We start from the raw sequence: 70,858 nt of genomic DNA on the forward strand, positions 1-70,858 counted from the left end.
CAGAAGACACGTCCTCTGGCACATCCTCGACCTCAAACACCACACGCAAAAAGATACAAACAACACTACACTCGACACAACTGATAGACGCCTGGCGCCTTTTTCATCCGGGAGAGAGGGACTATACGTTCTTTTCCAGGCCTCATCAGTCGTACTCCCGCATTGATTACTTTCTCATACCCCACAGAAACTTACAGGCAGTTCTAAACACTAAAATTGAATCAATCACATGGTCCGACCATGCCCCGATAGTGCTGAGATACGCCATTGCGGACCCGCACACGACTCAGCGCCCGCCCTGGCGACTAAATGAAAGCCTACTGCAAGACCCAGAAGTCTGCGCAGATGTAAAACGGGAGATCGAACATTATTTTACAGCTAATAATACCCCGGGCAGTGGCGCTGGTCTGGTGTGGGAGGCACATAAAGCCGTGATCCGCGGTGTGCTTATCAAACATGGGTCCAGACTGAAACGTCAAAGAACAGAACAATTAGATTCCCTGCTTAAGAAATTACAGACATTAGAAACGAGACATAAATTAACCCCTACAAGGGAACTAGGGGCCGAGCTAGATATCACCCGTACACAAGTCAAAGATCTACTACATTTTAAAGCAAAAGCAGCACTCCAGATATGCCGGAGAAAAAATTATGAATCTGGTAATAAATGTGGAAGATTCCTGGCCCGATCCCTACAGCAACAAAAACTAGCATCCTACATACCTCGGATCGCAACTGCCTCCGGGAAGATGGTCTCCATACCCAAACAAATTACGGAAGAGTTTAGAATTTACTATAACTCTTTATACAACCTACACACAACACCGTCCACGCCAGTTAATACACCTGACTATATAACCTCTTCACTCATGCCAACCCTGACGACGGAGGCAAGGGAATCACTTGAGGAGCCCATTACACTTATAGAACTCCAATCGGCTATAAAAACCACCAAGCAGGGGAAAGCACCAGGACCTGACGGCCTGACCATTAACTACTATAAAACTTTTTTTCCCTCACTAGGCCATTACATCACAAAATTATTCAATGACCTTGGCTCCGGCTCAAAACTACATCCCTCTACACTCCAAGCACAGATCTCAATAATACCAAAAGAAGGTAAAGACCCTACACAGTGCGGGAGCTACCGCCCAATTTCATTGCTAAATACTGATCTTAAACTTTTTACCAAAATTATTGCCTCTAGGCTACAACAACATTTACCGCAACTCATACACTTAGATCAAGTGGGCTTTGTTCCAACCAGAGAGGCAAGAGACAACACCATTAAAGTACTAAACCTACTCCATATAGCAAATAGAGACAAGACTCCAAGTATTTTCCTCAGCACAGATGCTGAGAAAGCATTCGATCGCATACACTGGAAATTTCTGTTTGATACATTGGAACATATTGGAGTAAGAGAAAAGCTGTTTAATTGGATAAGCGCAGCATACTCGAGGCCATCAGCTAGAGTCAGAGCTAATGGTGTTGTCTCGGACTCTTTCCCAATATCAAATGGCACTAGACAAGGATGCCCACTTTCGCCCTTACTCTTTGCCCTATCATTGGAACCCTTTCTGTGTCATGTAAGGTTGAACCCAGATATCACAGGGATTAAAGTACAAGGCTCCCAACATAAAGTATCTGCATATGCAGATGATATGATGTTCTCCATCACTAACCCAGCAATTTCCCTTCCAAATTTAATGAAAGAATTCGAGACTTACAGCCACCTTTCCAACCTAAAAATTAATTTCAATAAATCAGAAGCCATGGGAATAGGGATCCCACAGACACAACTCACACACTTCCAGAACAACTTCCATTTCAAATGGACAGATAAGGCCCTGAAGTACCTAGGCACTTATATTCCCCCAAAACTCTCCCAAATCTTTCAACTTAACTTCCCACCCTTACTAAAAAACGTCCAAACGATAATACACAGCTGGAAAAATGGCCTACACTCGTGGTTTGGACGTTGCAATATACTCAAAATGACGGTGCTGCCCAAATTTTTGTATCTATTACAGGCCCTACCTATTCACATACCCGCAACCTATTTCAGACAGGTACACTCCCTATTCTTGACTTTTCTATGGGCAGGGAAACAACCACGCCTCCCGAGGAAAACACTATCACTCCCGAAACACCATGGTGGACTGGCCATGCCGGAGATTAAGACATACTACCAGGCTGTACACCTGAGTAGGCTTATTGACTGGTGTAGACATCAGGAAACAAAGCTATGGCCTCAACTAGAACAATCACAATCTGAAATCCCATTACATAGAGCCCCATGGAGCGGCTCCACACTCCCCGCACAAATACGATCCCACCCACTGATTGGGACCACTACGAAAATCTGTGCACGTCTACTAACGCAAACATCTCTCTCCACTAAAAACTCACCATTGAGACCCATAATAGGCAATCCACAATTCACCCCAGGTATAGCAGACCCTATATTCCGCACACTCAGAAACGCAGGGATATATCAAGCCTCCCATTACAGCTCTGGAGGTAGATGGGTAACGCCGGCCGAGCTATCAGACCCGAACGGTAAATACCGACTGGACTTCCTGAGAGCAAATCAGCTCTCACACTTCCTAAACAGCATGACCCCCCCGAGTGAAACTGACCCTCCCCACACTGACTTCGAAGGAATCTGTATGGAAAGCGGCGTGATACAGCACACGCTCTCTCTGACTTACAACATCCTTATCACACCTTCTGGGAACTATCAACACCCCAGTTTTGACAAATGGGAAAGGGACCTGAACTGTCAACTCACTCCACGAACAAGAACACACATCCTTCATTTCATTCATAAATCATCCATATGCACCAGATTCCAAGAAACCAATTACAAAATTTTTACGAGATGGTACAGAACACCGGCACTATTACAAAAAATCTTCCCTGAGACATCGAATTTATGCTGGAGATGTCAACAAAACATAGGCACACTATTACACATCTTCTGGTCCTGCCCCCGAATAAGGCCCTTTTGGGAAAAAGTTCGTGGAATAATACAGCAGTTTACTGACCGTAGCGTTCCGGATGAACCGGCATACTTCCTCCTACATGCCACTGATACACCTGCTCGGGTTTACAAAAGGTCGATCGTTCGACACCTATTAGATGCAGCTAAAAGCTGTATCCCCCTCAACTGGAAATCCCCCGAACCGCCCTCCATTACCAGTTGGCTTAGGAGGGTAGACGAAATCAGTAATTTGGAGGATCTGATCCTCACAAGTCAGAATAGAAGTGAGACATATTCCAAAACGTGGCAATTATGGAACATATTTAAATACTCAACCGAGGGACAAGCCCTCCTGAGAGAAGACACAGATACTTAAACTGTATTAGAATTACTTAAGTCACTAATCGATAGTCGAGAAAGACTCTCGACGAGACAATTTGGAGTTCCCTTGCTCGCGGATCCCCCCCCCCCCCCTCCCCACCATCCTCCCCCCCCCCCCCCCTCTCTCCTCTCCCTAACCTCTCTACCTCTCTCTCTATGTTTTCTTCTCTATCTTTGCTCTCTTGACCTGCAGGAAAATAAGAAAAAGGAGGAGAACAGGACACACAAAGGAACAACTTATAAGTCCTACCTGACTAACGTCACTGGAAGACCACAACTCGACATTGTTGTAACCTGAGGTCGATAAATAACATTCCCAACACATATCTATTTAGGAGACCTTACGCATATAGGACCTCGAGTATGTGCCAGCCCCATACTACATTACACCACAGAGGACCTTTATGATGAACAAGACAAACCCTGTGTTACAAGACTTATGTAAATGTTTGTATTGCAATGTTAAAATGCTATACACCGCTATCTCGGTTCCTGTGGACCTGTTTTCTGTGTTAAATAAAAAATTAAAAAAAAAAAAAAAAAAAAAAAAAAAACTTTAAACGTTCCAGGCTAGGTTCTCTCAAAATGTGATAGCTAGTTTCCTGACTATCTAACATCTTTCGAGACTCTGTGTGAATGTGTAGACCAGGGGTCTTCAAACTGCGGCCCTCCAGGTGTTCAGGAACTACAATTCCCATCATGCCTAGTCATGTCTGTGAATGTCAGAGTTTTACAATGCCTCATGGGATGTGTAGTTCTGCAACAGCTGGTGGGCCGTAGTTTGAGGATCCCTGGTGTAGACTGTGCCATGCTGTACCCTATACTAATAATCCACTAGTGTGTGGTAGCGATGGAAACAGTCCTAAAGGCAGAGATCAGGTTGGCCAGGACAGGAGGGACAAAAATAACAGATGTCACTCCTATATCTGCGTCTATTACAGACACAGCATCTTTTTGGGGTGCTCTTTGGGTCGGGGTACATCTGGAAAATGCCTCTCATGCAGCCGGCTCACTGCATCTGGATTGGGAATTTGGGGCACAGCATCTTCTAGATAAAAAAGGGCTGCCATGATCTCTTCCTGCAATTTTAGGAAGGATCCACTTCTTCCTGACACTTTGTATACTACATACATGTAACACACGGCCAATTGGAATAAATAAACAGACACTTTTTTGTACTATTGTCTGGCCCTTCTGGAAATTAAGTACAGCTCCATCATCTGGTCATTGAAGTCCACCCCTTCCATTTTAAGGTTGTATTTGCGGACACAGAGGGGCTTCTAAACACCAGTCGCTGTTGCAGTTTGGATTGTCGTATCTGCGTGAATGGAAGACGGAATGAAAAGTTCCATTTGTCCTTCCACTTTACTGCAAGCAATTCATTATATTTCAAGCAGGCTCTCTCCCCCAGTCTAAGTTGGGTATTTACAAGCCATTGGGGGAAGCCACATGCGCCAATTCCAAATTCAAAAAGGTGTCTAAAAAAGTGTCACGCTTGTAAAAAAATGGCCACGTACAAGTGGTAACCCTTCCTGAATAAGGGTGACACCAAGTTCCAAACAATCTTGCCTCTGCTCCCTATGTAGTCTGGGAAGTCGGGGGGCTCCATGCTGCTATCTTTTCCCTCATAAATCAGGAAAGCACATGTATACCCTGTTGCCCTGTCACAAAGCTTATACATTTTGACCCCATATCTGGCATGTTTGCTGGGGAGAAACTGTTTGAAAACAAGGCGGCCAGAAAACTTAACGAGGGACTCATCTACACAGGCAACTTGTTGGGGCATGTAGAAGTCTGAAGATTTTTGGTTGAAGTGATTTACGAGGGGCTGAATTTTGTGGAGCTGCTCATATTCAGGGTCACCCCGAGGATGACAGAGTTCATTGTCACTGAAGTGCATAAATCGCATAATATTCTCGTATCTATGCCTGACCATAGCAGCAGAGAACATGGGCATATGATGAATTGGGTCTGTGGACCAATATGACCGCAACTCTTTTTAGTAATGCCCATGTTGGGGGTTAGGCCCAAAAATGTCTTAAGTTCGGAAACCGAGATATACGTTTCATTGAAAATTGTCTGGCAAGGTTCAAATTTGGGTTTTGCGGCGTTAAATTGTTCAGCATATAAATTGCTTTGGTCCACAATAGATCCATACAGATCTTCCGTGAGAAACAGCTCCAAAAAACCAAGGGGCGATAAACCTGCTGTTTCCACCTGAATTCCTGGTGGGCCAGTGAATGGAGGAAGTACAGGCGCTGCAGAATCTGTGGGCATCCAATCATGATTTGCAAGCGTAGTGGGAAGGGCACTATGGGCTCTATGGGCCTACGTTCGAATTCTTGGTGGCTGTGGGACACTACTTGTGCTAGCCACCGCTCCAGCTTGATCTGCACTTATGGAACCCGCCATGTCACCAAGTGTTATCACAGTGCTGGTTTGTTTACGACCAGGATGTACTAGGCCGCTGGTGCTCGCCAGTTCACCAGAAGGTTGAGCGGCACTAGTACTGGCACTCTGCTGCATAGGGGAATCATGTGATTGTAGCACCTCAGCAACCTGGGAACGGGTTAACCTTAGCAGAGATAGAACAAAAAACCTGCGCTGGCAACTCACCATAAAGAGAAATAAATAAAGAATAATAAATGATAAATAAAATATAAAGATCAAATAAAATTGAATATGCACAAAATGTGTATGATTGGCAAAAATGCCACTAGGAGCAGTGTGACTAGAGACAATTTGATGTCACTATACTGGTGCGATTAACAAAGAATGTGACAGATTGATTATTATTCGTGACCTCAAATACAAGTGTATAAACCTCCTATTAAATACCAAATATTAGGTGAATACAGGATATGGGCATTAAACAATAACTTCCTATTGGCGGAGAGTCCTTTACAACAAGATATTCCTTCACAAAATCAGTCAATAGACTTCAGACTTTTCCATCCACAGACTAGGTTTAGGCATGGAGATAGGCTAGTGCTGTTGATACTTGTGAAGAGACCTTGGGAGCCACGGACCTCACGTTCCACCCAGAAGATGAAAGAAAGAGCATATAGTGTAAAACCTATAACACCGTGAGATCACCTGCGCATAACAGCGCTACTCACGGAACCGATGTGCAGAGCTGGCATTCAGATATCCAGTCAGTGTTCGCCGCTATACGGTGTGCGTTCCACCGACTCCAGGAAGTGATGTCACTGGTTCTCAGGCGTAAGCCGGATGTTGCGTCAACGCGTTTCGCCCCTCCCCCAGGGCGTTATCAAAGACTTAACATCCAGCCCACACAAGATTTAATTTATACTACGTTCAGCGAGTGACAGCCAGTTACGGCCAATGGGTGAGCATTACCCATTTCTTCCTAAATCATCATATCCTGTTGCAATTAGAAAACTTTAATCAGTGAACAGAGACACAACATCTCCTATCACCACAATAAGCAAGTGTATGCGCTTAAACAACCCATACAAGACATCAGATTTATGCGCTCATTTGTCTTATACAAACAAACCAGAATACAGGTGTATTCCAACAGGATATCTATACAGATAAGATATATATAATATATGCTAAATGTCCATAAACTCAAAAAATTTTTCTATATTTATTTTGCTCAACATAATTTATTTAAAAATATATAATAATTCTTTAATATAAAATTTATATATATATATATATATATATATATATATATATATATATATATATATATATATGATAAAACCTATTATATCCAAAATGAAAAAATATTCAAAATTAAAATTATTAAAAAAAAATATATATATAGATAAGTTTTTTTGGAAATAAAAACAAAAAGTTTTTTAATAAACATTCCCCCCTATATGTTTAACCCTCAGAGATATACAAGATCACTTGCAATGGAGGGGAAAAAATATATTGTATTCGGTTACTACATACATTTGCTAAATATGTCTATGGGAGCCATAAATGTATATAGCACGTGGAACTAATTCAATAAGAATTAAAAAATAATAGTTAAAAAAATATAAAATAAAAAGATTAAAAAAATTTTTTTTGTGTATATATATATATAAAAAAACTGTAGAAAAACTCATTGTTAAAAAATCATTGGTACAATGGTAGAGCTACCAATTAGATAAAAAACAATTCAGGTCCAACTCGATATTCAGGCCCAAGGGATTCAACGTGCGTAATCTATGAATCCACTGGGTTTCATTCTGTGATATAGCTTTTCTAAGATTGGAACCTCGCCAGTAGGGATGAGCCGAACACCCCCCGGTTCGGTTCGCACCAGAACCTGCGAACGGACCGAAAGTTCGCACGAACGTTAGAACCCCATTGACGTCTATGGGACTCGAACGTTCGAAATCAAAAGTGCTCATTTTAAAGGCTAATTTGCATGGTATTGTCCTAAAAAGAGTTTGGGGACCCGGGTCCTACCCCAGGGGACATGTATCAATGCAAAAAAAACTTTTAAAAACGGCTGTTTTTTCGGGAGCAGTGATTTTAATGATGCTTAAAGTAAAAAAAAAAAAAAGTGAAATATTCCTTTAAATATCGTACCTGAGGGGTGTCTATAGTATGCCTGTAAAGTGACGCGTGTTTCCCGTGTTTAGAACAGTCACTGCACCAAATGTCATTTTTAAAGGAAAAAATCTCATTTAAAACTGCTTGCGGGTTTAATGTAATGTCGGGTCCTGGCAATATGGATGAAAATCAGTGAGACAAACGGCATGGGTACCCCCCAGTCCATTACCAGGCCCTTTGGGTCTTGTATGGATATTAAGGGGAACCCCGCACCCAAATTAAAATAAGGAAAGGTGTGGGGCCACCAGGCCCTATATACTCTGAACAGCAGTATACAGGCTGTAGGTTTGTTGTTAAGTAGAATCTCTTTGTAATTTTGAACTGGTACATTTTTAACGTGTTTAGCTCCAGCCAAAAAATCTTTTTTAAGCTTTTTGGAAAACATAGGGAAGGGTTATCACCCCTGTGACATTTGTTTTGCTGTCTTTCCTCCTCTTCAGAAGATTTCACCTCACTTTTTGTCCCAATGGATTGGAAAGCATCAGTGGAAAGGAGAAATGTTTTTCCCATATTAACTCTTACAGGAGAGAATTTCCCTTCCTAGGGGTAGATTTATTCTCACTTCCTGTTGTCTCCTTCCGTTTGCAAGTAGGAGTCGTTTGTAAGTTAGTTGTTTGAAAGTAGGGTCCTGCCCTATATACTCAGCAGAAATTTGGGCCTTAGGTGTTGCTGTGGCCACAACACTGTAAGCCCTCACAGGGCTCTGCTGTGAAATATTAGATCAAGAATTGTAATTACATGCCCCTGTTGAACAGGAGCTGAAAAATTAGGCCTTAGGCACTGGTGCTGGTGCCACAACACTGCAACCCCTCACAGACACTCTAGTTGGAATGCAGGAACGAGCCCTGCTGCAAAGTATTGCATCAAAAATTGTAATTACACGCCCCTGTTAAACAAGGGCTAAAAAATTGGGCCTTAGGCACTGGTGGTGGTGCCACAACACTGCAACCCCTCACAGACACTCTAGTTGGAATGCAGGAACGAGCCCTGCTGCAAAGTATTACATCAAAAATCGTAATTACACGCCCCTGTTAAACAGGGGCTGAAAAATTGTGCCTTAGGCACTGGTGGTGGCACCCAGAACCAAAAATGTTCTTACAAGCTATCAGCGTGATGATTGAGGAGGAAGAGGATAATTACTCAGGGATAGTCACTCAGCATCAGCATAGGCAGTCTTTGAAGGGATCTGAGATTTCAAAAAAAATTATTCGGTTACATCAGCATCAGGTGCTTGGTAGCTGGTGGTGATCCAAGACTCATTCATTTTTATGAAGGTCAGTCGATCGACCGAGTCAGTGGACAGACGCACCCTGTGATCGGTTACCACGCCTCCAGCAGCACTGAATGTGCGTTCCGAAAGAACGCTGGATGCAGGACAGGCCAGTAGCTCAATTGCATACTGTGCAAGCTCTGGCCAGTGATCCATCCTCAAGACCCAGTAACCCAGAGGATTTTCGGTGGGAAAGGCGTCCAAGTCTGATCTTGCCCCTAGGTATTCCTGCACCATGTAAAACAGACGCTGGCAATGGTTGCTGGAACCGATCATACCTTGGGGCTGCGGACCAAAAAATTGTCTGAACGCATCGGTCAGACGGCCACCTTCTCCACCGCTCCTTCTTTGACTGACCGAAGCCTCAGCAACACGTTGTCCAGAAACAGGAGTTTGTAACCTCCCAGTCTCTGGGAACGCGTTGCACAGACCTTTCTGCAAGGCCTCCCGAAGATGTTTCATCCTCTGCTCCCTCTGCGATGGCAAGATAAGGTCCGCAACCTTACCCTTGTAACGTGGATCAAGGAGGGTTGCCAGCCAGTATTGGTCCTTCTCCTTGATACCACGAATACGAGGATCCTTACGCAGGCTTTGCAGGATCAGGGAGGCCATGCAGCGTAGGTTTGCTGAGGCATTCGGTCCGGAGTCCTCTGGGTCACTAAGGACGACATGGTCCGCAGCCACCTCCTCCCAGCCACGTACAAGTCCATGTGTTTCTTGGGACTGATCCCTTAAAGACTGCTGCTGATGCTGAGTGCCAGGCTCCACCTCCATACTGACACAATCTTCCTCCTCCTCCTCCTCCTCTTCCTCTTCCTCCTCGTCCTCTTCCTGTGTGATCGGCGGGCACGCAGGAACACTGTCTGGATAAAGGGGGCCTTGAGAGCTAAGGAAGTCCTCCTCTTCCTGCCTCTGTTCTGCCTCAAGTGCCCTGTCCATTATTCCACGCAGCGTGTGCTCCAACAGGTGGACAAGGGGGACAGTGTCACTGATGCATGCACTGTCACTGCTCACCATCCTCGTGGCCTCCTCAAATGGTGACAGGACAGTGCATGCATCCCTGATCATGGCCCACTGGCGTGGGGAAAAATAACCAAGCTCCCCTGACCCTGTCCTGGTGCCATAGTCGCACAGGTACTCATTGATGGCCCTCTGCTGCGTGTGCAGCCGCTGCAGCATGGCCAACGTTGAGTTCCACCTGGTGGGCATGTCACAGATTAGGCGGTTCTTGGGCAGGTTAAACTCCTTTTGGAGGTCCGTCAGCCGAGCACTGGCATTATATGACCGGCGGAAATGCACACAGACTTTCCTGGCCTGCCTCAGGACATCCTGTAAGCCCGGGTACCTGCCCAAGAACCGCTGCACCACCAAGTTAAGGACGTGAGCCAAACAGGGCACATGGGTCATTTGTCCCTGTCGGAGGGCAGAGAGGAGGTTGGTGCCATTGTCGCAAACCACCATTCCTGCCTTAAGTTGGCGTGGCGTCAACCACCTCTGAACCTGCTCCTGCAGAGCTGACAGAACCTCTGCCCCAGTGTGGCTCCTGTCCCCCAAGCACACCAGCTCAAGCACCGCATGGCATCTTTTGGCCTGCGTACTTGCGTAGCCCCTTGAACGACTACGGAGCACCGCTGGTTCCGAGGAAGAGGTCATGGAGGAAGAAGAAGAGGAGGGGGTGGAGGAGAGAGGTGTGTCACAATCATTAGCATTTTGGAGGCGTGGTGGCGGAACAACCTCCAACACTACTGCACCTTGTCCTGCATCCTTCCCAGCTGCCAGCAGAATCACCCAATGCGCCGTGAAACTTAGGTAACGTCCCTGTCCATGCCTGCTGGACCATGAGTCAGCGGTAATATGCATCTTACCGCTGACCGCCCTGTCCAGCGAGGCATGGACATTGCCTTCCACATGCTGATAGAGAGCCGGAATCGCCTTCCGTGAGAAAAAGTGGCGTTTGGGTACCTGCCACTGAGGAACCGCACATTCCACAAACTCACGGAAGGGGGCAGAGTCTACCAACTGAAAAGGCAGCAGTTGAAGTGCTAGCAATTTTGCCAAGCTAGCATTCAACCGTTGGGCATGTGGATGGCTGGGAGCAAACTTCTTTCGGCGGTGCAGTAGCTGGGGCAGGGAAATTTGCCTGGTACAATCTGACGTCGGTGTACCAAAATCAGATTGCCCACAAGTACGTGGCTGTGACACACCTAATTCTACACCTTCATTCCTCTCAGTGCAGGTCTCAGAGAGGACTGAAGGTCTAGTGGGGTTGGAAATCTCAGCTGATGAGGAGCAAGCAGAGGTCCTCTTTGTTCTTTGGTGTGGGTCTTTTAGATACGCTTGCCAACGAACTGCATGGCAGGTCAACATATGTCTGGTCAAGCATGTGGTACCCAAGCGGGAGATGTTTTGGCCACGCGAGATACGCTTGAGACATATGTTGCAAATAGCAGCGGTGCGATCTGATGCACTTGTCTCAAAAAAGGCCCACACCAAAGAACTTTTTGAATAACGCGCAGAGACTGCAGCGCCCTGCACATGTGGAGCTTTGGGGTGTGATGCAGTCAATGTGCTGCCCTTAGGCTGGCCCCTGGAGGGCATCCTGCCTCGTTGGTGATGTGCCGCCTCCTCCTCCTCTCTCCTATCAGGCACCCACGTTGAGTCAGTGACCTCATCATCCCCTCCCTCCTCATCACTGGAGCAAACCTGGCAGTATGCTGCAGCAGGGGGAGCATGACTGCCAGATTGCTGTCCTTCTTGGGCACCCCCTCTGTCCGTGCTCGTGTTACTGCCTTCATCGAGCTCAGTATCATCATCAGAGCCTTCCAAACGCTGGGCACCCTCCTGGAGCATGTACCCAACACTGTGGTCAAACAGTTCGAGGGACTCCTCAGGAGGACATGGTGGGGCTAGAAAAGGAGTCACTGATGACATTGAGCCGAGGGAAGAGGCCGCTGCTTTGCCAGACAAAGTACCCTGGGCATGGGTGAGAGAGGATGAGGAGGATGAGGACGGCTTGGTCATCCACTCGACCAAGTCTTCCGCATGTTGCGGCTCAACATGGCCAGCTGCCGAAAAAAAGGCCAAGCGTGTCCCATGGCCACGTGCTGATGAGGATGCACCGTCTCCACGACCAGCACTAGACACAGAGCCTGCTTGCCCTCTCTTATTGGCTTGTGACTGTCTGCCTCTCCTTCTTGGCCTTCCAGACATACTAATGGCCTGTAGCTGCACTAAGCTGGGATATATATATATATATATATATATATATATATATATATGTACTGATACTGCAGCTAGCAAAATCAACTGCCTGCCTGTAGTATGAGAACACCACCAACCTTCTACAGGTAGCTTTAGCTGAACACTGTGAGGTGGACGCACCCCACTAACTTGTAGGTTTAGCAGAACACTGTGAGCAGGACGCACTGCACTAACTGTAAATAGTCTAGCTGCCTGACTGTGGTACTAATAGGATCAAAAGAACACCAGCAATTTTCTTCAGGTAGCTGTATTTACTGTAACAAGACAAGCCTGCCTGTCAGTAAGAAGATAACAGAAACGGATCTAGCTGAACACTGTGAGCAGGACGCAGCCCACTAGCTTGTAGGTTTAGCTGAACACTGTGAGGTGGACGCACCCCACTAACTTGTAGGTTTAGCTGAACACTGTGAGCAGGACGCACCCCACTAACTTGTAGGTTTAGCAGAACACTGTGAGCAGGACGCACTGCACTAACTGTAAATAGTCTAGCTGCCTGACTGTGGTACTAATAGGATCAAAAGAACATCAGTAATTTTCTTTAAAATACTGTAACAAGACAAGCCTGCCTGTCAGTAAGAAGATAACAGGAACGGATCTAGCTGAACACTGTGAGCAGGACGCACCCCACTAGCTTGTAGGTTTAGCTGAACACTGTGAGGTGGACGCACCCCACTAACTTGTAGGTTTAGCTGAACACTGTGAGCAGGACGCACCCCACTAACTTGTAGGTTTAGCAGAACACTGTGAGCAGGACGCACTGCACTAACTGTAAATAGTCTAGCTGCCTGACTGTGGTACTAATAGGATCAAAAGAACACCAGCAATTTTCTTTAAAATACTGTAACAAGACAAGCCTGCCTGTCAGTAAGAAGATAACAGGAACGGATCTAGCTGAACACTGTGAGCAGGACGCACCCCACTAGCTTGTAGGTTTAGCTGAACACTGTGAGGTGGACGCACCCCACTAACTTGTAGGTTTAGCTGAACACTGTGAGCAGGACGCACCCCACTAACTTGTAGGTTTAGCAGAACACTGTGAGCAGGACGCACTGCACTAACTGTAAATAGTCTAGCTGCCTGACTGTGGTACTAATAGGATCAAAAGAACACCAGCAATTTTCTTCAGGTAGCTGTATTTACTGTAACAAGACAAGCCTGCCTGTCAGTAAGAAGATAACAGGAACGGATCTAGCTGAACACTGTGAGCAGGACGCACCCCACTAGCTTGTAGGTTTAGCTGAACACTGTGAGGTGGACGCACCCCACTAACTTGTAGGTTTAGCTGAACACTGTGAGCAGGACGCACCCCCTAACTTGTAGGTTTAGCAGAACACTGTGAGCAGGACGCACTGCACTAACTGTAAATAGTCTAGCTGCCTGACTGTGGTACTAATAGGATCAAAAGAACACCAGCAATTTTCTTCAGGTAGCTGTATTTACTGTAACAAGACAAGCCTGCCTGTCAGTAAGAAGATAACAGAAACGGATCTAGCTGAACACTGTGAGCAGGACGCACCCCACTAGCTTGTAGGTTTAGCTGAACACTGTGAGGTGGACGCACCCCACTAACTTGTAGGTTTAGCTGAACACTGTGAGCAGGACGCACCCCACTAACTTGTAGGTTTAGCAGAACACTGTGAGCAGGACGCACTGCACTAACTGTAAATAGTCTAGCTGCCTGACTGTGGTACTAATAGGATCAAAAGAACACCAGCAATTTTCTTCAGGTAGCTGTATTTACTGTAACAAGAAAAGCCTGCCTGTTAGTAAGAAGATAACAGAAACGGATCTAGCTGAACACTGTGAGCAGGACGCACCCCACTAGCTTGTAGGTTTAGCTGAACACTGTGAGGTGGACGCACCCCACTAACTTGTAGGTTTAGCTGAACACTGTGAGCAGGATGCACCCCACTAACTTGTAGGTTTAGCAGAACACTGTGAGCAGGACGCACTGCACTAACTGTAAATAGTCTAGCTGCCTGACTGTGGTACTAATAGTATCAAAAGAACACCAGCAATTTTTTTCAGGTAGCTGTATTTACTGTAACAAGACAAGCCTGCCTGTCAGTAAGAAGATAACAGGAACGGATCTAGCTGAACACTGTGAGCAGGACGCACCCCATTAGCTTGTAGGTTTAGCTGAACACTGTGAGGTGGACGCACCCCACTAACTTGTAGGTTTAGCTGAACACTGTGAGCAGGACGCACCCCACTAACTTGTAGGTTTAGCAGAACACTGTGAGCAGGACGCACTGCACTAACTGTAAATAGTCTAGCTGCCTGACTGTGATACTAATAGGATCAAAAGAACACCAGCAATTTTCTTTAAAATACTGTAACAAGACAAGCCTGCCTGTCAGTAAGAAGATAACAGGAACGGATCTAGCTGAACACTGTGAGCAGGACGCACCCCACTAGCTTGTAGGTTTAGCTGAACACTGTGAGGTGGACGCACCCCACTAACTTGTAGGTTTAGCTGAACACTGTGAGCAGGACGCACCCCACCAACTTGTAGGTTTAGCAGAACACTGTGAGCAGGACGCACTGCACTAACTGTAAATAGTCTAGCTGCCTGACTGTGGTACTAATAGGATCAAAAGAACACCAGCAATTTTCTTCAGGTAGCTGTATTTACTGTAACAAGACAAGCCTGCCTGTCAGTAAGAAGATAACAGGAACGGATCTAGCTGAACACTGTGAGCAGGTCGCACCCCACTAGCTTGTAGGTTTAGCTGAACACTGTGAGGTGGACGCACCCCACTAACTTGTAGGTTTAGCTGAACACTGTGAGCAGGACGCACCCCACTAACTTGTAGGTTTAGCAGAACACTGTGAGCAGGACGCACTGCACTAACTGTAAATAGTCTAGCTGCCTGACTGTGGTACTAATAGGATCAAAAGAACACCAGCAATTTTCTTCAGGTAGCTGTATTTACTGTAACAAGAAAAGCCTGCCTGTTAGTAAGAAGATAACAGAAACGGATCTAGCTGAACACTGTGAGCAGGACGCACCCCACTAGCTTGTAGGTTTAGCTGAACACTGTGAGGTGGACGCACCCCACTAACTTGTAGGTTTAGCTGAACACTGTGAGCAGGACGCACCCCACTGACTTGTAGGTTTAGCAGAACACTGTGAGCAGGACGCACTGCACTAACTGTAAATAGTCTAGCTGCCTGACTGTGGTACTAATAGGATCAAAAGAACACCAGCAATTTTCTTCAGGTAGCTGTATTTACTGTAACAAGACAAGCCTGCCTGTCAGTAAGAAGATAACAGAAACGGATCTAGCTGAACACTGTGAGCAGGACGCACCCCACTAGCTTGTAGGTTTAGCTGAACACTGTGAGGTGGACGCACCCCACTAACTTGTAGGTTTAGCTGAACACTGTGAGCAGGACGCACCCCACTAACTTGTAGGTTTAGCAGAACACTGTGAGCAGGACGCACTGCACTAACTGTAAATAGTCTAGCTGCCTGACTGTGGTACTAATAGGATCAAAAGAACACCAGCAATTTTCTTCAGGTAGCTGTATTTACTGTAACAAGACAAGCCTGCCTGTTAGTAAGAAGATAACAGAAACGGATCTAGCTGAACACTGTGAGCAGGACGCACCCCACTAGCTTGTAGGTTTAGCTGAACACTGTGAGGTGGACGCACCCCACTAACTTGTAGGTTTAGCTGAACACTGTGAGCAGGACGCACCCCACTTACTTGTAGGTTTAGCAGAACACTGTGGGCAGGACGCACTGCACTAACTGTAAATAGTCTAGCTGCCTGACTGTGGTACTAATAGGATCAAAAGAACACCAGTAATTTTCTTTAAAATACTGTAACAAGACAAGCCTGCCTGTCAGTAAGAAGATAACAGGAACGGATCTAGCTGAACACTGTGAGCAGGACGCACTGCACTAAATGTAAATAGTCTAGCTGCCTGACTGTGGTACTAATAGGATCAAAAGAACACCAGTAATTTTCTTCAAAATACTGTAACAAGACAAGCCTGCCTGTCAGTAGGAATATAACAGGAATGGATCTAGCTGAACACTGTGAGCAGGACGCACTGCACTAAATGTAAATAGTCTAGAAGATAACAGGAACGGATCTAGCTAAACTGAATACAGTGTATATATATATATATATGCAACACCTGGGATGCATATATATACACAATACACTTTAAGTGCAGCTAACTGACTGACTGTCCTGCCTAATCTAGCTAACTCAAATGAAATGACACTGTCTCTCTCTCTCTCTAAGCACACCGGAACACACTGCACAGGGCCGCCGTGCAGGCGGCCTTATATAGTGTGGGGCGTGTACTAAATCCCCTGAGCCATAATTGGCCAAAGCCTCCTTGGCTTTGGCCAATTATGGCTCTCTGTTAAGGCGGCGCTGTGATTGGCCAAGCATGCGGGTCATAGTGCATGCTTGGCCAATCATCAGCAAGCAATGCACTGCGATGCCGCAGTGAATTATGGGCCGTGACGCGCCACACGAATTTGGCGCGAACGGCCCATATCGTTCGCAATTCGGCGAACGATCGAACAGCCGATGTTCGAGTCGAACATGGGTTCGACTCGAACACGAAGCTCATCCCTACTCGCCAGTGTTCCTCAACCCTATCAATCCCACAGAAGGTGAGTACACTCGGGTCTTTGTTATGGAACAACCTGAAATGGTTGGAAAGGCCATGATATCTATATCCCTTTTTGATCCTATTCACATGTTCTCTGAGCCTTACACCCAACTGTCTGGTGGTTCTCCCCACATACTGGAGATTGCAGGGACAAGACAAGAGGTAAGTGACATGTGTAGTACTACATGTTATGAATTTTTTAATCTCATAAGATCTACCATCTGTCAGAGAACTAAAGTGGGTAGTTTTTCGTCTACGAAATTTGGATGTCTTACACATCACACACTTGCCACAACTGAAAAACCCAACGCTATCCAAAAAGGTGCATACCTTTTTCGGAGGGTTAATGACATTGTGTGCCAGTTGTAACCTCATCGTAGGCGGTTTGGTGTAAATAAATTTAGGCTGTTTTGGCAACAATTTCTTCAGATCATTGTCCTGAAGAAGAAGTTGCTTCTTGACAATTCTCTCAAAGTCGCGATATTGTCTGTTAAGACAATGTTCTGTTATGGGTTGTTTAAGCGCATACACTTGCTTATTGTGGTGATAGGAGATGTTGTGTCTCTGTTCACTGATTAAAGTTTTCTAATTGCAACAGGATATGATGATTTAGGAAGAAATGGGTAATGCTCACCCATTGGCCGTAACTGGCTGTCACTCGCTGAACGTAGTATAAATTAAATCTTGTGTGGGCTGGATGTTAAGTCTTTGATAACGCCCTGGGGGAGGGGTGAAACGCGCCAACGCAACATCCGGCTTACGCCTGAGAACCAGTGACATCACTTCCTGGAGTCGGTGGAACGCATGCACTGACTGAACACTGACTGGATATCTGAATGCCTGCTCTGCACATCGGTTCCGTGAGTAGCGCTGTTATGCGCAGGTGATCTCACGGTGTTATAGGTTTTACACTATATGCTCTTTCTTTCATCTTCTGGGTGGAACGTGAGGTCCGTGGCTCCCAAGGTCTCTTCACAAGTATCAACAGCACTAGCCTATCTCCATGCCTAAACCTAGTCTGTGGATGGAAAAGTCTGAAGTCTATTGACTGATTTTGTGAAGGAATATCTTGTTGTAAAGGACTCTCCGCCAATAGGAAGTTATTGTTTAATGCCCATATCCTGTATTCACCTAATATTTGGTATTTAATAGGAGGTTTATACACTTGTATTTGAGGTCACGAATAATAATCAATCTGTCACATTCTTTGTTAATCGCACCAGTATTGTGACATCAAATTGTCTCTAGTCACACTGCTCCTAGTGGCATTTTTGCCAATCATACACATTTTGTGCATATTCAATTTTATTTGATCTTTATATTTTATTTATCATTTATTATTCTTTATTTATTTCTCTTTATGGTGAGCTGCCAGCGCAGGTTTTTTGTTCTATCTATAATCAAAGTCTTAGTACTCGTATCCAGCAGCTGCAACACGTTAGTTAGGTTTTATTAATATATATTTATATATATAGCGCTGTTTTCTATCTATTTAACCTTAGCAGAGACCTCTACTCTGCCGTCAGAGCTATCTGTCAGGGTGCCGCTGCTCTCTACAGGTTCATATTCTGAGCCTGATTCTGACAGAGGACTCCCATCGCTCTCATCTGTATTGCTCAGAATCCTGTAGGCCTCTTCACTAGTGTACCTTTCATTTGACATTTTGGCCACTAAATTTATCGGTAACTAGTGTGACTCACGGGTAAAAAAGCACCTGTCTGTCAGGGACTGCTTGAACCGCTACAAATAAAATGGAACTGCCAGCGCTAGCAGAGATCAGGCCTGACTCTGCTAATGCTGTAGTTTTGTGTATTGTGTATCGGAAGTGACAGTGATCTTCTGACACTGCACTTGTTGGGGGGGGCGGAAGGGTTAAACGCAGGTGCTGGCAGGTGTCGGGGCTGATCCTGCTAACGCTGTGTTTTTGGGAACACTATACTTTTAAGGACGCTACTATAGTTCTGATCTGATCAAAGATATTGATTAGTTCAGACTGTACTAGTAATAGAGAGTGTGAGTTAGTGTCTGACTGATACATAGTGTAGATTGTATTAGTGAATGTGGGTGTCCTGTGAGTTCTAGTGTGACTGCATTCTAGGGTTGAATTAGTGAATATGTGGCGGGTACCCTGACTATCGGACTGATGCTATTGCAAATTTGGCATCACCAGTGACACTAATACAGTGACTAGTAAAATATCTGTGCACTGTACCTAACGACACTGTAACAGGGAGTGAAAGGGTTATCTGGGGGGGGCGATTAGGGGGTTAAATTTGCCTAACTATGTGTTTTACTGTGTGTTTGTGTGCTCCATGAGAGAAGATCTCGTCACATCCTGTGCTTATGTTTTGTAAACACAGGCACACTATGATCTCTGATTCGCCAGTACTGATCAGCAGGTCCAGATCAAAAATCATTGGCTTGGACATGTAGATGGATCGGTGCTGGAGCGAATCGTGGCACCACCGGGTGGGTGGGCGCACGTGCCGCCCTTCCCGGAAGCGGCGATTACAAACTAGGTACGTGATCTGGTGCAGAGGGGTTGCCCTGCCACAGTAAATGTGCGGCGGGTGGTATGCTACTGGTTAAAGCTAGGCGTATCAAATGCTTGGGCGTTAATTAATTTAAATGGCCACAATAGTTTATTATTGTGGCCAATTAACCACTTGCCGACCGCCTAATGCAGATATACTGCGGCAGAATGGCACGGGCAGGCAAAATCACGTACCTGGTATGTGATCTGCCTCCCGCGGGCGGGAGGTGCATCGCGCCCCCCCGGTGCCCGAGGCGGTCGGCATCGTTAGGGGGGGGGCGATCCATGCTGAGGGGGAGGCCACTCATTCGTGGCCACCCCCTCGCGATCGTTCCCAACGAATGACAATCTTCCTCTGCCTCTGTAATGTAAACAGCGGCAGAGGAAGTGATGTCATCTCTCCTCGAGTCGGACTTTTTCGTTCCGGCGCCGAGGAGAGAAGACATCCAAGTAAGTGCACCAACACTACACTTACAGTAGAACACTCTAGGCACACTTTTCACCCCCCATCACCCCCCGATCACCCCCCTGTACCCCCTGTCACAGTGACACCAATAGCATTTTTTTTTTTTACTGATTATTGCATTGGTGTCAGTTTGTGACAGTTATAAGTGGAAGACAGTTAGTGTTAGCCCCCTTTAGGTCTAGGGTACCCCCCTAACAAAGTTTTAACCCCTTGATCACCCCCCGTCACCAGTGTCACTAAGCGATCCTTTTTCTGATCGCTGTATTAGTGTCACAGGTGACGCTAGTTAGGGAGGTAAGTATTTAGGTTTGCCGTCAGCGTTTTATAGCTTCAGGGACCCCCATATACTACCTAATAAAGGTTTTAACCCCCTGATTGCCCCCTAGCTAACCCTTTTACCCGTGATCACCGTATAACTGTTACGGGTGATGCTGGTTAGTTTGTTTTTTATAGTTTCAGGGCACCCGCCGTTTATTACCTAATAAAGGTTTAACCCCCTGATCGCCCGGCGGTGATATAAGTTAAGTTTTAGGGTCAGATAGGGTCTGCGTCGCCCCAGGCAGCGTTAGGTTAGCGCCAGTACCGCTAACACCCACGCACGCAGTATACACCTCCCTTAGTGGTATAGTATCTGAACGGATCAATATCTGATCCAATCAGATCTATACTAGCGGCCCCAGCAGTTTAGGGTTCCCAAAAACGCAGTGTTTGCGGGATCAGCCCAGATACCTGCTAGCACCTGCGTTTTGCCCCTCAGCCCAGCCCAGCCCACCCAAGTGCAGTATCGATCGATCACTGTCACTTACTAAACACTAAACACAAATAACTGCAGCGTTTGCGGAGTCAGGCCTGATCCCTGCGATCGCTAACAGTTTTTTGGTAGCGTTTTGATACAGTCGCTAACAGTCAGGAGCTTTTTTACCTGTGAGTCTCACTAGTGTACCACTAAATTTAGAGCCCAAAATGGCAAATCGAAGGTACAGTAGTGAAGAGGGCTACACGTTTCTGAGCATGACAGATAGTGAAGAGGAAGTCACTCATCTGTCAGATTCAGGCTCAGAATACGATCCTGTAGACGACAGTGGCTCCATGACAGATAGCTCTGACGACGGAGTTGTGGTCCCTGCCAAGGTCAGGCGTACCCGACCCCAATCTTCTTCTTCTGCTGTTGATGTGCAAGAACCGCAGGTACCTCGTATGGAGCAGAACAGTACTAGCGCCGAGTACACCCTGGTCGTACATCCAGCACTGCAGTATCACGTGGTGACATGGCGAGTCCCATAAGTGCAATTCAAGCTAGTGAGGTGGCAAGCACAAGTAGTGTCCCGCTGCCACCAAGAAGACGAACACAGGCTCGCCGTGCCCATAGTGCCCTTCCTGCTGCATTCGCCAATCCTAATTGGGAACCCACCACTTCTGCAGCGCCCGTACTTCCCCCATTCACTGGCCAACCCGGCATTCAGGTGGAAACAGTTGATTTTACGTCACTGGATTTTTATTCGCTGTTTTTCACCGAAGATCTCTACAGATCTATTGTGGACCAAAGCAATTTGTACGCTGGTCAACACATCGCCACTATTCCCCAGTCCTCCCTTGCCAGAGATTGGAGACCAATTACGGTCTCCGAATTTAAGGTCTTTCTGGGCCTTTCCCTCAACACGGGCATAACTAAAAAGAGTGAGTTGCGGTCATATTGGTCCACTGACCCAATTCACCATATGCCCTTGTTCTCTGCCTCCATGAACAGGGCACGATACAAGCAGATCTTGCGGTTCATGCACTTCAATGACAATGAACTCGGTCGTCCTTGTGGAGACCCTGGATACGATCGGCTCTACAAAATTCGGCCCCTCGTAAACCACTTCAACCAACGTTTTGCAGACTTGTTTACTCCCCATCAAGTTGTCTGCGTTGATGAGTCCCTGATTAAGTTTTCTGGCCGCTTGTCATTCAAACAGTACCTTCCCAGCAAGCTTGCCAGATACGGGGTCAAGATGTATAAGCTCTGTGACAGGGCCACAGGCTATACATGTAGTTTTATGGTTTATGAGGGAAAAGATAGTCACGTAGAGCCGACAAACTGCCCTGACTACATAGGAAGCGCTGGCAAGATTGTGAAGGACTTGGTGTCACTCTTATTCGGAAAGGGGTACCACTTGTACGTGGACAATTATTACACGAGCGTGCCACTTTTTAGTCACTTGTTTGATCAGCAGATTGGAGCATGTGGCACCGTGCGACCTAATCATCGGGGCTTTCCCCAGCAGCTTGTAGATTCCCGTCTTAGGCTGGGGAGAGAGCCTGCTTGCAGTGTAATAAATTTACTCACTATGAAGTGGAGGGATAATAAGAATGTTTTCGTTCTTACCTCCCTTCATGCAGACACGACGGTCCAAATTACTACGGCGACTGGTGTTGTAGAGAAACCCCTCTGTGTCCACGAATATAACCAAAATATGGGAGGGGTGGACCTCAACGACCAGTTGTTGGTGCCGTACCTAGTTGCCCGTAAGGCCAGACGCTGGTACAAGAAAGTGTCTATTTATTTCAATTGGCTTTGCTGAACGCTTATGTGCTATACAGAGCTTCAGGACGGACTGGATCCTTCCTTAAATTCCAGGAAGAGATCGTCAGAGCCCTTCTGTTTCCAGACGGTGCTCCACCTCACCTTCCCCAACCAAATGCAGTAAGCCGGCTGCATGAGAGGCATTTTCTTTATGTCCTCCCGAGTACCCCTACCCAACGAGCCCCCCAAAAAGGATGTCGTGTCTGCAGCAAGCGCGAATATAGGCGTGACACCCGGTATTATTGTCCCTCCTGTCCTGACTATCCTGGTCTTTGCATTGGTGAATGTTTTGAACGCTACCATACACTAATTGAGTATTAGCGTAGGGTACAGCACTGCACAGACTAGGCACACTTTCACAGGGTCTCGCAAGATGCTATCGCATTTTGAGAGACCCGAACTGGTTACAGTTACAAAAAAAAGTAAAAAAAATAAAATAAAATATATATAAAAAAAAAAAATAGTTTGTTTTATTGTTCTCTCTCTATTCTCTCTCGATTGTTCTGCTCTTTTTTACTGTATTCTATTCTGCAATGTTTTATTGTTATTATATTTTATCATGTTTACTTTAAAGGTATGCAATTTTTTTATACTTTGCTGTTTACTGTGTTTTATTGTTAACCCTTTTTTTGTTTTCAGGTACGCCATTCAGCTGCAGAGCAGATTTATTTATCTTGACAGCAACAGCGTTTGCTCCCACAATACATAAAGCCCTGACTCCAGCGCTGTCGGAGGTGATTTCACCACCGCAGTTACATACTTCAGCATATATGCCGAAGCATGGGGGCAGCAGGGGCGGAGGAGCGATTTGCTCCTACCTTTTGTGGGTGGATGCCCCCATGCTTCGGCATATATATATTTTAGGCACAGGTTGCGTTAAAAAATGTTTAATTTTTTACTATTTTTTTTTGTATTTGCTTTGCAGGTATGGTATGTCTTACTGTTATACTGTAATGTTACTTATTTTTATATTTTATTGTATATTTTATCGTTTTATTGTTTAACCATCATTTGCTTAGCAGGTATACGCCATTCAGTTGCAGCACGGATTTATTTATCTTGACAGCAACAGCGTGTGCTCCCACGATACATAAAGCCGTGACTCGAGCGCTGTAGGAATTGATTTCACCACCACAGTTAAAAAAAAGAGCATATATGCCGAAGCATGGGGGCAGCAGGGGCGGAGGAGCGACTTGCTCCTACCTTTCGGCATATATAAACGGTGCATGTATGCCCATCATTAGAAGTGGGTGGATGAAGGGAGGTATTCTAATGGTGGGCATACCCACCGATCAATCTCTTTTTTTCGTTTAGCCCACAGGCTGCAAGAAAAAAAGTTTACAATATATGCCCAAAAAGGACCAGCAACGTACTGGTATGTTGCTGGACCTTCAGTGGTTATACCAGAATGATGCCTGCTGGTTTAGGTATCATCTTGGTATCATTCTTTTCAGCCAGCAGTCGGCTTTCATGTAAAAGTAATCCTAGCGGCTAATTAGCCTCTAGACTGCTTTTACAAGCAGTGGGAGGGAATGTCCGTCCCCCACCGTCTTCCATGTTTTTCTCTGGCTCTCCTGTCCCAACAGGGAACCTGAGAATGCAGCCGGTGATTCAGCCAGCTGACCATAGAGCTGATCAGAGACCAGAATGGCTCCAATCATCTCTATGGCCTAAGAAACCGGAAGCTACGAGCATTTCATGACTTAGATTTAGCCAGATGTAAACAGCGCCATTGGGAAATTGGGAAAGCATTTTATCACACCGATCTTGGTGTGAGATGCTTTGAGAGCAGAGGAGAGATCTAGGGTGTAATAGATCCCAATTTTTTCATAAAAGAGTACCTGTCACTACCTATTGCTATCATAGGGGATATTTACATTCCCTGAGATAACAATAAAAATGATTAAAAAAAAAAATGAAAGGAACAGTTTAAAAATAAGATAAAAAAGCAAAAAAATAATTAAAAAAAGCACCCCTGTCCCCCCCTGCTCTCGCGCAAAGGCGAATGCAAGTGTCGGTCTGGCGTCAAATGTAAACAGCAATTGCACCATGCATGTGAGGTATCACCGCGAAGGTCAGATCGAGGGCAGTAATTTTAGCAGTAGACCTCCTCTGTAAATCTAAAGTGGTAACCTGTAAAGGCTTTTAAAGGTTTTTAAAATGTATTTAGTTTGTCGCCACTGCACGTTTGTGCGCAATTTTAAAGCATGTCGTGTTTGGTATCGATGTACTCGGCCTAAGATCATCTTTTTTATTTCATCAAACATTTGGGCAATATAGTGTGTTTTAGTGCATTAAAATGTAAAAAAGTGTGTTTTTTCCCAAAAAAAAGTGTTTGAAAAAAAAATGAAACACCCACCATTTTAATCTGTAGGGCATTTGCTTTAAAAAAATATATAATGTTTGGGGGTTCAACGTTATTTTCTTGCAAAGAAAAAAAAATGTTTTCATGTAAACAAAAAGTGTCAGAAAGGGCTTTGTCTTCAAGTGGTTAGAAGAGTGGGTGATATGTGACATAAGCTTCTAAATGTTGTTCATAAAATGCCAGGACAGTTCAAACCCCCCCAAATGACCCCATTTTGGAAAGTCGACACCCCAAGCTATTTGCTGAGAGGCATGTTGAGTCCATGGAATATTATATTGTGACAAGTTGTGGGAAAAAGACAATTTTTTTTTTTTTTTGCACAAAGTTGTCACTAAATGATATATTGCTCAAACATGCCATGGGAATATGTGAAATTACACCCCAAAATACATTCTGTTGCTTCTCCTGAGTACGGGGATACCACATGTGTGAGACTTTTTGGGAGCCTAGCCACGTACGGGACCCCGAAAACCAAGCACCGCCTTCAGGATTTCTAAGGGCGTAAATTTTTTATTTCACTCTTCACTGCCTATCACAGTTTCGGAGGCCATGGAATGCCCAGGTGGCACAAACCCCCCCAAATGACCCCATTTTGGAAAGTAGACACCCCAAGCTATTTGCTGAGAGGTATAGTGAGTATTTTGCAGACCTCACTTTTTGTCACAAAGTTTTGAAAAAAGAAAAAAAAAATTTTTCTTGTCTTTCTTCATTTTCAAAAACTAACGCTTGCAAACCGCCCCAGTGTGAAAGGGGTCTAAATCTCCCAGCAGCCAGCAACAATAGACCCCTCCCTCAACAGTAGATTCCTCCTAGCAACTATTGACCCCCCAGCAATGTAATATCCCCCAGCAACAATAGACCTCCTCCCTAAACAATAGTCCCCTCAGCAACAATAGATCCCTCACAGCCAGCATTAATAGACCCTCTAGCAAATAACAATAGACCCTTCTCTCAACATTTGATTCTTCCCAACAACAATTGATCCCACCACCTTGTCTTCCTAAACAATAGATCCCCCCAGCAACATTAGACCCCCCCAGCAGCCAGCATCAACCCTCCAGCACATTCCAGTACCTCTTGCCATTACATACATTCAGGCTCGATTCACACAGGGGCAACATGACTTCAGCGCGACTTTGCAAGGCGACTTCAACGCGACTTTAAGCAATTTACAACGCGACTTCAAGTCGCCTCCAGGACAGGCGACTTTGGCTGTGGCCAATTATAGAATAATCAGCTCTCTGGGAGGGAGGGGTTTGCCTGGGCAAACTAATATTTTTTCCTGTAAAATCGCTTCAATATAGATGGAGATCCGACTTGGAGGCGACTTCCATTGAATTCTATGGGTACAGGTCGCCTAGAAGTCGGATCCAAGTAGTACAAGTAGTACGCTCTGAAGTCGGAGCGACTTCAGTAGTGTCAATTAAGACGCTCTCATTCACTGTAATGCAAATCTCATTCTAGGCGACTTGGGGCGACTTGAAGGCTTACAAGTCGGATCCCAAGTCGTCCTAGTGTGAACCGACCCTTAGTGCTGGAGGTGCCGGAGCTGCGTCCCCCTGCGTTCCCGCTGAAAAAAGCCCTGTATATTGCATTATACTTAAATCTTTTGGCTGTTCACAATGCCAATTGATTGTTTTTCAGGCTCTTGCTAAAGGATTTAGTGTTCTGCAACCTTCTCTTTGTGAATTACAGAAAGTGTTGTGCAGAACCACAATGCATTAGACCAATATGTTTGCATATTGGCAGTGTTCTACTGCCAGGGGCGGACTGACCATTAGGGAACTCGGTCACTGCCCGGGGCCAGCAGGGGGCCCCATGAGAGGCTCCTGGTACTGTGTTGATCCTGGAGCCCAGTGCCGTAACAAGTTCCAGCACTGAGCTCCGGTAACTGGTCCGACAGGGGCACGCTAGTGTGGGTACTCAGGACACCTTCCCCACATCTGTTGCAGGGTGCCCCGAGTTCCCCACGTAGCGATCGTTCCTCTGTAGCACTAGCAGCCGACACTGACATCTCTCCCATCACACAGAAAGAGCTCACAGAGGATCCTCCTCCTTGCCTCCGATGTATACAGACAGGAGGTGGAGGAGTCGGGGAGGAAAGACATCCACTGCAAGAGCTGTGCTGGTCATCTGCGGTGTGTATATAGTTTAGGTTGTTGATAGGGGAGGGGGACACACAGTGACTGACACAGTAACCAGGAGGGGGGGGGGGGGGTCAGGATGCACACATTGAGAAGTGATGGTGGGGGTTGCTTTTGGAGAGCAGTGGACTTGTGCTGCAAGGTGGGGTGGTGTGGGGAGATTTCAAGTCCTCTCTGCTCTCGTCCCCGGGACCCCCTCTCTGCTCTCATCCCCGGGACCCCCTCTCTGCTCTCATCCCCGGGACCCCCTCTCTGCTCTCATCCCAGGACCCCCTCTCTGCTCTCGTCCCAGGACCCCCTCTCTGCTCTCGTCCCAGGACCCCCCCTCTGCTCTCGTCCCAGGACCCCCCCTCTGCTCTCGTCCCAGGACCCCCCCTCTGCTCTCGTCCCAGGACCCCCCCTCTGCTCTCGTCCCAGGACCCCCCCCTCTGCTCTCGTCCCAGGACCCCCCCTCTGCTCTCGTCCCAGGACCCCCCCTCCGCTCTCGTCCCAGGACCCCCCCTCCGCTCTCGTCCCAGGACCCCCCCTCCGCTCTCGTCCCAGGACCCCCCCTCCGCTCTCGTCCCAGGACCCCCCCTCCGCTCTCGTCCCAGGACCCCCCCTCCGCTCTCGTCCCAGGACCCCCCCTCCGCTCTCGTCCCAGGACCCCCCCTCCGCTCTCGTCCCAGGACCCCCCCTCCGCTCTCGTCCCAGGACCCCCCTCCGCTCTCGTCCCAGGACCCCCTCTCCGCTCTCGTCCCAGGACCCCCTCTCCGCTCTCGTCCCAGGACCCCCTCTCCGCGCTCGTCCCAGGACCCCCTCTCCGCGCTCATCCCAGGGGCCCCTCTCCGCTCTCATCTCAGGGGTCCCTCTCTGCCCTCATCCCAGGTGTCCCCTAAACACCAACTCTGATAGGGGGCGCAGGACAGTTAGGGCTTGTCTACATTCAGTTTGATGGTGGTAAAACCTCATAGTTGAGTCCTGTTTTTACTCACCCCCAACTGTATTGGCCAGGGGTTTACACATGTTGCAGCTGCAGCAGGAATAATACACCCTGTTACGCTTGGCAGATGTAGTGCCTGCCAAGCGTAACTCATTCAAGTGAATGCACAGCCTTCTGCAGAGCAGCCCCAACCTTGTGCAGTACAGTAAAAAAAAGGGTTAAACTTTGTATTGCCTCCTCATCACCTGCTTTAACCCCTTGGACCCACACTAGCATTGCACATAGTTGCAGGGTGTTTGCAGAGTGGCCCTCTTTACTTGAATGGGTCACAATCACCCACCAAAAGCTACAGGAGGTATGCAGCCACTGTAGCTAAAGGAGGAAAGGGACGAACAATGTAATGTGGGTGCAGTGCCATAAGTAGGTGGTGGCTTGTGTGTGGACAGGGACACAGGGGGCCCCATGATCTATTGCCTGGGGGCCCCATAAGTTGTCAGTCCGCTCCTGTCTACTGCTCTTCTAACTTGTTCTCACACACAGCCCCCTTCACATCACCTCACACACAGCCCCCCCCTTCACATCACCTCACACACAGCCCCCCCTTCACATCACCTCACACACAGCCCCCCCTTCACATCACCTCACACACAGCCCCCCCTTCACATCACCTCACACACAGCCCCCCCTTCACATCACCTCACACACAGCCCCCCCCCTCACATCACCTCACACACAGCCCCCCCCCTCACATCACCTCACACACAGCCCCCCCCCTTCACATCACCTCACACACAGCCCCCCCCTTCACATCACCTCACACACAGCCCCCCCCTTCACATCACCTCACACACAGCCCCCCCCTTCACATCACCTCACACACAGCCCCCCCTTCACATCACCTCACACACAGCCCCCCCCTTCACATCACCTCACACACAGCCCCCCCTTCACATCACCTCACACACAGCCCCCCCTTCACATCACCTCACACACAGCCCCCCCCTTCACATCACCTCACACACAGCCCCCCCCCTTCACATCACCTCACACACAGCCCCCCCCCCCTTCACATCACCTCACACACAGCCCCCCCCCCTTCACATCACCTCACACACAGCCCCCCCCTTCACATCACCTCACACACAGCCCCCCCTTCACATCACCTCACACACAGCCCCCCCTTCACATCACCTCACACACAGCCCCCCCCCCTTCACATCACCTCACACACAGCCCCCCCCCCTTCACATCACCTCACACACAGCCCCCCCCTTCACATCACCTCACACACAGCCCCCCCTTCACATCACCTCACACACAGCCCCCCCCTTCACATCACCTCACACACAGCCCCCCCCTTCACATCACCTCACACACAGCCCCCCCCTTCACATCACCTCACACACAGCCCCCCCTTCACATCACCTCACACACAGCCCCCCCCCCTTCACATCACCTCACACACAGCCCCCCCCTTCACATCACCTCACACACAGCCCCCCCTTCACATCACCTCACACACAGCCCCCCCCCTTCACATCACCTCACACACAGCCCCCCCCCCTTCACATCACCTCACACACAGCCCCCCCCCCTTCACATCACCTCACACACAGCCCCCCCCTTCACATCACCTCACACACAGCCCCCCCCTTCACATCACCTCACACACAGCCCCCCCCCTTCACATCACCTCACACACAGCCCCCCCTTCACATCACCTCACACACAGCCCCCCCCTTCACATCACCTCACACACAGCCCCCCCCTTCACATCACCTCACACACAGCCCCCCCCTTCACATCACCTCACACACAGCCCCCCCCTTCACATCACCTCACACACAGCCCCCCCCTTCACATCACCTCACACACAGCCCCCCCCTTCACATCACCTCACACACAGCCCCCCCCTTCACATCACCTCACACACAGCCCCCCCCCTTCACATCACCTCACACACAGCCCCCCCCTTCACATCACCTCACACACAGCCCCCCCCCCCTTCACATCACCTCACACACAGCCCCCCCCTTCACATCACCTCACACACAGCCCCCCCCTTCACATCACCTCACACACAGCCCCCCCTTCACATCACCTCACACACAGCCCCCCCCCTTCACATCACCTCACACACAGCCCCCCCCTTCACATCACCTCACACACAGCCCCCCCCCTTCACATCACCTCACACACAGCCCCCCCCTTCACATCACCTCACACACAGCCCCCCCCTTCACATCACCTCACACACAGCCCCCCCCTTCACATCACCTCACACACTTCAGATGAATGTCTCCAGTCCCTGCAGCCTGTCTCTCTCACACAGCAGAAGGAAGCTCTCTCCTCCCCCCACTTCTCCAGCTCTGTATTCACACATAAGAGGAGCGGGAAGACGTGCTGACTTCAGGTCTGTACAAACTTTTCCATGCTTTATAGATATACAGGGAGGAGGGGGAGAGAGTGGCTGGGATTGGGAAGGAGGAAACTAAAACGATGTACAGCCGGTACATACAGTGCAGCCTGGGATAGAACTACATGTCCCAGTGGTGGGGCAGATGAGCAGGGGGGACAGTGGTGGGGCAGATTAAAAAGTCAAAAATCTTTCATTAATGACAGATTCTCCTATCCATTATTGGGAACAATTCCCTTTTCCATTATTAGTTGGAGTTTTTTATATCCTGGAAGGGCTGGGACAAGGGGTGTCAGACAGTGTGTGTCAGGCAGTGTGTATCATTACTCAATCCCCCCATTTGAATCCATTTGCACCTGCTTGCTGGTATCAGGTTCCAGTCCGCTCAACTCTCCGTGCAGAGGGTTACCATGGTTACGCATGAGAGAGACTTTCTTCCTGTGTGTGCTGGATGTGGGGGATGGCTGAGCTCTGCAATGCTGAATCTTATTGGCCCGGGACTCCCAGGTCCCCCAGGCTGTCTCTGATCGCGTCCACTCGCTATGCGATCTATATACAATGTGTACCAATGCTTTGTTTTTTTATATATATATATATATATAGGCGTATAACACGCAGACGCAATTTTCACCCTACTTTCAGGGTGAAAAAGTACGTGTTATACGCCGATAAATACGGTACTTTATAAAAATCCTTTTCGTGATTGGGAGTGTGAATGTTCTAAAATTCCTTGGAAAACATTTTTCAGCACACTGTGCTCAAAAGTTTGCCTACCCCTGTACTAGAACATTTATTATTATACAGAATTTATATCGCCCCAATAGTTTATGCAGCACTTTAGAAAAGGGAGACAATACAGTTATAATACAATCTAATACAAGAGGATTAGGAGCGCCCTGCTCAGAAGAGCTTACAATCTAAAAGCATTCCACTTTTTATTTAATTTGGGTAAGGCCCCTTTCACACTTCTACGACTTGTCCCATGATTTTATACTGCAAAATCATATGACAAGTCATTCTCCATGATTTTCAATGACTACCATTCATATTGGCATGACCTTAAGTCATGCTGACTTCAAAGTAGTCCCTTGCACTACTTTGGTCCAACTTCCATGCGAGTTGATGTCCATAGACCTCAATGTTAAACCCTCAAGTAGCATGCAAATCGTACCTGAATAATATAGATACGATTTCAGTACAACTTTGTAAGCACAAGCCTCACACCATGTATGTTTTCATTTGTTAATGCCAAAGTTGTGGCAAAGTAGTACTGATCCCAAATCGTGTGACTTTGAAGTCATATAAGTGTGAAAGGGGCCTAACCCTCTCCTTACCATGTCTGCAGTCTCTCTGGTCCTCTCCTTACCATGTCTGCAGTCTCTCTGACCCTCTCCTTACCATGTCTGCAGTCTCTCTGACCCTCTCCTTACCATGTCTGCAGTCTCTCTGGTCCTCTCCTTACCATGTCTGCAGTCTCTCTGGTCCTCTCCTTACCATGTCTGCCGTCTCTCTGGTCCTCTCCTTACCATGTCTGCCGTCTCTCTGACCCTCTCCTTACCATGTCTGCAGTCTCTCTGGTCCTCTCCTTACCATGTCTGCAGTCTCTCTGGTCCTCTCCTTACCATGTCTGCAGTCTCTCTGGTCCTCTCCTTACCATGTCTGCAGTCTCTCTGGTCATATCACATATGATCTGAATTAAATGTGATCATTTACAAGGGGCTGTGTTTAGGGGAGGGTTTTTTTTGGGGCAACTGGTGGCGAATAACTCTTAGGCCCCTTTCACACTGGGGCGGTGGGGGCGTCGGCGGTACAACAGCGCAATTTTTAGCGCTGCTGTACCGTCGTTCTTGCAGCTGTATTCGGCCGCTAGCGGTGCGGTTTTAACCCCCGCTGGCGGCCGAAAAAGGGTTAAAATCACTCGTACAGTGCGGCTATAGCTCCTTCACCGCTCCAAAGAAGCGGTTTGCAGGACTTTTTTCACCGTCCTGCCAGCGCACCGCTTCAGTGTGAAAACCCTCGGGCTTTCACACTGAACAAACAGAGGAGGCTGTTTAGGGGCGGTTTGCAGGCGGTATTTTTAGCGCAATACCGCCTGCAAACCACCCCAGTGTGAAAGGGGTCCAAAGGCCTGGCTAGTAGCCCAGGACTTGAAATTTTGAGCCCTGCTTTAAGGGAACAGGATCAGTTTGTTTTTTTTTTTGGGGGGGGTTAACAAATGCTTTAAGTAAAACATTGAAAATAAGTGTCTGTACTGTTTAAAGGGATAGTTCACCTTTACTACGAAACTGCCTATGCAGATAAGCGGCATCTGTAGATAAAAACAAACTGTGCGCTTCTGACTAAAGTTTTTAATCTAACCCTTGCTATAAGTAGAGACCATTTGCATACCTTTATGAAGCCTGACTGGAATACTCCCCAGAACGTTGTTAAGTACTTCCAGGACGTTGCTAAGTGAGGCCTAGTTTGAAGATCCATGGCCTACACCTACAGAAAGGGCTTTATTCAACTTTAGTCAGAGCTGCACAGTTTGTTTTCATTTTCTATATCAAATCGCCGGGCAGACCGGGACTGTCATGTACTTGTTGCACAGGAGATCACTGCGCAGTGGCACCCGAAAGTGGAGAAAGAGACCGCTTGACAGGGGAAAGTTGTTTTTTTTTTTCTTTTAATTGCTGCAGCGTGCAGATCAGTCTTCTCTCTGCCTCTACCCACCCACCTCCTTCCCTGCTGAATCGGCCGGACCGACCCCCCAAAAAAAGTACCCATGCAGCAGCCTAAGCAGGCTGGGGACAGCAGTATGTGCTGCCCCCTCTCTGCCTCAGCTCGCAGCGCCTTACCACCGCCTGTCACTCAGCCACAGACAGAGCGGCCGCACTCCATTCGGCCACTTGGGTTGCTCTGTCTGTGGCTGAGTGACAGACCCAGCCGGGAGATCGCCCTGCGCTTGCGGGTGTCCGGGAGCATGCAGCCAAATGCGGGAGACTCCCGCGGCTCACGGGAGACTTGAGATGTCTGCACTTACGGACCGTCCGCCGTCAAAATACAGCAGCACTTTGAAGAGGGATATCGTTGTTATGGCAGCACCTAGCTGCCATCACCCCGGTATCCACTTCTTCAGCGGGCGGTCCGCTTTCAGATAAATGTGGTCTCTGCGGCGGATACCCTGCAAGATCACTTTTATCAGCGGTGGGGGAGGCCCCCCCTCCCGCCATGCTGTCATGCCCTCTGCCGCTTACCGGAGCCGCCGGCAGCAGCGGAGGTGATCGGGTCCTCCTCCATATTAGGTATTAGGTATGGAGCTGAGTGAGGGGAAGATGGCCCCCACCCGGTGTTCTATCGGATAGTGCCCACCATCGAAAAGTGCCCAGGATGTACTGTGCATGCGCCGTATGGGACAGCACAACAGCTGATTTGCCGATCAGCTGGCCTGACGTATCCATGGCGCATGCGCACATCGTAGGAGGTATCTCTCGATGGGAGATACCATTTCACGGGCACAATTGAAACCTATACAAACAGCAGGGGGAGACCGTAGTTCTCAGATTGTGCCTCGCTGTTGCGGGCGGCTTTACAGTGTGCTGATGCTCTGGTTTTGTCTGTGTTGCAGGGCGGGTTTGCTGTGTGAAAGGGCGGGTTGCAACACAGACAAAACCAGCCCTTCAACACAGCCACAAGCCGCCCTCCAGCAGTGATGCACAGTCTGAGAACTAAGGTCTCCCTCTGTTGTTTGTATAGGTTTCAATTGTGCCCGTGAAATGGTATCTCCCATCGAGAGAGACCTCCTACTATGTGCGCATGCACCATGGTTATGTCAGGCCAACTGATCGGCAAATCTGCTGTTCTGATGTCCCATATGGTGCATGCACAGTACATCCCGAGCACTTTTCGATGGCAGGCACTATCCAATAGAACGCCGGGTCCATACCACTGCAGGGCGGAAGCGACATCAAAACATCACTTCCGTCCATAGCTCTTATAGTGTTGTTCCACCCAAAAAAAAAACATTTGGAATTTTTTTTTTTTAACTCACCTCTAAATGCCTGTTGCTAGGGGGTCCCTCGTAGTCTGCCTCTTTCAGTGCCTGGGCTGGTGACATCACTTCCCCCTCGGCACAGGAAGGACTCGGCTCTGCTCCCTCCCTCTTGTCAATCACCTGGGACCCATTCCAGGTTCCAGGTGACTGAGCGGCCAATCACGGCGCGTGGCGCCGCTCGCGCATGCGCAGTGGGTGCCCGGCTGTGAAGACACAGCCCGGCGCCCACAGTTGCAATGCCGGCGCCGCCACCGAACAGAGGGGGAGATGAGCGGGGCTTCGATCCCCCGCATCGCTGGACTCTGGGACAGGTAAGTGTCCAATTAAAAGTCAGCAGCTGCAGTACATTTTTAACGCGCCCTGTCCGCCGAGCTCGCATGCAGACATGAGTAGCGCCCGCATAGTCAAACGGTGTTCAAACCACACATGTGAGGTATCACCGCGATCGTTAGAGCAAAAGCAATAATTCTAGCCCTAGAGCTCCTCTGTAACTCAAAACATGCAACCTGTAGAATATTTTAAACGTCGCCTATGGAGATTTTCAAGGATAAAAGTTTGTCGCCATTCCACGAGCGGGCGCAATTTTAAAGCGGGACATGTGAGGTATCAATTTACTCAGCGTAATATCATCTTTCACAATATAAAAAAAATTGGGCTAACTTCACGGTTTTATTTTTTAATTTAAAAAAGTGTATTTTTTCCAAAAGTGCCCAAATATGGTATGACAGTAGGTATTGCAACGACCGCCATTTTTTTCTCTAGGGTGTTAAAACCTTCAAACATTATATATATTTTTTTCTAAGTAATTTTCTAGCAAAAAAGATTTTAACTTGTAAACAAGTTTGAAAAATAGGCCCGGTCTTAAAGTGGTTAAAGCAGAAATAAACCCTCCTTCCCTTTACAACAAAGGAAGATGCTTCTGTCTGATCTGCAACTGCCATGGTGCTGCACATGTGATCAGTTAGGACACCAGCCATTTGATGGTTGACAGTTTGGTTGAGGACACAATCAAGTCAAACTGTTTTTTGAGACTGGTAAATCGATGGGTTTAGTTATGCTTTATGATTTACAGCGAGGTGTTTTGGGCTTCAGTAAAATGGTGGCCTTCAGCAAGAAGGAACGGGAACAATCCTGGAGGCAATTTACAGCACACGCTAATGTGGTAGCATAATTAATAATGTGGAATTCCTTACTAAAAAACATTCTTTTTTTTTTATCAAGTTGTTATGAGTAAGGCTGGGTTCACACTATTGCGAATTGGATGTGGGTATCATCGTATCCAATTCACATGTCAGGAGACTGTGACTGGCTCTCAATGGAGCCGGTTCACACTACTCTGGAGTGGCTCCGGTGCGCATTGCACAGGAGTCCTGTGCGTCTTCTGGTCCCTTTCGGGTTCAAATTCAGCCAAAAATTTTGGCTGAAATCGAACCTGAAAAGGTGAACGGGGATGTTCCAGACTCCTGCTGTGGGCCGCTCTGTGCTGCAGTGTGAACCCAGCCTTAAGTTCTGCTTTAAGTAAAAAGAGCTATGTTTTTCCCTTAACGTCTTTCAGGACAGCACCTTGAGAGCGTGGCTCCACCCACTTTGACAGGAAACACACCTCCACCAAACTTTAAAAGGAGGCTCCTTCCCACTTATCATCAGTAGTAGTAGAGAACCTCCGGCCCAAGCTGGAACACATAATCAGAATATGGTTTTATGTGTTTCCTCCGGCGGGAACACATGTGGGAGTTTGGAAATCTCAAGGTTCTGTCCTGAGAGAACAGGCTTCCTACTCCACTATTTTTACCTACCTCAGGAGAGCCAATTCCTCCCATTTTCCACAGGCTTACGGGTGCCGGGTGGATGGGCTCCTTCTCCCTCGTCAGTGCTCGGGGAGAGCCAGAACTGCTCCGGGTATCGCTGCTCCCAGGCAGGGGCGTCAGGCATGACAGGCGTTTTGTTTTTTCTTGCCAGCACATGTTTTTTCCCTGACGCCGCCGCCATCTTGGGAAGGGCAGTCAGAGGACTGCCTCCGCCGGATGTGAGGTATCCGGAAGTGGAGCGGCATCCATGGAGCAGGCGCCAGGCGTCATTTCCGCCGGAAGCGCAGGGGGAGAAGGGAGGGAGAAGGGAGGAATAGGTCTGGTGCCTATTTATTTCCGGTCCGGCGCACAGTTCCGGTCCGGCGCACAGGTGCTATTGGAGTCCGGAACCGGCATTTTCGCCACAGGCATCACGCTGCTGCCTCAGCATGGATTCAGGAACCGCAGCTAGTGGAACAGGCACAGGCACCAGCAAGGCCCAGGTAAGGAGCAGACTGTAGTTTCTGCTCAGCTTTACTGTGGGGTCTCTCTCTAGCCCTTTTCTCTCCAAGGCTCAGTTCACACTAGGGGCGGCACGACTTGCAGGTCGCCTCACCGAGGCGACCTGCACACGACTGCCACGGCGACTTGCAAAAAGACTTCTGTATAGAAGTCTATGCAAGTTGCCTCAAGTCGCCCCCAAAGTAGTACAGGAACCTTTTTCTAAGTCGGAGCGACTTGCGTCGCTCCGATTAGAACGGTTCCATTGTACAGAACGGGAGCCTGACAAGTCGCCCCCGTGTGAACCGGCTCTAAATGTTGGTGAAGTTTGAGGGTATTTTTTCCCCCTGGTGGCGGAGGGGCCTGTCAGGGCACATGAGTCTGATAGCTTTTCTCACTGTGCACCTGTGGTGAGCATCTTGAGTAATCAAGCTGACTCTAAAAGATGGTTTGTCTTTTTTCTCTCTCTTTTTCCCTTATCATGGCAGGCCAAGAGCTCTGACCCTGGGATTAGAAAGAAATGTCCTTCATGCAAAATTAAGTTAAATGAAGGCTGGAAAAAGGCTTTATGTCAAACATGTATTGACTCCTTGGTGAGGGAAGAAACCACTTCCGCATGCAGTGATCTAATCGCATCTGCTAAAAAGGAATTGGATGCTACCATTCAATCCTTCAGATCCTCACTCGCCTATCCATCTGCAAGTCAGCCCACTACCTCACAGTCCTCTCAAGGCTCACTGTTAGTCCCGGCAGTGGAGGCAGAAATTGGTCCTCTGAACCAGGAAGGGCTTTCCCCATCCCATTCTAATGAATCAAATGAGGATGGTGATGAGCTGGAAAATACGTCTTCCAAATATAAATTATCTTTGGATCAGGTGGACGGCCTTTTAAGGGCTATTTATGCTACTCTAGGCCTTGAGGAAGAGCATAAGGAAATGTCTTTACACGACAAGATGTATGCAGGGCTTAGCGAGTCTAAGTCCCGTACCTTTCCAGTCCACGCAGTGATTTCTGAAACAATCAGAAAAGAATGGGCTGACCCTGATGGGAAACCATTTTTCTCTAGGGCTCATAAGAGAAGGTTCCCTTTTGATGAAGACCCAGCGGATCTTTGGAATAAGGTTCCAAAACTTGATGCAGCCTTTTCTCAGGTGTCAAGATCTACTGATCTGGCGTTTGAAGACATGGGGATCTTAAAAGACCCCATGGATAAAAAAATGGATCAACAGCTCAAGCGGACTTGGCAATCCATTATGGGCAACCTTAAGCCAGCAATGGCAACTACTTGCATCTCCAGGAACTTGGAGTATTGGATAAATCAGCTTAGAGCTCATATAATAGCAGATTCCCCTAAGCAAGAAATCCTTGACTCCTTTTCTACCCTCTCAGCAGCCATAGCCTATGTCTCTGATGCCTCAGCAGAGTCTATCAGGATGACAGCTAAGGCTGCAGCCCTTGCTAATTCTGTTAGATGGGCTTTATGGCTAAAGACTTGTCAGGGGGACGCAGCATCTAAAAAAAAATTATGTCCCTTTTCTAGGAGACTTATTGTTCGGCCCTGATTTGGATTAAGTTCTGGACAGGACTGCAGATAAAAAGAAATCTTTTCCTGTCAAAAAGAAGAAACAACCAGTCAAACGGTTTTTTCGTCCTCAAAGGGCTCAGGAACAAAACAAGCCTCAAGAGAAAAAGAAAAATTGGTCAGGGCAGAGGGGAAAGGCAAAGGAAATGTCCTTTTCCATCCTCCTGCGTCAACCAGCAAGACTCAATGACAGCCGGTTACAGGTGGGGGGAAGACTGCAAGGCTTTCTCCCCTATTGGGCAAACATAACGGAAAACCAGTTCATTCTGAATATGCTAGCCCAGGGTTACAATATAGAATTTTCAGATCTCCCCCTAGAAAGGTACTTAGTGACAAATCTTCCAAGAGATGTAACAAATCCCTAGCAATGAAGAGCCTATTAAAGGATCTGATAGATCAGGGGGTTATGACTTACGTCCCACAGGGGGAGCTTTATCAGGGATTTTATTCCCGTATATTCCTGATAAAGAAACCATCCGGAAGTTTTCGTTTAATCCTAAACCTGAAACCACTGAACAGATCAGTCCAATACAAAAGGTTTCGTATGGACTCCATCTTCACGGTCAAGAATCTATTGACAAAGGAATGCTTTATGGCATCAATAGACCTTCGAGATGCCTATCTGCATATCCCTATAGCCCCGCAGTCCCAAAGATTCCTAAGATTGACGATAAATTTGGGGAAAGAGGTTCTGCACTTGCAATTCAGGGCCCTCCCCTTTGGCCTGTCTTCTGCCCCGCGAATATTCACAAAGATAATGGCAGAAGCGCTTGCACCTCTTCGCATGCAGGGGATTGCGGTAATTCCGTATTTGGACGACCTACTCCTTTTTGCCCCCTCCAGGGAAAGACTGCTAGATGACCTTGGAAGAACCTGAGGTCATCTAGAAACCCTGGGTTGGATCATAAATATGCAGAAGTCAAATTTCAATCCAGCCAAGAAAATACTATTCCTGGGTAATCAGATCTGTTCAAGGGAACAGAAGATTTTTCTCCCGGAAGAGAAAAAGGTGAAGGTCCAGAAGGTGGTAGCGTCCTTACAGGCAAGCCAGGAATTATCAGTCCGACAAGTGATGTCATCCCTAGGAACCCTAACCGCAACCATACCAGTCATTCAATGGGCAAGGTTACATTTCAGGCCTCTCCAGACCTTTCTCCTGAGAATATGGAATCACAGGACAGAATCTCTGGAAGCAAAGGTGAAAATACCCACCAAAGTCAAAAGATCACTTTGGTGGTGGACAGGAGAATCTGTCAAAAGGCCTGTTCTGGTCATTTCCAATAGAAAAGGTGGTAACGACAGATGCCAGTGTATGGGGTTGGGGAGCTCACTTAGACCAAGACTTCACGCAAGGAATGTGGTCTCGGACAGAAGCAAAGAGGTCCTCAAATTGGAGGGAGCTAAAGGCAGTCGCCTTAGCATTAGATGCCTTCTCTCCTATTCTTCAAGGTTCCCATGTCTGGGTCCTCTCAGACAACGCCACTACCATAGCCTACCTAAACAAACAAAGGGGGGTACAAGAAGCAAAACACTTCAGTTGCTAGCTTCAAAGATCCTGGTTTGGGCAGAAAAGCATGTTCGGTCCTTATCAGCAGGCCACCTCAAAGGCACCTTAAATGTAGTGGCAGATTATGAGTCAGAATGGAGCTTGAATCTGGAAATCTTTGCAATGATTACCAGGGCCTGGGGTCAACCACAAATAGACCTATTTGCGTCAGAAGAAAATACACAACTCCCAGTATTTTTCTCTATTCACAGAAACGACAAGGCCCAGGGGATGGATGCATTAATTCAGCCCTGGAACTTCCATCTGGGTTACGCATTTCCTCCTTTCCAACTTATCCCGTTGGTGTTAAGGAAGATACAGAGTGAGAAGGTGGCAGTAATCCTAATTACTCCATTTTGGCCAAAAAGGGCATGGTTTTCCACCATTCTACAGATGGCAGTCAAACCATTTTGGCGGCTGCCTCTCCGGCAAGACCTGCTCCTACAGGGTCCAATACAGCATCCGGGAGTGGCCAGTCTAGGCCTCACGGCCTGGTTTCTGAGGAGCAGAAGAAGAAACAAGGGTCTGTCACAACCCTTGGTAACTACCTTACTTTCCAGTAGGAAAATAGTGACCAGAAAGATCTATGCTAAATATTGGAAAGTCTTCAACTCTTTTTGTCTTTCGACTAAAAGAAAAGTAAGAAATTTAGTGTCAATTTTGGAATTCCTTCAAGAGGGGGCAGACAAAGGCTTGTCAGTCAGCACCCTTAAAGTACAAGTAGCTGTTTTGGGAGTATTTCTAGAAAGACCAATCTCTTCTGAGCTCTTGGTTATAAGATTTTTCAAGGCGCTTACCAGATCTAGACCAGCTCTGGCTAAGCACTTTCCCAATTGGGACCTATCGGTAGTCCTGCAAGCCCTCACAAAGGAACCTTTTGAACCACTACAAGAAATCTCTCTAAGGAATCTTACTCTTAAGATCTTGTTCTTAGTTGCAATAACGTCAGCAAGGAGAATTGGTGAGCTGCACGCCCTATCTGTTAAGAGACCCTTTTTAACTATCTACACAGATAGGATTATACTTAAAACTGATCCGGGTTTTTTGCCAAAGGTGGCGTCAGCACACAATAGGTCGCAGGAGATCATCCTGCCAACCTTTTGCTCTAACCCTTCGGGGGAAAAAGAAGGCAAATTCCACAATTTGGATCTAAGAAGGACTCTATTACATTATCTGGAGGTAACAAGTAACTTTCGGTCCTCTGACTCTCTATTTATTCTTTTTTCTGGTAAAAAGAAGGGCCAACAAGCTTCTAAGGGGTCTATAGCTAGATGGTTTAAATCCGCTATTCTAGCAGCCTACTCCCAATCGGGGCTATCTCCTCCGCTGGGAATTAAAGCACATTCTACCAGGGCTCAGGCCACTACATGGGTAGAAATAGCTGGTGCCACCCTAGATCAGATTTGTAGGGCGGCTACGTGGTCAAGTTACCTTACGTTTGTCCGTCATTACAGGCTGGATCTTCTGTCAGCAAGTGAACAAACTTTTGGCAGAAAGGTCTTGCAGGCTGTGGTCCCTCCCTAAGTGGGTAAGTCTCTATTATCCTCTCAAGGCGCTGTCCTGAAAGACGTTAAGGGAAAAATCAAGTTAGACTTACCGGTAACTTGTTTTCCAGGAGTCTTTCAGGACAGCAGCAACCCGCTCTTATTGTATTAAATTACTATGCTGCGACTAACCATATTCTGATTATGTGTTCCAAGAAAAATTGGGAAAAAAACTGCGCATCAAAAATGATAACAATAATATGTGCTGCAAAGTCCTATATGTGACAAAAATAAATAAATAATAAATAGGAAAATTATTGACTCGCGCATCTAAACAAATTACAATATATGTCACTGAATATTTTTAAAGCAAAAGTGCAAAAAACCATATGTGCATACAATAAACCCAATTATGGGTACGGGGTTTAAAGGATCCAACCCCCCCCCTAGGCAAGTATAATAGACCATATAAATATGGAACATTAGTGCAGAAAGTAAACGTGGAAAATTGCAATATGTATTAAATAAGAAATGTAATAAAAGTCCACACACATAGACACCAAAGGGTGATGTTACAATCCAAAATTTATCCAATAATATGTGAAATCCTAGGTATATGGGTCCGCCACCATGAATAAAGAGCCTGGCCGCTTACCAGAACCCCATGACCCCCCGTTACAGAGGGTCTAAATGGGCTTTGAAATCCTGCTGTTAAACCGCCAAGGTAGGAACTGTGCTAGGACATCAAGAGCTTAAATGCAGATAGATGGATCCACAAGGAAAGGAGACTCATCTCTCAGCGAAGTATTATCATCATAAAGGGAAAAACAAAAGGCTCCGATAGTGTAAAACCAAATGATATTTATTTAAAATATAGTAAAAACTCACATGTAGTTAAGAAAAAACCTCTGAAGAAAGACAGTCTGCGGCACCGGCCGGATGTTCGCAGATAGCGAACATCTTTTGCGAAACGCAGCGTAGGGCTGAGCGGTGTCATCGCGTCACCTCCCTCTGTCGTTGCTACTCCAGCTGGACGGGCTATCTGCGAACATCCGGCCGGTGCCGCAGACTGTCTTTCTTCAGAGGTTTTTTCTTAACTACATGTGAGTTTTTACTATATTTTAAATAAATATCATTTGGTTTTACACTATCGGAGCCTTTTGTTTTTCCCTTTATGATGATAATACTTCGCTGAGAGATGAGTCTCCTTTCCTTGTGGATCCATCTATCTGCATTTAAGCTCTTGATGTCCTAGCACAGTTCCTTAAATCCAGTAAATACCTCCGATTAAATCCAGTAAATACCTCCGTATACACATTAATCGCCGATCCCCGAGCAGGTCTGGGAAGAGAGGGGGGTCCGTGGTGGGCACACTGAGTGCAGGGGCGTCTAGCTGATGAGTTTCATTTGACAAGCGAATTTCTTAAGAGCTAAATCTTCTTATCATTCATGCCTCCTTGTGCCGTACCGTGTCGTATCTGCCTAGTTTTGACCCACAATTACAGATGTTTGATTTTTCTCAAATGTTGGATCTGTGAGGAGGAACACTATTACATTGGCTGGGTAATTTTGGCAGATTGTGCCAGGATCACTTTGGGGCCAGATGTGAAAAAGAGGCAGACAATCCTAGAGTTGCTACAGTACTGTGGGCACCCAATGCACCCAAAGGGGCACCCAATGCATGTAACGTGATGGCCATGCATACCTCTGGTAAACCAGTTTGGTGGCCAAAAACAACAGTGAAGAGCAAAAAGGGGAAAACGCCACAATCCCTGCCTACACCAAATTGTTAGCCTGGAGGCAAGAAAATCTCTGTGCAATACATATTTTAGGGTGGAAATCCCCTGTAAAGGGAACCTGTGCCCAGGTATAGGCAATCCATTTTCTTTACTGGCAGTAAGTGAGCTTTACAACAAGCCTTAACCAGTTCAATACCGGGCATTTTCACCCCCTTCCTTCCCAGACCAATTTTTAGTTTTCAGCGCTGTCGCACTTTAAACGACAATTGCGCGGTCGTGCGATGTTGTACCCAAACAAAATTGACGTCCTTTTTTTTCCACAAATAGAGCTTTCTTTTGGTGGTATTTGATCACCTCTGCGGTTTTTATTTTTTGCGCTATAAACAAAAGAAGAGCGACAATTTTGAAAAAAACACAATATTATTACTTTTTGCTATAATGATTATCCCAATTTTTAAAAAAAAAAAACAAATTTTTCCTCAGTTTCGGCCGATACGTATTCTTCTACATATTTTTAGTAAAAAAAAATCGCAATAAGCGTATATTGATTGGTTTGCGCAAAAGTTATAGCGTCTACAAAATATGGGATAGATTTATGGCATTTTTTTTAATAAAAAATTTTTTTTTTTTTTTTTTTACTAGTAATAGCGGCGATCGCAATTTTTTTTTTTTTCGTGACATTATGGCGGACACATCGGACACTTTTGACACATTTTTGGGACCATTCACATTTATACAGCGATCAATGCTATAAAACTGCAGTGATTACTGTGTAAATGTGACAGGCAGGGAAGGGGTTAACCACTAGGGGGAGACGAGGGGTTAAATGTGTTTCCTAGGGAGTGATTCTAACTGTAGGGGGCGGGGACATACAAGGGGAGGAGACCAATCAATGTTCCTCTGTACTGGGAACACAGATCGGTCTCCTCTCACCTGACAGAATGTGGATCTGTGTGTTCACACACACAGATCCACGGTCCGGCCCGGTTAACGGGCAATGGGTGCCTGGCAAACATCGCGGCCGCCGGGCACACGCACCGGGTCACGAGCAACGTGGCGCGTGCGCCCCCTAGACGGCTGGGAACCCAAGGCCGTCATATGACGTCCACCCAGGATGGGAGAACCCATCTGTGAACGTCATATGTCTATACGAGGGTATTGAAGTGGTTAACCAGTTACCAACCGGCCCATAGCCGAATGACGGCTGCAGGGCGGTTGGATAACTCTGGGTGGACGTACTATGACGTCCTCCCAGAATTCCCCTCTCGCGCGCCCCCTGGGGCGCGCACCCGAACACATCCGTGACCGCCGGGTCCAGGGGACCCGGCGCATCACGGATCCCGGTAAATGGCCGCTGATCACGGCCATTTACCATGTGATCGAGCCGTCAAATGACGGAGCGATCACATGTAAACAGACCGGCGTCATCTGATGACGCCGGTTCCTCTCCTCCCCTCTGTGTACCGATCGGTACACAGTGAGCGGGGAGGGGGATGGATGGATGTCTGCAGCGCTGTGGGCTGTATGTGTAGTGCCCACAGCGCTGCACAGAGACATCCATCCATCCATGCTCAGCCATCCCTCACTACTAATGCTGTGCAATACTCTGCAATACCCCCACAATACTCTGCAATACCCCCACAATACTCTGCAATGCTGTGCAATACTCTGCAATACCCCCACAATACTCTGCAATACCCACACAATACTCTGCAATGCTGTGCAATACTCTGCAATACCCCCACAATACTCTGCAATACCCACACAATACTCTGCAATGCTGTGCAATACTCTGCAATACCCCCACAATACTCTGCAATGCTGTGCAATACTCTGCAATGCCCCCACAATACTCTGCAATGCCCCCACAATACTCTGCAATACCCCCACAATACTCTGCAATGCCCCCACAATACTCTGCAATGCTGTGCAATACTCTGCAATGCCCCCACAATACTCTGCAATGCTGTGCAATACTCTGCAATGCCCCCACAATACTCTGCAATGCTGTGCAATACTCTGCAATGCCCCCACAATACTCTGCAATGCCCCCGCCATACTCTGCCATGCCCCCGCCATACTCTGCCATGCCCCCGCCATACCCCGCCATACTCCGCCATACCCCGCCATACCCCGCCATACTCCGCAATACCCCGCCATACCCTGCCATGCTGAGCCATGCTCAGCTGTACTCGCCCTCTGTATGTGGCCAGGCTGTGGAAGTCTCACACATGGGGTATCGCCGTACTCAGGAGGAGTAGGAGAATCTATTTTGGGGTGTCATTTTTGGCATGTACATGTTATGTGGTAGAAATATTGTATAAATGGACAACTTTGTGTTAAAAAAAAAAAAGCGTTTTAACCACTTCCCGCCCGCCAGCCGTCATACAACGTCATTGACTTTGTGCAGAGATATCTGAATGATGGTTGCAGCTACAGACATCATTCAGATATCAGCTTTTTCATCCGGCGATTCCCTACACCATGAGAACAATCATAGCAGCTGTTCCACTGCTTGATCGTTCTTACGGGAGGCGAGAGGGGACGTCCCCCCTTCCCGCTGCCTTGCGGTGCTTCTACCGACTCACCGCTACGATCGAAGCCAGGATCTTTTTTTTTTTTTTTAATTTCAGGCTTCCCAGCCTAGAGGTGAGATGTGGGGTCTTATTGACCCCATATCTCACTGTAAAGAGGACCTGTCATGCCATATTCCTATTACAAGGATGTTTATATTCCTTGTAATAGGAATAAAAGTGGTCAAAAATTTTTTTTTTTTGGAAAAAAGCATCAAACTAAAATAAATAAAGTAAAATGAACAATAAAAAAAAAATAAAAAATTTTAAAGCGCCCCTGTCCCTGTGTGCTCGCATGCAGAAGCGAACGCATACGTAAGTCCCGCCCACATATGAAAACGGTGTTCAAACCACACATGTGAGGTATCGCTGCGATCGGTAGAGCGAGAGCAATAATTTTGGCCCTAGACCTCCTCTGTAACTCAAAACATGTAACCAGTAAAAAATTTTAAAGCGTCGCCTATGGGGATTTTTGAGTAGCAAAGTTTGGCGCCATTCCACAAGCGCGTGCAATTTTGAAGGGTGACATGTTGGGTATCTATTTACTCGGCGTAACTTCATATTTCACATTATGCAAAAACATTGGGCTAACTTTACTGTTTTGGTTTTTGTAAAGCACAAAACAGTTTTTTTTCCAAAAAAAACGCGTTAAAAAAATTGCTGCGCAAATACCGTGCGAGATAAAAAGTTGCAACGACCGCCATTGTATTCTCTAGGGTCTTTGCTAAAAAAACATATATAATGTTTTGGGGTTCTAAGTAATTTTCTAGCAAATAAATGATGATTTTTACATGTAGGAGAGAAATGTCAGAATTGGCCTGGGTGCTCCGTGCATGTTGGGCCTCTGTATGTGGCCACGCTGTGTAAAAGTCTCACACATGTGGTATCGCCGTACTCGGGAGTAATAGCAGAATGTGTTTTGTGGTGTAATTTGTGGTATGCATATGCAGTGTGTGAGAAATACCCTGCTAATATGACAATTTTGTGGAAAAAAAAAAAGTAAAAAAAAAACCTTGATTTTGCAAAGAATTGTGGGAAAAAATGACAACTTCAAAAAACTCATCATGCATCTTTCTAAATACCTTGGAATGTCTTCTTTCCAAAAAGGGGTCATTTGGGGGGTATTTGTACTTTTCTGGCATGTTGGGGTCTCAAGAAATTAGATAGGCCGTCAGTACTTCAGGTGTGATCAATTTTCAGATATTCGCACCATAGCTTTTGGACTCTATAACTTTCAAAAAGACCAAATAATATCCACCGATTTGGGTTATTTTTACCAAAGATATGTAGTGGTATAAATTTTGGCCAAAATATATGAAGAAAAATTACTAATTTGCAAAATATTATAACAGAAATGAAGAAAAATGTATTTTTTTACAGATTTTTCGGTCTTTTTTCTTTTACGGCGCAAAAAATAAAGAACCCAGCGGTGATTAAATACCACCAAAAGAAAGCTCCATTTGTGTGAAAAAAAGGACAAAAATTTCATAAAGATACAGTGTTGCATGACTGAGTAATTGTCATTCAAAATGTGAGAGCACCAAAAGCTGAAAATTGGTCTGGTTAGGAAGGGGGTTTAAGTTCCCAGTTGTCAAGTGGTTAAAGCTGCAGGCATTGTGGAGAAATTCCTCCTCAAAGTTCAAAAAAACACTAAAGCGTTCAAGTCTTTAAATTGGGAGGCTCCCCTCTCTTTGAAGCTACTGCTGGAAGGGGGAGCAGGGCAAGATAAACTGCTGAGTTTACCCCTAGGAGATGAAACAGAAGGAGCTGGTGTACTGAGTCACTGGAGTGTGTCCCAGGCAGCCCCCCTTTCTTCCCATATTATAATCTGCCTAGCTCTACCAGTATACTTTTTGCTTGTGGGAGAAATCACAATTGCAGAAGGAACATAAAAAATTCCCTTAGATATTGTCCCCTGTAGTAAACGGAGAATCCAGGGTGTTGAGTGTTTAATTCTCAATATATAGTCATGGTGCTTCCCAGCATTACAACTTCATACAAACCGCTAAACACAGTTGAAATACAAATACACTATATTACCAAAAGTATTGGGACGCCTATCTTTACATGAACTTTAATGGAACCCCAGTCTTAGTCCGTAGGGTTCAATATTGAGTTGGCCCACCCTTTGCAGCTACAACAGCTTCAACTCTTCTGGGAAGGCTGTCCACAATGTTTAGGAGTGTGTCTATGGGAACGTTTGACCATTCTTCCAGAAGCGCATTTGTGAGGTCAGGCGCAGATGTTGGATAGGGTTAAGGTCAGGACTCTGTGCAGGCCAGTCAAGTTCCTCCACCCCAAACTCGCTCATCCATGGCTTTATGAACCTTGCTTTGTGCACTGGTGCAAAGTCATGTTGGAACAGGAAGGGGTCATCCCCAAACTGTTCCCACAAAGTTGGGAGCATGAAATTGTCCAAAATATCTTGTTATGCTGACGCCTTAAGAGTTCCCTTCACTGGAACTAAGGGGCAAAGCCCAACCCCTGAAAAATGACCCCAAACCATAATCCCCCCTCAACCAAATGATTTGGACCAGTGCACAAAGCAAGGTCCATAAAGACATGGATGAGCGAGTTTGGGGTGGAGGAACTTGATTGGCCTGCACAGAGTCCTGACCTCAACAGGATAGAACACCTTTCGGATGAATTTGAGCGGAGACTGCGAGCCAGGCCTTCTCGTCCAACCTCACAAATGCGCTTCTGGAAGAATGGTCAAACATTCCCATAGACACACTCCTAAACCTTATGGACGGCCTTCCCAGAAGAGTTGAAGCTGTTATAGCTGCAAAGGGAGGGCCGACTCAATATTTAACCCTACGGACTAAGACTGGGATGCCATTAAAGTTCATGTGCGTGTAAAGGCAAGTGTCCCAATACTTTTGTCAATATAGTGTATGTGAATTATTTGGAAGCTAAAAGGGTTTGTTATTCTTTTCAGGCAGTTTTGTGATGAAAGCACCCCTGCCAATGCAGCATATTGAGACCTTCCACTATAACAAATCGCTTGACTAATATTGCTTGACCCTCAACTGTATAACAAATGCCACTCCACTAGACTACTAATTGGAGGGTAAAGGAGCAGCAGAACTCTGATGAGGTTACTTCCTGCTCTGCTGGGTTCTCTAGTTCACATGTTAGGAGATGTGGGCTGATAATACGGCTTGGAATTTCAGTACAGCAGAGGCAGCTTCAGCTACAGAAAGGCAATCGATGGATTTTTGAAAATTCGTCATTTTTTTTTTTCTTCTTGTTCTTGCAGTGTTTGTAAAGAGATAAAACGAGAGGCAATGTGCATGTATTACAGGGATGTGACTCCGGGATAAACAGATATTGTCTAAACACAAGAGTCATGTGTATTGTTAATCAAATCTTGGTGTACTTTGTGTATTTCTTCCAGATCTGTGCAGTAATCCAGCAAAGACACTTTCCCTCCGGGGAGGAGCTTCCTGTAGTAAAGACCGCTCAGGCTATATCAGGCTGCACTGACGGCAATGGTGAGTCTGCATTCATGTCAATGTGGGTGCTGCATTAATGATGATGTGTTTATGGAGGGAACCCTCACAAAAGAGGAAAGAGGGAACACTTGTACCCCCCGGTACAGAGGGACTTTAAAGGCGAACAGTCACGATATTATTATACAAACATATTTATTTAGAAAAATTACTTAAAAAAAAAAAGCATAGAGCTAAAAACATGATGGTAATCTGTACAAGACATTTACTATACATCACAATTTACATATATTTTGTTTTCTATACATTCCAAACTGAATCCTATTTTCTCCATAAACCTAACATGTTTCAGGACGAAGTCCCTTCTTCAGAGGTGTTTTATAGGAGAAAGAGATGGATGTATTCTGAAAAACAGGCAAAAACAGATTTACCATAGGCATTTCATTCAATATGACCATCGCAGAATACAGAGGGCATCCACTATACATACCAATATAAATGTTTGAAGATGTATGTAATATAGCAATGTGTATACGTTGCTTCAGTCTCGCCATGGTGGTCGTCCTGCTGTGGGACCTTTGTGTGGGCTTCCCTGGGCACGGATGGGACCCATCATCTTTTTGATGGACATTTGGTGGCAGAGGTCTACTCCAAATCTTTAAGAAAAAATATATTTTTGTATACACATTGCTATATTACATACATCTTCAAACATTAATATTGGTATGTATAGTGGATGCCCAGGGGTAACAGCTCATCTCTGGAAAGCTTCATTCTAAGGCAAGTTTCACATAATGTGCTAGTATGCGATGCATACTAGCACATTATGTCTTTACCTTGCAGGTTCCAAAAAAAAAAAAAAACCACAGTGGTTTACTACCGCTTTAACCACCTCCCACCCGGCCACTGCACATATACGGCCGGGTGGGAGCTTCCTCCTTCTGAGTGGACGTTCAGGAACGTCCCTCAGAAGGAGGGGGATCGCAAATGCGTGTCCTCGCAGTGGCGCAATCCCAATGCGCTCGTGTCACCCTGACATGGCGCATCTCCGATCGGCAGGTGGGGTCTGTGATTGGCCTTCCTGATCACATGACGACTGTCCAATCACAGCCGTCATGTGATGTAAACAGAGAGCTGGTTGCTAGGCGATCGGCTCTCCTCACGCAGAAGTTGTCAGAGAGGAGAGGGGATCGCTGCAGACAGCCAGTGATCAGTGAGTATGAGATGCTTTTTACACACTAATTACCGGCCCAGTGTCCCCACACATGTCCCCACACAGTATAGAATCAGTGTCCCCAAAACACATTTTGGCTTAAATTTTTGACAAAATTTGATTTTATTGGATTTCTTTTAAAACAGAAAGTAGAAAATATATATATATATATATATATATATTTTAATTTACGCTCTTTTCGCTTATATCGCAAAAAATAAACTTTAAATCAAAAAAATCTGAATTTTTATTTTATTAAAAAATAAATAAAAACTCATTGATGTATATCCACCCTTCTTGCAGCACACCGCTCTATAGAAGACATAAATAATACAATGAGATCGTATGTCTGTATAATCCTCCGCAACAGCTCGGGTTAGAAGGAAGATGAGGAGAATGTCTTCAAGCACAATATTCAACATAGTAAGTAAGTATCCTGTAATGTTATGCTGATTAGTTAGTTCTAAACTATGTTGAAGAAAACCCCATGTCTATCTATGAATTTCTACCCCCCCCCCCCCTGTATTTGGGACCTTCAGATCTTTACTTTTTCAAATACTGTCTGATTGGTAACTCTTGGTACACATACTTTAACCACTAATGTCATTATACCTCGGCACCTTGAAGAGGAATATCGTTGTTATGGCAGCAGCTAGCTGGCACAACCCCGGTATCCTCTTCTGCGGCGGATTCGCTGCAAGATCACTTTAATTGGCAGCGGGAGAGGGCCCCCCCCCTCCCGCCGCGCTCCGGTGCTCTCAGCCACTTACCGGAGTCACCGGCAGTAGCTTATCCTGTCCCTTCTGTGGTATGGAGCTGAGTGAGGGGAAGATGACCCTACCCGGCTCCATACCATTGCAGGGCGGAAGCGACGTCAAAACTTCATTTCCGTCCATAGCTCTTAATGAGACTTTTTTTTTTTTTTTAATGTCAAACGACAATTTTTTTTTTTTTTTTTTTTTTTAGTGTAAATATGAGGTCTGAGGTATTTTTGAACCCAGATCTCATATTTAAGAGGTCCGGTCATGCTTTTTTTCTATTACAAGGTTTACATTCCTTGTAATAGGAATAATAGTGACACCATAATTTTTTTTTTTTTTTTTTTAACCACTTCAGCCCCGGAAGGATTTACCCCCTTCCTGACCAGAGCACTTTTTACAATTTGGCACTGCATTGCTTTAACTGCTAATTGCGCGGTCATGCAATGCTGTACCCAAACTAAATTTGCGTCCTTTTCTTCCCACAAATAGAGCTTTCTTTTGATGGTATTTGATCACCTCTGCCGTTTTTATTTTTTGCGCTATACATGGAAAAAGACCAAAAATTAAAAAAAAAAAATCATATTTTCTACTTTTTGTTCTAAAAAAAAAATCCAATAAATTCAATTTTAGTCATACATTTAGGCCAAAATGTATTCGGCCACATGTCTTTGGTAAAAAAAATGTCAATAAGCGTATATTTATTGGTTTGCGCAAAAGTTATAGCGCCTACAAACTAGGGTACATTTTCTGGAATTTACACAGCCTTTAATTTATGACTGCCTATGTCGTTTCTTGAGGTGCTAAAATGGCAGGGCAGTACAAAACCCCCACAAATGACCCCATTTTGAAAAGTAGACACCCCAAGGAAATTGCTGAGAGGCATGTTGAGCCCATTGAATATTCATTTTTTTTTTGTCCCAAGTGATTGAATAATGACAAAAAAAAAAAAATTACAAAAAGTTGTCACTAAATGATATATTGCTCACACAGGCCATGGGCCTATGTGGAATTGCACCCCAAAATACATTTAGCTGCTTCTCCTGAGTACAGGGATACCTCATGTGTGGGACTTTTTGGGAGCCTAGCCGCGTACGGGGCCCCGAAAACCAATCACCGCCTTCAGGATTTCTAAGGGCGTAAATTTTTGATTTTACTCCTCACTACCTATCACAGTTTTGAAGGCCATAAAATGCCCAGATGGCATAAACCCCCCCCAAATGACCCCATTTTGGAAAGTAGACACCCCAAGCTATTTGCTTTGAGGCATGTTGAGTCCATGGAATATTTTATATTTTGACACAAGTTGCGGGAAAGTGACAATTTTTTTTTTTTTTTTTTTTTTTTGCACAAAGTTGTCACTAAATGATATATTGCTCACACAGGCCATGGGCATATGTGGAATTGCACCCCAAAATACATTTAGCTGCTTCTCCTGAGTATGGGGATACCACGTGTGGGACTTTTTAGGAGCCTAGCCGCGTACGGGGCCCCGAAAACCAATCACCGCCTTCAGGATTTCTAAGGGTGTAAATTTTTGATTTCACTCTTCACTGCCTATCACAGTTTCGGAGGCCATGGAATGCCCAGGTGGCACTAACCCCCCCCCCCCCAAATGACCCCATTTGGAAAGTAGACACCCCAAGCTATTTGCTGAGAGGCATGGTGAGTACTTTGCAGCTCTCATTTGTTTTTGAAAATGAAGAAAGACAAGAAAAATTTTTTTTTTCTTTTTTCAATTTTCAAAACTTTGTGACAAAAAGTGAGGTCTGCAAAATACTCACTATATCGCTCAGCAAATAGCTTGGGGTGTCTACTTTCCAAAATGGGGCCATTTGGGGGGTTTGTGCCACCTGGGCATTCCATGGCCTCCGAAACTGTGATAGGCAGTGAAGAGTGAAATCAAAAATTTACGCCCTTAGAAAGCCTGAAGGCGGTGCTTGGTTTTTGGGGTCCCGTACGCGGCTAGGCTCCCAAAAAGTCTCACACATGTGGTATCCCCGTACTCAGGAGAAGCAACAGAATGTATTTTGGGGTGTAATTTCACATATTCCCATGGCATGTTTGAGCAATATATCATTTAGTGACAACTTTGTGCAAAAAAAAAAAAAAATTTGTCTCTTTCCCGCAACTTGTGTCACAATATAAAATATTCCATGAACTCGACATGACTCTCAGCAAATAGCGTGGGGTGTCTACTTTCCAAAATGGGGTCATTTTGGGGGTTTTGAACTGTCCTGGCATTTTATGCACAACATTTAGAAGCTTATGTCACACATCACCCACTCTTCTAACCACTTGAAGACAAAGCCCTTTCTGACACTTTTTGATTACATAAAAAAATTATTTTTTTTTTGCAAGAAAATTACTTTGAACCCCCAAACATTATATATTTTTTTAAAGCAAATGCCCTACAGATTAAAATGGTGGGTGTTTCATTTTTTTTTCATACAGTATTTGCGCAGCGATTTTTCAAACGCATTTTTTGGGGGAAAAACACACTTTTTAAAAAAATTTTGCACTAAAACACACTATATTGCCCAAATTTTTGATGAAATAAAGATGATCTTAGGCCGAGTACATGGATACCAAACATGACATTGTGCATTGCGCACAAACGTGCAGTGGCAACAAAATTTTACTTTTTTAAAAGCCTTTACAGGTTACCACTTTAGATTTACAGAGGAGGTCTACTGCTAAAATTACTGCCCTTGATCTGACCTTCGCGGTGATACCTCACATGCATGGTGCAATTGCTGTTTACATTTAACGCCAGACCAATGCTTGCGTTCGCCTCAGCGCGAGAGCAGGGGGGAACAGGGGTGTTTTTTTTTTTTTTTTTTTTTTTTTTTTTGCGCTTATCTTATTTTTAAACTGTTTTTTATTTTTCATTTTTATTATCTCAGGGAATGTAAATATCCCCTATGATAGCAATAGGTAGTGACAGGTACTCTTTTTTTGAAAAAATTGGGGTCTATTAGACCCTAGATTTCTTCTCTGCCCTCAAAGCATCTGACCACACCAAGATCGGTGTGATAAAATGCTTCCCCAATTTCCCAATGGCCCTATTTACATCCGGAAAAATCTAAGTCATAAAATGCTCGTAGTTTCCGGTTTCTTAGGCCATAGAGATGTTTGGAGCCACTCTGGTCTCTGAACAGCTCTATGGTCAGCTGGCTGAATCACCGGCTGCATTCTCAGGTTCCCTATTGAGACAGGAGAGCCAGAGAAAAACACAGAAGACGGTGGGGGGGGGGGGGGCATTCCCTCCCACTGCTTGTAAAAGCAGTCTAAAGGCTAATTAGCCGCTGGGATTGCTTTTACATGAAAGCCAACCGCTGGCTGAAAAGAATGATACCAAGATGATACCTAAACCTGCAGGCATCATTCTGGTATAACCACTCAAAAGTCGTGAATGGCGTACCTGAAGACAAAAAAATGGTTAACAATAAAACACAGTAAACGGTAAAGTATAAAAAATTGCATATCTGAAAAGCAAACATGATAAAACATAATAACAATAAAACATTGCAGAATAGAATACAGTAAAAAAGAGCAGAACAATAGAGAGAGAGAATAGAGAGAGAGAGAACAATAAAACGACAACTATTTTTTTTTTATTTTATATTTTTGTATGTGTTTTTTTTTTTTTTTACACACTTTTTTTTTGTAACTGTAACTTTTATAACTGTAACTGGTTCCAGGTTCGGGTCTCTCAAAATGCGATGGCATCTTGGGAGACCCTGTGAAAGTGTGCCTAGTCTGTGCAATGCTGTACCCTACGCTAATACTCAACTAGTGAATGGTAGCGTTCAAAACATTTACCAATGCAAAGACCAGGATTGTCAGGACAGGAGGGACAATAATAGCGGGTGTCACGCCTATATCCGCGCTTTCTGCAGACACGACATCTTTTTGGGGGGGGTTCGTTGGGTAGGGGTACTCGGGAGGATATAAAGAAAATGCCTCTCATGCAGCCGACTGCATTTGGTTGGGAATGTGAATGGGGGAAGTACGGGTGCTGCAGAAGTGGTGGGTTCCCAATTAGGATTGGCGAATGCAGCAGGAAGGGCACTATGGGCACGACGGGCCTGTGTTTGTCTTCTTGGTGGCAGCGCGACACTACTTGTGCTTGCCACCTCACCAGCTTGAACTGCACTTATGGGACTCGCCACATCACCAAGTGTTACTGCAGTGCTGGTTTGACTACGACCGGGGTGTACTAGGCCGCTGGCGCTTGCCAGTTCAACAAAACGCTAACAAAAAAACTGTTAGCGATCGCAGGGATCAGGCCTGACTCTGCGAACGCTGCAGTTATGCGTTTAGTGTTTTGTAAGTGATAGTGATCGATCGATACTGCACTTGGGTGGGCTGGGCCGGGCGGAGGGGCAAAACGCAGGTGCTAGCAGGTATCTGGGCTGATCCCACTAACACTGCGTTTTTGGGAACCCTAAACTGCTGGGGACACTAGTATAGATCTGATTGGATCAGATATTGATCCGTTCAGATACTATACCACTAAGGGAGGCGTATGCTGCGTGCGTGGGTGTTAGCGGTACTGGCGCTAATCTGACGCTGCCTGGGGCAACGCATATCACCGCCGGGCGATCAGGGGGCTAAACCTTTATTCGGTAATAAACGGCGGGTGCCCTGACACTATAAAAAATAAACGAACTAACCAGCGTCACCCATAACAGTTATACGGTGATCAGTGGTGAAAGGTTTAACTAGGGGGAAATCAAGGGGTTAAAACATTTATTAGATAGTATATGGGGGTCCCTGTCGCTATAAAACGGCGAACCTAAATATTTACGTCCCTAACTAGCGTCACCAGCGACACTAATACAGCGATCAGAAAAATGATCGCTTAGCGACACTGGTGACGGGGTGATCAAGGGGTTAAAACTTTATTAGGGGGGTTAGGGGGGTACCCTAGACCTACAAGGGGCTAATACTAACTGCCCTACCACTTCTAACTGTCACAAACTGACACCATGCAGTAATCAGAAAAAAAAAAACTGCTTGGTGTCAGTGTGACAGGGGGGAGGGGTGAATGGGGGGCGATGGGGGGGGATCTGGGGTGTAAAGTGTGCCTGGCATGTTCTACTGTGTGTGTGTGTGTGTGTGTGTGTGTGTTTGTTGTGCACTCACTCACATGTCTTCTCTCCTCGGTGCCGGAACGGAAACTGCCGAGCCAAGGAGAGATGACATCACATCCTCTGCCTCTGTGTACTACACAGAGGCAGGGGATGTTTCTCATTGGCTGGGAGCGATCGCGAGGGGGGGGCCACGATCGGATGGCCTCCCCCTCATCTCTCAATGCTCCCAGACCAAAGCCGACCGCCGCTGGCACCGGGGGGGTGGGGTCTGATCGGACCCCCCGCCCGCGGGAAGGCAATCACTTACCAGGTACGTGATTTTGCCTGCCCGTGCCATTGTGTTGATGTATATAGTCGTTAGGCGGTCGGCAAGTGGTTAAGAACAGTGTAAAAAGAAAAGGTAAAATGATAATAATTTGACGCGCCCCGTCCCGCCGAGCTTGCGTTCAGAAGCGAACACATACATGAGTAGCGCCCGCATATGAAAATTGGTGCTCAAATCATACATGTGAGGTATCGCCACGATCATTAGAGCGAGAGCAATAATTCTAGCCCTAGACCTCCTCTGTAACTCAAAACATGCAACCTGTAAAAAAAAATTAAACGTCGCCAATGGAGATTTTTAAGGGTAAAAGCTTGTCGCCATTCAATGAGTGGGTGCAATTTTGAACCATGACATGTTGGGTATCAATTTACTTGGCTTAACATCATCTTTCACAATATTAAAAAAAATTGGGCTAACTTTGCTGTTGTCGTATTTTTCCATTCAAAAAAATAATTTTTACCAAAAAAAGTGCGCTTGTAAGACCGCTGCGCAAATACGGTGTGACAAAGTATTGCAACGACCACCATTTTATCCTCTATGGTGTTAGAAAAAAAAGTGTTTGGGGTTCTAAGTAAATAATAAAAACTGATTTTGACCGCTTAAGCCCATTTGGCTGGCCAAAGACCAGAGCACTTTTTGCGATTCAGCACTGTGTCGCTTTAACTGACAATTGTGCGGTTGTGCGACGTGGCTCCTAAACAAAATGGATGTCCTTTTTTTCCCACAAATAGAGCTTTCTTTTGGTGGTATTTGATCACCTCTGCGGTTTTTATTTTTTGCGCTATAAACAAAAAAAAGCGTCAATTTTGAAAAAAAAACGCATTATTTTTTACTTTTTGCTATAATAAATATTCCCAAAAAATATATATAAAAAAAAAAAAAAACTTTCTTTTCCCTCAATTTAGGCCGATATGTATTGTTCTACATATTTTTGGTAAAAAAAAATCACAATAAGCGTATATTGATTGGTTTGCGCAAAAGTTATAGCGTCTACAAAATAGGGGATAGTTTTATGGCAATTTTATTAATAATTTTTTTTTTTACTAGTAATGGCGGCGATCAGCTTTTTTTTTTTTTTTTCTTTTTTATCGTGACTGCGACATTATGGCTTACACATCGGACAATTTTGACACATTTTTGGGACCATTGGCATTAATACAGCGGGTTAACCACTAGGGGGAAGGGGTTAATGTGTGTCCTATAGTGTGTTCTAACTGAAGGGGGATGGGACTGTGCAGGGAAACTAGCAGATCGCTATTTATACTCTGTATGAACAGACGATCTGTCAGTTCAACCCTCAGAGAACTGGAAACTGTGTGTTTACACACACAGCTCCCGGTTCTCCGTGTGGCCCAAGCGATCGCAGGAGCCCGTCGGTGATCGAGATCGCCAGGCACTTGCATCAGGTCAGGGGGCAAGCGGGGGGCACGCGCGCCTCCGGCGGCGCACACGCACCCCCTAGTGGCCGTTTATGTTACCGACGTAACATAACATCGATTTGCGCAGCCGAGCCATGCTGCCGCAGTACTACTGCAGCGGCTGGTCGGCAAGCGGTTAACTTGTAAACAGCAAGTTTGAAAAATAGGCCCGGTCCTTAAGTGGTTAAAAATCTAACGATATTAAAGCAGAACACCAAGCAAGACAGTTCGTGGATTTCAGATAGAATGGGGAAAGGGTTACAGCCTCAGTTGGATTTTTATTGCTGTCTGCAATCCTGATGGGAGGATTCCACTTACTTTCGCCAGTCACGAGCATCGGCACCCCCGCAGTGCAGCGGGCACGTGCCTGTTATCCCGCTTAAAGGGACCGACGTACAGGTACGACGGTTTGCGAGATTGTGCCGACCTGCTTCAGTATAATGAAGGCGGCTGGTCGGCAAGTGGTTAACTGATTGAGGTCTAGCCACCGCAGTTAAATGTAATTTACCGGCCCCTTCCTTTCCTGAATAAAAACAGTGAGTGATCAGTAACAATCACTCCTGTGTCCATTCATCAGTGAAGCATAGAAAACTGTTTACTATGCTTCAGTTTGTGAATGAGCAGGAAACCTCGGAGCACTTCCTATTCATTCATCTGTGCAGCTGAGACTACAGAGAAAGGGGCCGATAAATCTATGATCTCAGTCACTTTCAGCAGGGGAAAGGGGACCCCGTCAGGTAGGCTGTATGGGGCCTGTGATTTCTAACAGCAGCCCTGCCTATACTGTACACTGAATTCTCAGCCACCTATGAGGCTGACCTCTTCTATGGAGAAAACTACCGGATGATAAAAATTGGCTTTTTGGGGGAAACCCGTAAATCAATTATGACAGAAAGTCCTAAACTGATAAATATTGTAGAAGTGACAGGCTGTCTGTGATGTAGCTGAAGGTGAAACTCCTGTGTTCTATCCACTAATAAATCCTTTCCTTTTCCACAGTACCCTGTCCTATGCATATGTGGGGAGCACAGTGGTCTATATACAGAATACAGAAGAGGAAGAAGAAACCATAGAGACAGAGGGAAAGAATTGAGTGTAAATTTTTGTGTTTTTATTAAGCTGTTTTGTGTAAATAGGTTTTTATGTTTGCTGTTTGTAAATAAGTTGTTTGTATTATTTTTAATAAATAAAACTTAATTAATAAGTTGTTTGTATTATTTTTTAATAACATGTTTTGTTTAGTTGTTGTTTGAGAAATCAATCCTTCAGTTGCACTATTTATAAATTGTTCCAGTACATTGCATGTAAACTCTTTTACAACCATGTTTTTATTAATTTTCCAAAATAAAGGGCTACTTGCTCGTCTCCCCCCCCCCCCCCACCCCCCCGGCCCCCCCCCCCCCCCCCCCCCCCCCCCATTCCTGTCCTGCCCAGCTGCATGCTCCTATAAGGGTCTGGTATGGATTTTGGGGAAGAGCCCCACAACATTTTTTGGTGTGGGGTTCCCATTAAAATCTATACCAGACAAGAAGGGCCTGGAATGCATTGGGTGGGGAGCCCACGCAGTTTTTTTTTTTTTTTTTTTACAACATTTTTTTTGTCTGCCTTTTTTTCTACATTCAGTTGTCAGCGGGGAATCCGCTGACAACGGATGAGTCGTCCTTTGTTAAAGCGGAGTTCTGCCGAAAAAATTAAAATTTAAAAGTCAGCAGCTACAAAAAGTGTAGCTGCTGACTTTTAATAATCAGACACTCACCTGTTCCAGGGTCCAGCAATGCGGGCATAGGAAGCCTCGTTCCTCTCCCCCTCCTTTACGCGGCGCCGGCATTCTTACTGTGGGCACCAGGCTGTGGCTTCACAGCTAGGCACGCTCTGCGCATGTCACTCAAAGTGGAAGTTCCATTTTTGGGTGGAACTCCGCTTTAACCAGGCATGTACTGGCCATTGGGACTAGCGGGAGTTTCCCGATGGGCCGATGGCTCAGTGGGCCAGTCAGGCACAGTCCTGGAGCCGCTCCTCACTGACAGTGAGTGATCGTGATTTCACTCCTGTCACCAAGGAGCAGCTGCCTAGACTTCCTGGAGAGATGATTAGGCTTTCTGCTCCCTCCAGCCTGCAGGGGGAGATAGACAGCCGGCAGATTTCCCTTCCTCTCTCCCCTTATCACTTGTCACTTATCACTTGTCACTTATCACATGACTGAGAGAGGAACGAGAAGCTGCCTTCAGAACTGTGAGTACACATGGGAGAGGGGGGGGACACTATGATGTAAGGGGGTGCTGATGGGGACACTTTGATGTAAGGGGGTGCTGATGGGGACACTCTGATGTAAGGGGGTGCTGATAGGGACACTCAAAATTAAAGTGGGCCGGTCTGGTTGAATTCCAGGGCCACATTTGTGTCCCAGTCCAGCTCTGGCTTTAACCACTTCAGCCCCGGAGGATTTGGCTGCTCAATGACCGGGCCATTTTTTGCGATTGGGCACTGCGTCGCTTTAATTGACAATTGCGCAGTCGTGCAACGTTGTACCCAAACAAAATTTACGTCCTTTTTTTCCCCCACAAATAGAGCTTTCTTTTGGTGGTATTTGATCATCTCTGCGGTTTTTATTTTTTGGCTATAAACATAAGAAGTGCAACAATTTTGAAAAAAAAACAATATTTTGTACTTTTTGCTATAATTTTTTTTTTTGTTAAAAAGCAAATTTTTTCTCAGTTTAGGCCGATACGTATTCTACATATTTTTGGTAATAAAAATCACAATAAGCGTATATTGATTGGTTTTGCGCAAAAGTTATAGCGTCTACAAAATAGGGGATAGATTTATAGCATTTTTATTATTATTATTTTTTTTACTAGTAATGGCGGCGATCTGCGATATTTATCGGGACTGCGACATTATGGAGGACACATCTGCCAATTTTGACACATTTTTAGGACCATTGGCATTTATACAGCTATCGGTGCTATAAAAATGCATTAATTACTGCAAAAATGTCACTGGCAGTGAAGGGGTTAACACTAGGGGGCGATCAAGGGGTTAACTGTGTTCCCTACTTTGTATGAACAGATGATCTGTCTCTTCTCCCCTCAGAGAAGCGGGATCTCTGTGTTTATACACAGAGATCCCGGTTCTCGCCGTATTACGAGCAATCGCGGGAGCCCGGCAGTCATCGAGACAGCCGGGCACTCGCATCGCCTTCAGGGGCGAGCAGTGGGCACACGTGCCCCTAGTGGCCACCAGAAGGAGCGACGTTTTGCCTGCCCGTGCCATTCTGCCGCAGTAAAACTGCGGCGGCTGGTCGGCAAGCAGTTAAGGACGTGGCGGCTGGCTTTCTGGCCCATTTCTTAGCAACCAGCACAATACGGTGAGTTACCACGTCAGATAATGCGGCAATTACCGATGGCTCGAACAGATACCGCATTCGGCATTTGACAGAAAATTCTTAATGAATTGAACACTTGCACAATTATTACCACATGCAGTATTTTACCGCACTGTAAGAGCCGTCATTTAACTCTAATGCCGCGTACACACGATCGGATTTCTCGTCGGAAAAAGATATGATGGCTTTTCCAACGGGATTCCGCTCAAGTTTGCTGTGCATACACACGGTCACGCAAAAGTTCGCTGAAATGACGACCGGCAAGAACGCGGTGACGTACAACACTAAGACGAGCCGAGAAAATGAAGTTCAATGCTTCGGAGCATGCGTCGAATTGTTTCCGAGCATGTGTAGGAATTTTGCACGTCGGAATTGCCACAGACATGCCACAGATGATCGCATTTTCAGATAGGAACTTTTCCCGACCAAAAAATTAAGAACATGCTCTCAATTTTTTGCTGGCTGGAATTCGGCGAGCAAAAGTCCGATGGAGCATACACACGGTCGCATTTTCCAACGAAAAAATCTCATCGGTCTTTTGCTGGCCGAAATTCTGATCGTGTGTACGCGGCATAAGTGAATTGACCCCATAGTTACATAGTATAATAATACATAGGACAGTCCGTTTGAGTGAATGGCAGTTACATTAGCTGACAGCTTCACACACTGAGCGGCTCTTGCAAGCCTTACTATCTGCTCAATGTGAAACTCCCCCTCTGCTCTCTCAGTGCCTATCAGTGCCAATCAGTTCCCATCAGTGCCAACCAATGCCACCTATCAGTGCTCATCTGTGTTTCCAATCTGTGCTGCCTATAAATGTCCATCAGTGTCATCTATCAGTGCTGACAATTAGTGCTCATCAATTCCACCTATCAGTGCCCATCAATGCTGCATATAAGTGCCAACTAATGCCACCTATCAGTGCCCATTGGTGCTTCAAATCAGTGCCACCTATCAGTGCCCATCAGCGCTGCCTATCAGTGCCATAAGCACTGCCTATTAGTGCCCATCAGTGCTGCCAATCAGTGCCAGTCATTGCTGCCTATCAGTGCCACCAAGCAGTGCCTATCAGTGTCCATCAGTGCTGCCAACCAGTGCCACCAATTAGTGGCCATCAGTGCTGACAATCAGTGGCACCAATCAGTGCTGACAATCAGCGCCCATCAGTGCACTGAGTGCAGGGATGGGGAGGTGAGCTCAGCAGACAGGCACATTGTCCATGGGGGACTGGAGGTATAATAATAAAGTGTCAGTAAAAGGCCTGCCGCTAAACACTGTTATGTGTTCCCACACCACAAAGAAAAGTGCAGAGCTAACTTACTAATCAATAACTTAACAATAATTGTGGAACCCTCTAATCTATGGAAATCTCAATAAACTTCAATATTAGCACAATACCGGTCTCTATGATATGTAATGTCACATCTAATACACATCAAACTGAAAAAAGACATAAAAAATGAAACTTATCAGGGATGGTGGAAACCCCTCCTATAGATATTTGCCATACAGATTAACTTCAAGTGTAATAATTCCAGTGATATGTGATTTCACATGTAATACACATCAAAATGAGAATAAGACATACATTTTTTTTACACTTAGCAGGGATGGTGGAAACCCCTCTACAGATAATTGCAATACAAATGAACTTCAAGTGCAACAACTTTTTAGTTGGGAGGATCACACCATTATAGCACTTTGGAATTTTTATTTTTTAGATTGTTACACTTAATTTTCTATGTTTTGGTTATAATGTGAATATTTGCACTTGAAGTTCATTTTCCACCATCCTTGATAAGTCATGTCTTTATGGACCTTGCTTTGTGTACTGGTGAACAGTCATGTTGGAACAGGAAGGGGCCATCCCCAAACTGTTCCCACAAAGTTGGGAGCATGAAATTGTCCAAAATGTCTTGTTATTCTGACGTCTTAAGAGTTCCTTCAATGAAACTAAGGGGCCAAGAACAACCCCTGAAAAACAACCCCACACCATAATCCCCCCTCCACCAAAAGATTTGGACCAGTGCACAAAGCAAGGTCCATAAAGACATGGATGAGCGAGTTTGGGGTGGAGGAACTTTACTGGCCTGCACAGAGTCCTGACCTCAACCCGATACAACACCTTTGGGATGAATTAGAGTGGAGACTATCAGCCAGGCCTTCTTGTCCAACCTCACAAATGCTCTTCTGGAAGAATGGTCAAACATTCCCATAGACACACTCCTAAACCTTGTGGACATCCTTCCCAGAAGATGTTATAGCTGCAAAGGGTGGGCCAACTCAATATTGAACCCTACAGACTAAGACTGGGATGTCATTAAAGTTCATGTACGTGTAAGGCTGTATTCACACCTGAGCGTTTTCAGCTAAAAAAAAAAAAAACGCCTGAAAAACGCCCAACAAGCAAAACCCCACTAATTTCAAATGAGACCTGTTCACAGCTCAGCGTTTTGTCACCTGAAGCAAAACGCCTGAAAAACACCCTAAGCTCAAAAAAGAACACAAGTCTCTTTGGGGCAGATTACAGGCGGTTTTCTGCTTTTTACATTGGTGACCTGTACAAAATTGTGGCAAAAACGCACAACTTTGAAAGCAGCCTAAAGGCAGGCGTCCCAATACTTTTGAAAATACAGTGTGTGTGTGTGTGTGTGTGTGTGTGTGTGTGTGTGTGTGTGTGTGTGTGTGTGTGTGTGTGTGTGTGTGTGTGTGTGTGTGTGTGTGTGTGTGTGTGTGTGTGTGTGTGTGTGTGTGTGTGTGTGTGTGTGTGTGTGTCGCACGTGTGCAATAGTGGCCAGTGGGGAGGGAGGAGGGGGCTACTGACACCAAAATTCATTCACAGTTGTAACACTTGGGTGGGCTCCTGGCGCAATGCTCGTCTACACCACAAGCCACCCTATTTTGAAGCCTATTAGAGCCTATGGCTGTAATCAGGTGCTTAAAAAAAAACACCCCCGCCGCTGTAATTCAGGCGCCCGGCGTCCTGAAAGGGTCCGGACGCCTGAATAGGGGGTGGCCATGGATAGATTCACGCTGTGCATGAATGATGAATCCATTATAGATATAGGGGAGTGTCGAGAAGAAAGGGGGCGGTGCTAATGGACAGGCCGCCACTGCGATGTGTGTTTGAGCTTTGGGGTGCACAACCTAATGTCATTGGCTGCGCACACCTATGGGGCTGCCCCTATGCAATGCGCAAAAACCCGCATGAGAATTGCGCTTTGAAAACGGTGTATGAGGGACGCTTGTTCCCGCTCTGTAATATGTGAATGAGGCCTTCAGCTGCTGAAGGGGGGTAATCATGTGAGAGTTGAATGTGAGGTTTTTTATTATAACGTTTCCTATGAGGTGAATGAGATGTATAAGTAATGGTGGTGACTGTCCATTCTGTACAATGCTCCGTGCTGAGTGTCCAGTGAGCACACAACAGGTTAACCTGCAGGAATGAGTAAAAGTGGGCGGGGCCTCCCCTAACTCAGCCACGTCAGCCCTGGCTTGTGTGCCATGAATAAAGTTGAAACACTTTGAACAGCGCGCTGTGCCTGCTGGGAGTTGTAGTCTGCGGAGGATCAGCTCACGGGCTGCAGGCTGGCACCGAGCTGAGTGCAGGAGAAGGAGGAGGGGAGCCATCCAGCCGGGGACGGACGGAGCTGTGGGAGGTAATGCTGATACATTGCAGCCATGTGTGCACACAGACTGCGGGGATCGTGGCATGTGATCGGTGTTGGGTCGGTAGAGAGAGGAGGAGGAGGATCGGACAGGAACGGTGTGTTGGGTCCGGTGTAGTTCGGGGAAAGTTATTAGGAGTGACACTCAGCACACCCTCCCCTCCCCCTCACTATATCCTACATAGGAGAAGTTTAAGGAGAACTTTGCTGGGCTCTGATTGGCTGATAGGATTTGGTAGCCTGCAGGGCTCTTCCTTAACTTTTTTTTTTTTATCATTCTGTATAATCTTCCTATCAGATCCTCTGTACATGGACGTTATAAACGACTCGCTCACGCCCTGTGCGCTGATTGGCACAGGTTGGGCGCAAAAAAAAACAAAACAAAAAAAACAAAAAAAGAAAAAAGGTTCTTGTGCATTGGAATAGCATAGGCGTTTGTCAACGCGGCATGCTCCAGGCTGTTTTGGAGGATTGCATGCAAAATTACGCACAAAAAAAATTGCGCTCATCTTACAGATACACGGTCCTGGGGGGGGGAATAAAATGTGCATTGGTGTGCGGTCAGGAATAGCGTAGGCGTGCGTCAGCGTGATGTGCTTCAGGCTGTTTTGGAGGAACGCACGCAAAATCGCGTACAGAAAAAAAGTGCTTACAGACGCATGGTGCTGGGGGGGGGGGGGATCTTGGTGCGTTCAAGAATAGCGTAGGCGTGCGTCAATGTAGGCGCTAGTAATAGCACCCTTGTACAATTTACTAACGTGACCAAACCCATGGCCCCCTTTTTTTTTTTTTTTTTTGCCAGTTGTCAAGCGTAGGGCAGCCCCATTGAGATTAATAGATGTTCATGCAGCCCAAGTTCGTTTTGTTTTTTTTTTGTTTTTTTATTATTTATATTCAGGATTTATATAGCGCCAAGAGTTTGAGCATCTCTTTACAACATGAGGGCAGACAGTACAGTTACAATACAATTCAGTTCAGGAGGAATCGGAGGGCTCTGATCATTAGAGCTTACAATCTAGAAGATTTAAAAAGTAGTCTGACTCTTGATGTGGCCGTTGCAGGGAAAATAAAAACGCATGTCGGCGCTCATGCGTCTTCTGTGCGGCGTGGTGTGAGTGAGTCCCCGATTACAAGTCGTCTGGTTTGCTGTGAGCTGACTTTTGGTTTAACCAATTGCCTCTGATCAAACCGTAGTAGAAGAAGCCCGTGCTGTTAGGGCTCATTCACGTGATCAGCCAGGCGGGGGTAAAACCAGGGGGTTGAGCTGAAATTTTACTGCTCGCCTGCACGCTGACTTAAAGAGGAGCTGCAGTCTACTTGCATCATTTTGTAATAAAAACATCTTTGCCATTCTGAAGCTTCCATCCAACCACTTTGCATATTTTTTATATGTATTGTGATTCTGTACTTTCCAAATATGCTGCAGAAATCTCTCTCCGCTGAGTCTGGCCGCAGCCATTTTAACTGTGGGCAGCTAAAGCTGCTGCCTGTTCACTTTCTGGATTTACGCAGAAACACACCTCCACCTCCTGCAGCACTCATTGGCCCTCTTATGAATCATCCCCCCCTCCCTTCCTGGCAAACTCTCACGAGATTGAGAGAGCTGTGTATGATGTCATAAGCCTAGGCTAATGACCAGACAAGAAACAGGAAGTGGGCTGTATAAGGGATTTACTGGCAGAAAAAAAAGTTTTACTGTCCGTAGTTAAAGCAAGAAGGGCAGAAGATTTAATAGGTGGAAAGTTGAAAAAAATGACTGAAGGTTAATTTACCTACTTTAGTACCGGGGTACATTCACCCCCTTCATGCCCAAGACAGCTTTCAGCGCTTTGACAATCGCACGGTCATGCAACACTGTAACCAAACAACATTTTTATCATATTTTTCACACAAATATACAGCGTTCTTTTGGTGGTATTTAAAAGCAAAGTATGGGATTAATTTTTTTTTTTTCAGAATCGTACTTCCCTAGGTGGGAGCTGCATCTGTCCCCCCGCCAGCTCTAAGACTGAGAACCAAGCGATCAAACGCTGCTGATCGCTCGGTTCTCACAGCTACCTGAGCAGAGGGCTGGTGACTATCAGTCACCACTGTCTGCTCTAATCCCCCCCCCCCCCCCCCCTCCCGGAATCCACAAACTATGGGATATACCTGAGAATTGATTTTTTCTGATGTACGGACAGTCTGTCTCATTTCTTGAGGCTCAAAAATGGCAGGACAAGACATACCACCCCCTACCCCGCCCCCCCCCCCAATGACCCCGTTTTGGAAAGTACACAGTCCAAGGTATTTGAAAAAGACATAGTGAGGTGTTTTTTTTTTTTTTTTTTTAAGTTGTAACTTTTTGTCATCTTTTGGAAAATGATGACATGATAAAAAAAAAATAATGACATACTGTCACCAGTGCAGTACAGCTTCGTCATATAACGATCAGGGACACTTACTGGTGATGGTATGTAAAAAAAAAAAAAAAAAAAAAAAGGTGTTTTTTAATTTTTTACACACTGTGACCAGAACAATACAGTGTTACCAGAGTAACATTGTACTACTCTGGGAAGTGGTCATGATTTTTATTGATTTTATTCTCGCGTTATTGTTGCTTATACCCGTGAATGTCATCGCTATAAGCAACCATTTTAACTGAATGAAACGCATTCGGTGAGTATTGCTGTGATTGGCCACAGCTAATCACATGGTACAGATGGGCTGTGATTGGCCCTGTCGGCACCATATGATTACAGCTAGCACCACAACTGTACACAATGAATGGCATGGAAGGAAGCCATCCATGTGTCTTCTGTACGGGGTGATGTGAGTGAACTCTGGTTGCAGCTTTTCTAAATTGCTGGGCGCAGGTTGTGGTTTCCATAATTGCCTCTGATCCAGCAATGTAGAAGAAGCTGGCCGAACTCTGATCACTGTTTTTTTTTTTTTTTTTTTTTATTTTACTTGGTCTGCATACCAAATTGAAAAAAAGGAACAAATTCCTCCATCCACATACATTTGAACAAATCTCTCCCACTGCGGATGACAACCCCACCGGCTGTCAAGATACCGAACCAAGGCTACAACTGATTGGCCAACAATTTTCCGGTAGCCTCCTTTCAACATCAGTCAGTTCAATGTCTTTACCAGAACTTTGTAATAGAATGACACACCTAATCAATCCAATTGATATCGCGGCGCTTTACCATAAATTTCGCTGCACTTTAACCCCCCCCCACACTAGCGGCTGAGAAAGGGTTAAACCCACTCCCAAATCGCTGCTGCAGCAGCGCTTTGCCGGCGGTATAGCCGCGCTGCCCATTGATTGCAATGGGCAGGAGCGGTATACACACCGCTCCAAAGATGCTGCTAGCAGGACTTTTTTTTACCATCCTGCCAGCGCACCGCTCCAGTGTGAAAGCCCTCGGGGCTTTCACACTGGAGCGGTGCGCTGGCAGGGCGTCAGGAAAAAGTCCTGCCAGCAGCTTCTTTTGGAGCAGTGAACTCACCGCTCCTTCCCATTGAAATCAGTGGGAAAGCGCTGTCATAGCGCTGGCAAAACGCCGCTGCGGCAGCGTTTTGCGAGGGGATTTAACCCCTTTTCGGCTGCTAGCGGGGGTTAAAACCGCCCCGCTAGCAGCCAAATAGTGCCGCTAAAAATAGCGCCAATTTACCACTGACGCCCGGGTGCCGGCAGTGTGAAAGGGGTCTAAACCTTCTATTTCTCCCACCCTCCTCCAAAGCTCCACATTCCTTTTATTTTGTTGGGATCTGACTTCCCGTTTAGAGGGTTGCTACGTTGGTTCTCTATGGTCCTACTGTATGTAGAAATGTAGCCACCCTCTCTTTGTTCACTCCGAGATGGACTCCTGTCAAACACCTCTGAAAGACAATCCACAGCAGAGGATCACTTTTCCATGGGTCTGCAGTGTAGCAGCACATGTGAATGAGCCCTTATAGCTCAGATGGAGGAATCGCTCCCTGTTGGCTCTTGTATTCTACCAGTCAGTTGCTGCCACTGTCAGAATACCCCAACAGTCACTGGTTGATGATTTGCCACCCAATGCCTTGTCAATTAAACAGTCTATTTTTGCCAAGCTGGGTGGTGCTGAGGGGGTGCCCATTACTCAGATTTTGCCTGGTTTGGTGTGAAGTGGCTGTGTATGGCAAAGAAGGTCTTGGGCTTCTGCTGTCATCTTCTTCTTCTGCATCATTTTGATCCTTTGGCTTCAGTAGGTAGATCCGACTTCACTTGCTGCATGCTAGCTCAGTGATTTCTGCAGTGTTCAGTCTTGGCTGTCATACTGACCTATGTCTTCATTTTTGTCTGAGATATGGAGCCAGAAGCAGTGTGTAGATCAGCTTCTTACTTCACTGACCACATGCTTGTTCAGTGACCTAGGATAGCAATCCTGTGCATGAGGTCTAATACCTGCCTACTCCTCTCTGGCAGGATTCCTCCATGCAGTGCCACCTATCCCCCTAAGCCTCTTCTCTCTGGCCTTTCAGCTGGCGGTGGCACGCTGACATCCTCAAATACAATTCAGCAGCGTAGTCCTGCACTTGTGCAAAGAGCCATGACATATGTATATTAAGGAGGATAATTTAGAGGGGTGGTAAAACCGCAGCTTAGCCATGCAGTTTTAATCTCTCTTTCTCTCTCTTTCTCTCTCTTTCTCTCTCTTTCTCTCTCTTTCTCTCTCTTTCTCTCTCTTTCTCTCTCTTTCTCTCTCTTTCTCTCTCTTTCTCTCTCTTTCTCTCTCTTTCTCTCTCTTTCTCTCTCTTTCTCTCTCTTTCTCTCTCTTTCTCTCTCTTTCTCTCTCTTTCTCTCTCTTTCTCTCTCTTTCTCTCTCTTTCTCTCTCTTTCTCTCTCTTTCTCTCTCTTTCTCTCTCTTTCTCTCTCTTTCTCTCTCTTTCTCTCTCTTTCTCTCTCTTTCTCTCTCTTTCTCTCTCTTTCTCTCTCTTTCTCTCTCTCCCACTAAGGATTAGAAAATCAAACGAACTTTCTTAAAACGAGACATTTTGAACAAAATTCCACTAATGTATAGCCAGCATTAGCTCCCGGTGCCTTCTCTCCACTGCACTGAGGTTCACCACCCCCAGGGTTGTAGTCCTGTGCGACCCTCAGACTATTCCCTATATGACCCTTCTTTCTTTTTTTTTTACACCTGAATTTGGCTTCTGCATCCTTCATGCTTATGTATTCTACTTTTCATCGAATAAACCTTTATTCCAAAAAAAATAAATAAACAGTTTTGTGGTGTGATCAGCGTGCACCACTATGGTCGGCTCAGGATGTGGTGTAACCCTTTTGAGATCATTTCAGACCCGACATTCATCTATCGGGTTGGGCAGCTGGCGGCTGTTATCTGTGCGGTCTGATGACAGAATACTACAGAACCAACCATGGAACCAAATAAATACATCAAAAGTACCAATAGGGGGATAGCTGTCCTTTTTAAAGTTTGCTTGATGTATGTAACTTTTTTAGGTTCAGTCTCAAAACATGTATTTCCTTAGGGTTTGTTTAGACGTGCAGCCAGGGGGGAGGTACATATTGGTGATTGGCCCTCTTTTTACCATCTTAAAGTGATATTTTTTTTTTCAATTAACAAACACGTTCTACTCGCATGCTCTGTGTAATGGTTTTGCACAGAGCAGCCCTGAGTCTCCTCTTCTGGTGTCCCCTATGGGTGCCCCTGGCTCCTAAATTTTTTTTATTTTTTTTTGGAACATGTGACCAGCAGCAGAGGACTAGAATCTCCTCCTGCTTATGTTTCCCTG

At 46.0% G+C, this 70,858-nt stretch overlaps 1 long non-coding RNA gene across 1 annotated transcript; it reads left to right on the forward strand.

Moving 5' to 3' along the window:
• Positions 1–30,359: 30,359 nt before the first annotated feature.
• LOC141129770 (uncharacterized) lies at positions 30,360–59,188 on the forward strand. The gene is made up of 4 exons (XR_012241859.1): positions 30,360–30,523; positions 49,169–49,265; positions 50,740–50,863; positions 59,036–59,188. It is a non-coding gene; the product is annotated as an uncharacterized lncRNA (long non-coding RNA).
• The last annotated feature ends 11,670 nt before the right edge of the window (positions 59,189–70,858 follow it).

Source organism: Aquarana catesbeiana, linkage group LG02, assembly GCF_042186555.1.
Source record: "Aquarana catesbeiana isolate 2022-GZ linkage group LG02, ASM4218655v1, whole genome shotgun sequence".
In the NCBI taxonomy this organism is placed as follows: Eukaryota; Metazoa; Chordata; class Amphibia; order Anura; family Ranidae; genus Aquarana; species Aquarana catesbeiana.